Source organism: Acinonyx jubatus, chromosome D2 (assembly GCF_027475565.1).
Source record: "Acinonyx jubatus isolate Ajub_Pintada_27869175 chromosome D2, VMU_Ajub_asm_v1.0, whole genome shotgun sequence".
NCBI classification, from domain to species: domain Eukaryota; kingdom Metazoa; phylum Chordata; class Mammalia; order Carnivora; family Felidae; genus Acinonyx; species Acinonyx jubatus.
Genome location: NC_069393.1, coordinates 23,308,641 through 23,380,729, shown reverse-complemented (window position 1 = coordinate 23,380,729; position 72,089 = coordinate 23,308,641). Strand labels below are relative to the sequence as shown.

Sequence of the window (72,089 nt, the reverse complement as noted above, 5' to 3'; positions counted from 1 at the left end):
AAAGAAAAGAGAGTTTAAGGACTTAACTTTTTTTAAACAAGGGCTGGTGGTGGTGGTGTGGGTAGTGCCTGGGTGGCTCAGTCGGTTAAGTGCCTGACTTCGGCTCAGAGCATGATCTCACGGTCTGTGAGTTAAAGCCCCACGTCGGGCTCTATGCTGACAGCTCAGAGCCTGGAGCTTGCTTCGGATTCTGTGTCTCCCTTCTCTCTGCCCCTCCCCCGCTTGCACTCTGTCTCTCAAAAATGAATAAGCATTTCAAAAAAATTAAAAAAAACCCTTTGGTTTCAGTGTGAGTTATCAATGACAGATACATTACAGCAACTTGCTTTGGCTTCTAATTTGAAGGATGCCAGTTTTAGGATGGTCTATTTGTTTTACTTGCTGGGGGACAAATGCATTTTTGAAAAGAAGTTCCAGTCTGAATAGCCCTTAGGAAGGGACTGTTTATTTGGCAAAGCAGTGTGTGTCCCCACATGGGAAATTATATACAAACAGCAACACCAGACCATGCAGAAAAGAAAAAAAAAGTGAGATTCTCTAAGGTTGTGACCTGGTTGAGGGAACAGATTCTTCCCCACATCCTTGGTTGGATGGCCACGGAAAGTACATATACAATGTGTCCAAGCACCAAGCCTGGTCCTGTGGTGCTTTCTTAGCCCTCTGCGGTCTCTGGTTTGTGATGACTCCACCCCACCCATCCCTTTCTCTCACTCCCCAAATGTGCAATCTCCATTCCAATCAACTGTGCATCCCACTAACACACCAAACTGTTTCTCTGCCTGTGCAATCTCTCACGTCCGTCTTGTCTGCTTCGGAGCTACCAGACTCTTCCCTCCAAAGCCAACCCACTTGCTCCCCCCGCCAGGAAACTCGAACTGGTTTTATGAGTTGCTTCGAGCTGCGACTCCATCCCTTCTCTCTGAATCCATCTGGTGCTTGAAGACAACCTTCCTCTGTAACCTACAGCATTTTCTAATGAGGCTGACTCTAAGAATAATGAATGTTACAATTCTCAACTCAAGAATCATATTCGTACAGAGGGGTAATAATAATTTCAAGGCCACTTATGATCCATAATTTTCCAAAGCATGGTTGATTTGAGGTCAGCCTCATTTCGTGGGGGCCCTGGGGGCACATTAGCCCTTATTAATTTTCGTGGTCATCCCAACACATGGAATAAGTTAGTTTAGCTCATATGGGTAAATTTTTCATTCCCAAAGAGTAATTTTGTTAGTGCCAACTTGAAAATAATACTTTGTCTTTGGGGAAGACTTTCGCCAAGTAATGTAAGTCCCATTTTTGCTAGCTCATTCAGTCTCATAAAAGCTTTCTGAGGTAGGGACTCACCACCTCTTTTTTTAAGGCAAAGAAACTGAGGCCTAACAGGAATAGTTTACACAAAGTTGGGGCTAAGAGAGAGAAGACATTTTATGTATCAAGGGAAACCAAGGAAGCTGTCTTCCCACAGTAGGGCCACCATGCACAGCTGGGCACATTGTACATGCATAGAATGGTGCTTCCTGAAGTTGACCTGTTTGGTCAGATGTGGTTGCCCTGCCTAGAGGACCTAATCTGAGGAGAAGTGAAAGCTAGGGACTCAGGGTACCTCATGTTAGTCCTGTCCTTGGACATGCAGTCTGCATGGCTTCTACTCTCTTTTCATCCTTACTTAGGACACAGGAAGGATAAAAATTGTCAAGCTTGTCTCCTCAGTCTCCTCTTTAACAGGGTTTTCGTTTCAACAGCAGCACCAAGCCAAGAATTCTTAAAGGGTCAGACTTTCAGACACATTTCGTTACTGGGAAGCCTGTGTCAGAAACAGGCCACATCCCTAAAAGATCTGGGGCCAAGATCTATGCATTATGGACTTAACTCCTGACACATTTGGCACCAGTTGAAAAACGAAAGAAAAAAAAATCCCGCCCACTGTCTCAAGAGGCCTTGGGCAGGAACATACAAGGCAAAATGTTTTAGTTGTAGACAAGAAAATGCTGGAGAGTTAGCGAGGGATGAGCTGGTCAGGAAATATCTACTTCCTGTGGATACTCCCAAAGTTCTCCCACTCTGGCCAACCCCAGTTGCAGCTGATCGAGCCAACAAAACACTACACCAATGTGAGAACTGTTGGCTCACTCAGCTCCAGTAAGCTGTGCCATTGACCCCATTTGCCCATGTGGAACCTTCTGGGTTTCTTCCTGAGGCAGAGGTTGTTCACCTAAACCAAAAAGAAAGATTTAGATTGGAAATGTGGCACCCTGAGAGCAAGGGCAGGCAGATGTATAAGCTGTGGCTAAAGATACATTTCCTGACTCTTTCAGGGGCAAACAAAAATTCAGGTTGACTTTACCATGAGAGAAATGGGTTAAAGGAAATGGTGTTTACTTAATGATGGATGTTTTTCAATCCCATGGTTTAAAAATACTATGATTCACCTCCACTCAGATGAAAACCTACTCCTTGAGTTTGCTACGTTAATGGGAATGCATATGCTAAGTCCATTAACCACAATCATTGTCTTCAGGGTAAGTCAGACTTGTCTCTTAAATTAAGAAAAAAGAAAAAAAAGCAATTGCAGCAACGAGTCAGGCTGAGATGCCTTGCCTTTAGTGAAAAGGGAAGTATGTTTTCTCTGACCAGCCCACACAAAATCAGATATTTAATATGATTACTGAGAAGACGGAAAAGGTTTTCAGGAAGAATTCCTATTGCTCAGCTCCTAGCAGCCTGCAAAGGACTCAGTAGGAAGTAGGGGACTTGGCCAGTCCATTAAAGGGAGGCTGAAAACCAGCCTCTCTGATTCCATTGAGCAGTCCTGTGAAACAGAGGGTACAGTGGACGAGTTGGGTTGGCAAGAGATTCCACACCAACCTACTGAGCAACCAACTTATTTTTAAGCACATACTACATGAAGGTACTGAAATGCAGGGTAACTGACCTCAGGAAGTGGTTGTATTTTGGATGTTTGGCTAACCAGGAAAACAGGAAATATTACAAGCATGGGCAACAGGGTATTGGTTACACAGGTGACAGAGGAGTGGAGACACCAGGACTGGACAACATGAGCCAGAAGCCCCTGCCAGTCCCCAAACTGGAGGCACAAAGGCAACATGTGCAGGGGCCCAGGGCCTGGGGTTAGGAGGCCAAAGGGGAACTATGGTGGGTGTGTCTTGTGAGGGCCCCAGCCATTGGGGAGGGCCAGCGCTGCCAGAGACTGAAGGAAGAAACCCTCCAGCTTGCCCTTGTCCCCGCTGATCTGTCACTGATGCCTGCCATTGCTGCACCAGGCACCCAGACAGAAGCCATCAAACGTACGAGCCCCAGAAAGGCTGCCATGGGGCAGGCTCCCACCCCCTCCCAGAAGCATGGCAGGGCAGGGGAAAGGCAGAGAATAAAGAGTGGACGAGGGGCAAACAGGCCCAGCCAGGCACAGTGAACACACTTGGATCCTTTTTTTTACCTTCAACCACAATGACTTCACCTCGCCCTGGGCCAGACCATGACAAATCTATCATAAGCCACAAATGCTGGCTGGAATGGACTCTGGGGTCAACTACTGCCTCATGCTCTCACCCGCCAGTCAACCTCATGTGGGCCTATCTCAAGACCCTTTTCAGAAGGCCCCTAATCCTTCTAGGTGTTAAGGAACTATAGTACACAGAGCCTGACATACATGTTGTCTCTTCACAGAAACCTTGGAATTGACTGTCCTTATTCCTGCTCCCTGTGGACACTCCCAGGATCTAATCAGCCCCAAGGCCAAGCAAGCTTAATTTTGTCTGGCTTACGTTTCATCCGTGGTCGGCTCTGACAAGACGAGCTGAACAAAGATTCTAAAGCTCCAACATGTCTCAATTCACCCTCTGGCTGCCTGAGTGAAGCATCTGGAAGCATCAGAGCTCGCCCAAGGTCCTCACCGTGGGTTCTAAATCACTTGGCCCTGCATTCCTCTGATTGCTTTCACTCTCAGACAGACTATCCCCCATGAGGTGGCATAATGGGCACTGAAGTGTCCTCCCAGCTGAGCAACCACTGGAGAAAGAGATACCAAGAGAACCCTCTGGAATGAGATTTCATTGGCCTGGTTGGATCTCATGTCCAGTTATGAGTCAGTCACTGGAGCCAGAGGATGGAATGTTCTATATCCACCTGGGTCCCATATCCATGTAGACAGAGTAGAGGAGATCAAATCTCAAAATGGAAATGGCAGAACTATTTTCTTCAGAAGGAGAAATTGCTGCCAAGAAGGTAAAAACAAGCTACTTTCACTACAGCAGCTATTGTTCTACTATTATTACTACAATTTACTACTTATTATTTACTATCAGCCCTGCCACTATTCCCACTACTACACTCTACAACCAACCGGTACAGAAATCTGGAGGCTTGCTCAGCGCACAGTGGGGCTAACAGGTAGGTAATAGGGAAAATCATAGAAAAGCTGTAACAGGAGAAGAAGGATACTGGATAGAAGGAAGGAAGATCAAAGAGTTCTTAGCAGTAGATGAGAAGTTAAAGCGAAGACTAACATGGCAAGTTCTAGAAGATGATGTAAGTATCTTTCAAACACAAAAGCTGTCTAAGCGGCAACGCAATTTTGCAGTTGCTACACTAAAATCACTTTACCGTGATTGTTTACATTAAGCGTCAGTGGCCATTCAAAGCATGTGTGCAGTATGCGTTCAGCATGTTGTCTCTCAGCATTGCCGCGGGAATCTCTGACACAAGCCAGCAGGTTTCCCTGCGCGGGAAACCCACATCCATAAATCCCTTGCTGCAGACACAGTCAGAAATACTTTCTTCACATAGGAGCCTCAGGATGCTGGAACATTCTCATCTTTCCTTTCCATTGTCTTAAGTGAAATAGGTATGGGATGTGTGTATTGAATTTCTGGCAGAAAGGTCAGGAGCTGTCACATGTAGTGACACATTGGCTATTTGGCAATATGACACTCTCCTTGAACAACTGGTTAACTCCAGGATTAATGTTGTATACAAGTGTATAAATATAGAGACAGTGATGTCATGAAACCAGCAACTCTGAACTTGAACCCATGTACATTTTACATACAAGATGCTCTGTCAACAGAATGATCTCTGTTAAGTTGTGCTGTACAGAGCCCCAGGAAGACTTCGCATACTGCAGCTCTCTGTAAACCAAAACTAGGTTCTCGGAAATTAATTTTTTCTGTAAAGCATTAATAAAATGTTAAAAAGTATTATGCCATAGGATTTGCTTAAAGCTAAGCCTCTCAATGCAAAACAGCTGAACAACTTCAGGTGAAGCTGGTTATCTGGGCCATCTGATTGTTCCCTCTGAAGAGCAGCCAGGTCGGGTTGGCTGAAATCTGTCTGGGTGTAAGAAGGCAGCTGACTGGCCAAGGAGATCCTTCGGTTCAATGCAAGCAGAATATATGTTCTCTGTTTACGTTTTTAAAAAAGACTCTGCAATGGTTACATCACATGGGCTCAAACGAGAAAGAACACGTACCTAAGGCGAACACTTCAGAGAGTCTAGTTAAGGGTGTTACGGAAGTGTATTTTTCTTAACCATACAGTAGTGTTCTTGGGAAGCTAGTCAAGTAGTATGACGAAGTCTGATGGGCTCACCAAACAGGAAAGAATAATATGCCTTTACATTTCTAGAATTTTTACACTTGTCAAGCCACTTGAAATGTAGTAATTCTCTCCACCCCACCACGGGCAGGTAGGGCTGACACCTAGTTTAGTGCCCGACCCACCCTGGCACGCTCTCTTCTGTAACAACCCAAACAGAATGAAAACATTCTTCACTCATGTTGAGAAAAGACAGTCATTTGGTTTTGTAAGGCTTTTTTCTTTTCCTTTCATATTTTGAAGGGTGGTGTAGACCAGATTAAAAAACATGGCTCAGGGAAGCAAGAAATCATTCCCTCAAGTGTTTATTAAGTGAATCACAAATTCATTCAGCATGACTGCTTACCCAGAGAAACAAAGACAAAATGGCAACAAGCTGTGAGTCTCCAAGTACCTTCAATGTTAGGTTCTCGCTGGGAAAGGGTCACGAGGGTAATCATTTTCAGCTGTCTCTCCTCGCTTCCGCTGTCAGTGGAAATATCCAGGCAGGATGAATACACTTTCTGACTAGACTCTGGACTGACCTAGACAGCTTTTTGGAAATTCGGAATCTACTTTTCCTGAAGCTTCTTAATTTCTCCCATCCCTCCCTGATTGAAAACATCATTTATCCCATTACAGCATGTGGAAAGAGAGGGGAGGGGGAAGCAGACGGGATCTGAGTTCAGGATAAAAATTACTCTGTGAGTTTATTATTCTCATCCATAACAGATGACAATTTTCGTGTCATTTAGCTGATTCCGGAGTGGAATCACCCAGAGAGATATTAAGTACTATTTTTCATACTATTTATCTTGAGGGCCCCGACGAGACATGTACACCTACATGTAATAATGTGATCCATTGCTTACCAGCTTCCTGGACCTGTTTGGCAGCCATCATGTCACTGGCCACACGTGAAAGAATCCCCCTCCTTCACTTATACTGTGGTGGGTTCCAAAGACTTTGACTTGCTTCAGTGTCTGAGAACTGTCTGGAGCCCTTAGCTGTAAATAAATTTGTGGGTTTATAGTTTCTGAAGTCACTCAATTCCTCATTTGTTGGGTGACGGCTACTTTAATGCCATGGCTCTCGCATCTGCTCTACATAGGCTCAGCCCTCTCTGATTTGGAAATCTCTATGAAACTCTTAAGATGATGTGTCATTTCAAGGGCAAGAAAGCAAAAACCTTATAAATACAGGCAGATGCGGGAGTCCCAAGGCCTTTCAATGGACTACGGGCCCCTAGCTGCTGACATCAGCAATGTGGTTTTGATTACACAGTTGGGTTTCAGACTATGGTACTTTCCAAGTATCATTTCTACTTTGTTTAAAGAGCATGGATTCAGCACAGTTTCTGTTGAGTTCATGGATAATATCTGAAATGGATCTTTCTCTCAACCATTCCTACAAGTTAGCGAGAGGACTGGGCCACTAATCCATTTCTAGAAACTGATGGGGAGAGAATCTGACTCCGTCATTCATTGGAACCCAAATGGTCTTTCAGTGATTCAAACAAGCAACTGGCTCCAAATTGCTGGATAAATTGGAACTTTCTAAGGCAGTAGCAAAAGGAAAGCACCAGAATCGCTAAAACAAAAAAGTCAGAGTATGCAGGTAAAAAAAAAAAAAAAAAACAAAAAACCTTACCATTCTACCTAGAAACTAGGTAGAATGCTCTCAGTCTAAACTTTTAAGTGAATGGATTGTTAACTTGGATGGGGTAAGGATACAGCCTAAATAGTTCGCCTACTAATGAAATCCTCTTAAAAATCACCTCTTCAGCAAATACTAACTCAGCAGGGGCAAGCTCCAGGCTAAGTTCTTTATAGGTACCATCACCCATAACCTTCACAACTGTCCTGTGAGGAAAGTACTTAGTGGCCCATTTTACAGTTAATGAAATCAAGGCACAGCCTGGTTAGGTAACTTGTCCAAGGTCACACAGAAAGTAAATGGCCTTGCTAGGACATGAAAACAGTCTCAATGACTTTAAATCCTCTTAACCATTCTGTTATACTGCCTTGATGATAAGACAAACAAACCTCCTGGCCTCAGTGGATTAAAACTGAAAAAGAAGTAACAATTGTTACTGAATATTTCACTCCATGTGCCATCTGTGGCTACCCTTTCCCTCTCCCTGTCCTCCTACTTGCTAGGCTTCTAATGATACTTACATTTTTCATTTGGCAATTCTCCTTTTGCATTTTAACTCTTTTTTATTTTTTTGCATTTGAATGATGCATATTTCATATCAGCAACAAAGTATGCAGGAGAGATCTGCGTGCAGCAAGGTCGAAGGAGCCTTTGCATTTTGATTTGCTTATGAACTTGACACACACTGCAAGTCCTAATGGAGCCTCCTGCCATGTAGGCGTTTCTGGTTTTCCATTCCCAAGACTTCTGTGCCCTCCATAAGCACATTTCTTATCTCCACATGAACAAGTTAAGGATTCAAAGCAGAATCCAATTTTGTGATTTGTATGCCATTTAGGATAATGATAAATAATTTTTGCTCTTTGAAAAGTGTGTATAATAAGCTATTATTTCTTTTAAAAAGTATATATATATTCACACTCATTATATATATATATATATATATATTCATTGATATGTATACACACATATATATGCATACATACATGCATTGATATGCATAAACATTGCCTAGAAGGTTAAACAAGAAATTAAAAGCAGCAGTTATTTCTGGTGGTGCATGCTGGTGATGGAGAATGACAACTCAGCAGAGGGGGATGGGGTTTTGGGTGAGAGGGCTGCTTCTCACTCAATCCCTTGTTGTTTTTTTTTAACTTCATTTATTTATTTTGAGACAGATTGAGAGAGAGAGAGAGAGAGAGAGAGAGAGAGAGAGATGCAGGAGGGGCAGAGAGAGAGAGAGGGAGAGAGAAACTCCCAAGCAGGCTCCACAGTGCCAGCTCAGAGTCCTATTCCAGGCTCAAACTCATGAACCATGAGATCATGACCTGAGCCGAAATCACGAGTCACACACTGAACTTAGTCTCCAAATTTTCACAGGCCATGAGTGGCAAACACCTAAAAAGATGTGGTCTCCTTACTGTACATATAAATGGTATAACCACAGTAAGGCTTTAGGAAGCTGAGATAAGAGAGCAAAATTTACCAGGTCATGTCAAATATGTTTGTTCCCCAATAACAAAACAAGTGAGACCACTGCAGGACTTCTCAGAGCCCTTAACATGCATTGTGCATAGAGACCTCAACAGGTCTTGAGGGGGTGGGCAGTGCTTTCTAAAATTGTTTAACAATGAGATTCTACCCCCTTTTAAAGAGTTTCTCACACAATTAGTGTTTAATGGAACACATTTTGGAAAATGCTAGATTGCCAAAGACCTTTCCAAATAAGAGGTTCTATCTAAGCTGCATGTGGAACTTTGAGTTCTACACAGAAGCATTGTTACAACCACCACATTCACCAGTGCAATGTATCTCAGACCAAGATCTTCCTTTGTATAAAAAGTACACATTCAATTCAATGCTGCTCAATGCTGACAGACTGTGTAAGGGGCTGGGGGCTCTGGGCCTACAGAAAGGAGTGACTGGGGTGACCACTAAGTGGAATAAAACTGCTTCCCACCGCAGGGCGAGGGCAAAACATCACAAGAGGTTGGTTCTAATTCCAGGGATGATGTGACTTCCTTTACCCCAATTTAAGTGCTTGTTTTGATCTGGATGGCCTGATATCTACTTCTGAATCGAAGTGAACATTGGGCCAGGCATGTGACAACAGCAGAGCTCAACACCCTTCAAAGCAGGGCCATGTTAGTGGACAGCAGAGACACGATCGTGGCTTGGGTCATGGATCATTCTCATCTATGTAAATGGGTAACTTAACTCTCTTTGTGGCTGAAAACCAGAGGGACCAAGCAGTTACTCCTAATGTGCACTGTGACTAGTCAGGGGGCGGGTCCCAGGTGCCCTGTGGATATCACTTTTTCTGCGGTGCAGCTGTGCTTGGGGCCACTTAACCAGCAGGGAGAAGCTGGCAGAAGTGAAATAAATTCTCTGTAAGTGAACCTTTTAACTGGTGCATACATCGAAAATAATAATAAAGACCAACTTGAGATTTAATAAAACATTTTTACGTAGGACATTGCCTCTCACAAAGTTCTCATCATGTTCTTGAGAGCGAAGGAGGTTCTCACATTTCCATTTTACAGACAACCAAACAAAAACTCAGAAAGACTTACCAACCTGCCCTTGGTTATACAGTCAGCATATAATGATGCTGGGAATCAAATCTACCTACTCGGGGCCAAATCACACATCCATTTTAGTATTCCTCAGTTACATGGACAGAGCTGCTCCACTGGGAGCTATGAGATAATATTACGATTCATTGCAGTGGGTTGTTTTTTTTTTAAAGTTTATGTATTTATTTTGAGAGAAAGTGCGAGCAAGCATGAGCAAGGGAGGGGCAGAAAGAGAGGGAGAGAGGAAATCCCAAGTAGGCTCTGTGGTCAGTGCAAAGCCCAACATGGGGCTCAGTCTCACGAACCGCGAGATCATGACGTTAGCAGAAATCAAGAGTTTGTCGCAGGGCACCTGGGTGGTTCCATGGGTTAAGAGTCCGACTTCAGCTCAGGTCATGATCTCACAGTTTATGAGTTCGAGCCCTGCGTCAGGCTCTGTGCTAACAGCTCAGAGCCTAGAGCCTGCTTTGCATTCTGCGTCTCCCTTTCTCTCTGCCCCTCCCTCACTTGCTCTCTGTCTCTGTCTCTCTCTCTCTCTCTCTCAAAAATAAATAAATATTGGGGCGCCTGGGTGGCTCAGTCGGTTAAGCGTCTGACTTCAGCTCAGGTCACGATCTCGCCAACCGTGAGTTCGAGCCCCGCGTGGGGCTCTGGGCTGATGGCTCAGAGCCTGGAGCCTGCTTCTGATTCTGTGTCTCCCTCTCTCTCTAACCCTCCCCCATTCATGCTCTGTCTCTCTCTGTCTCAAAAATAAATAAACGTTAAAAAAAATAAAAAATAAATATTAAAAAAAGTCAAGAGTTGGTTGCTTAACTGAATGAGCCACCCAGGCACCCTGATAGTATTACAAATTCAAAAGGCCCTCCTTCCTGGCTTTGTCACACAGACCTTGGTACCCATGCTGGGAGATCCGTCTACCTTCATATCAGCAGCACCTTGTTTGAAGACTTTGCAAAGGGCCACTGGAAGGTGTGTAGACCAGGGTCTACTGAGTAACGTTCTGTGATGGATGAGATGAGGGCCTGGCTTTCTTACCTGGTGGTTCTCAAACGTGGCTGTGCAAATGTCAACAATGCAGATTGCTTGGCTCCAGCACCAGAGATCCTCATTCATTGAGTTTTCGGTAGAACCTGAGTGTCTACAGCTTTAATAAGTCTCTTAGGTGATTCTGTTCTGCATTTTAAACCCACACTTGTTCAGTTCTAGGAAACTGCAACCTTATCAGAGTAAGTCTTGTGTTTTAAATAATTATTCATCCTACTCATCCATAGCTCTTTGGATCTGTTTAATTGTACAATAATAGGAAATGAGTCAGTGATGTAACCCAATCAGCAGCATTCAATTTAATTTAGCAAACATGTCTTGTTTACTTTGCACAAGGCTTTGCATGAAGCTCTTGGTATATAAAACATGATCTCTGAACACAAGTTTTATTAGATGAGATGGATGTTGTACACAAATCACCTAATCCAGTGATTTTAAAAAGCAGAATTATTGGCACACCCCTGAAGCACAGAAAAGAAAGGACTCATCTCTCCTGGAAGCCTTGGAACACTCCTGGAGGCCGCGTCATTTGAGCTGGGCCTGGTCTCAGCAGGTACTAACTGAGAATGGGCATTATAGCGGCAGGGGACATCATGAGCAAAGATGATGAAATGGGAAAATATAGATGTGTTCTACTAACCCTGAGAAGAACATCTATGAGTAGAATAGTAGGGGTAGTTAATAAAAATAGTTTTTATTTTCATGGGTTTTTTTAAAAATAATATTTCATTTAATCCATTCAACTACCTGTTACATTGGAGAATCCTTCCTATTTTCAAGATGAAAATACTGACTTAAAAAAAAAGCCTACAAGACCTATAACAAAGTACTAATTTTGGGTGATGGGGGTGGATAATGGGATCATAGAATGTTGTTGCTGCTATTGTCAGTGGAGAAGGGAGTATCAGTGGAAGATAACACCATATAGAGTAGGAAAAGTAGCTTATGGAAACACACCACACCAAAATACAAAGTTCTATGTAAACTCATGCCTTCCTTAAAAATGCACTTGTATTATCCAGTTCTTCTACTTAGTATTCTCACCACCCTTTCTCATTGTGCATTGTTAGTGCTCAGATTTGAGTCTCTCTTACTTTCCTCCATTAAAGGACTTCAAGATCCTTTGAAAGGTAGTTGGTTTCATATCTTAGGGTTCAGGGAAAAGTCAGGATGGGTCTGGGACAGTCCATGCAGCCAGACAGTGTGCAAACTTCTATAAAATGCCAGAGGTGATGATCAAAGAACAAAAGAGCCAACTTAAAGGGGCTTCCCTTAGCCAAGATGAATTAAGGATGAATTAGCTTCTTGTCCTAGAAAAGCACATTGGCCACACAGACTCAATCCCTTCTCTCTTTGGAGATGAATTGTCCCAATATGTACTTCCCAAACTTTTCATTTCATGGCACATGTAGAAAGGGTAACATTTGTCTAATGATACATTAATTCGTGGCACAGTATGAGGCCGCCCTCCCCTTGGGCTCCTGAGCACTGAGTCTCCAAGCAATTCAGGGTACGGGGGGGGCTCTGTCTTGGTCCCCCTGTGATTCATGTGTAGCCATGGTGAATGGCATAGTAGGCTGGTTGCAGCGTTCTGCTTGCTCTAGATGGTATAATAAAACACAAGGTTTATATTCAAGTAAGGTTTATAGTCATTTTCAGTAATGCTAAGAGGCTAAATCAGTATCTCAAAATGGCAAGACCATGATTGAGGTTCTGCCAGGCATGCCCAATTAAAGAAGAAATCATTACAGAAAGGCACTAGGTTTAAAAATTTTAAATCTAGATGAAAGACCAAAAATTAAAACTCCTATGATGTAATAAGCGAAACATATTTGTAAAAAGAAACTTGGTTGAAAAACCAGAGAATAAGAACTCCCTTAGATGCTGCCAACAGGTCAAGTGTCAATTTTTTGATTATTCAGATACCATAACTGAGTCCTTTTCCTTTGGTCAGTGGAGATATAAAAATACAAAATTACTGTAACTTTTGGAAGGCAAACCTAGAAAGAGATACAAATAACGTAATGGTATTTCAATCTAAGATATTAACATTACAGTAACTAGTTTTTGTTTCAAGGTATAGATCAGCTTTTTAATAGTATTCATGTCTTCTTTTTAAGGGTTTAAATGCTAAGGATAGTTTATTGTGGTAGAATTGTGGGTTTTTAAAAAATTTTTATTCATTTTTGAGAGACAGAGATAGAGCATGAGCAGGGGATGGGCAGAGAGAGAGGGAGACACAGAATCTGAAACAGGCTCCAGGCTCTGAGCTGTCAGCACAGAGCCCAACGCGGGACTTGAACTCACAGACCATGAGATCATGACCTGAGCCGAAGTCGGACACTCAATTGACTGAGCCACCCAGGCACCCCAGAATTGTGGGGTTTTTAAAATGTTTATTTATTTCTTTTGAGAGAGAGAGAGAGAGAGAGAGAGAGAGGGAATCCCAAGTGGGCTCCATACTGTCAGCACAGAGCCTGACATAGGGCTTGATCTCAGAAACTGTAAGATCATGACCTGAGCCAAAATCAAGAGTCAGATGCTTACCTGACTGAGCCACCCAGGTGTCCCAGTAGAATTGTGGTTTTAACCAAATGTTTATAAGTATTTGCATCAGCAATCAATATTTAAATATTTGGGAAATTTTAACTTGATAGCTACATATGTTTTCAATTTTTTTAGTTTTGAGGTATGTACAAATATTGAAAGGAATAATGATTGTTTAAGGATTAAAGAAATGATAATTATTTGATAAATTCATAAGGTTATTAAGCTGGGTATTAAACAAAGCACAAAAAGAAATGAATCCCAAAGGATTTGCAAATATTAAAGAATAATTTATTCATGGTACTGTGATAGAGCTCATTTAATGTAATGAGTATACATTAAATAATTAATTTATTATTGAGATCTAATGAACATATAACATTGTATTCACCTTAGACCTTATATATATAATGTATATATAAATCATATATATGATATATATAAATGAGATATATATATATAAATGATCACCACAATACATTTAGTTAACACCCATCACCACACATAGTTACAAATGCTTTTTGTGTGTGATGAGAATTTTTAAGATCTACCCTTAGCAACTTTCAAATATGCAATGCAATATAGTCACTATGCTGTACATTGCATTCCAAGAACTTATTTATTTTGTAACTGGAAGTTTGTACCTTTTGACCCCCTTCAACCCATTTCACCCACCCCCTCACCAATCTGTTCTCTGTGTTTATGAGTTTGATTTTTTTGTTTGTTTGTTGTTTTATTTTTCCATTGTTTGTTTGTTTGTTTGTTTGTTTTAGACTCCACATTTAGGTGAGATCATACAGTGTTTATCTTTTTCTGTCTGGCTCATTTCACTTAGCATAATGCCCTCAAGGTCCATCCATATTGTTGCAAATGGCAGGATTTCATTCTCTTTTTCATAACTGAATAACATTCCTGTATATAATTTTTAATTAAAAAGAAAACCTTAAAAATATACATTAAAAACCCCATCTCCATTTGTCCACTCCACTCCCTAACACACCATATACCCCCACAAATACAAAGCAGATGAATGAATCGACACAGTTAATCAGGAACAGAGCTGAGGCATTTTTGTGTTCTGACCCCTGGCTCAGTATTTTCTTCCATGCCTCATGCAATAGTGTGATAGAGGTACATGTAACTGGAAAGATAAAAGGGACTAAGTGATAGAATGCCTTGGCAATCCTGGCCATCTGACACAGGCAGTGGAATATGGTGGGACGTGTACTGGGAAAGATACATGGTTAATTATCTCAGGTCTGCTAGTTACTAGTGGGTTACTGAGGGCAGTCTCCTACTTTCCTTATGCCTCATTTTCTTCACCAATTCAATGCAGAGTTTAGAAATGCAATTTCTAATGTCCCTTCCAAATTCTCTAATTCTATGAAATATTGTGAAGGAGGCTTATTAACTTATGGAATAGAGAGAGCCTTGCTAAACTTTCAGGCCCAGCTCCTCACAAATCTGCCCCGGGATTTACTAACAGGAATACAAGTACACTCAAGATGGTCCAAGAAGGTCCCACAGTCTTCTGTCCTCTTCAGTTTTTCAGAAATTAATTGAAATCTTTGGTATTATCTTGGTGTTCTTCCCATTCTCTTTGTTCTTCTGGGCTAGTCTTTTGCGATCATTTTATTGGGCTTTTGGAAGGCAGGGGAAATACTTGGTTCAGGCAGCCATCTTAACTGGGACCTCATCATTTGATTTTTGAGTAGCATTACCTCACCAAGGTTGGAGGTCCTGCTTCCTCTTCCTGTCAGAGACACTTCCACATGGTAGTTGAGTAACGGCCTGAATAAATGGATAAATCTATGTGTTATTTATTTGAATATAGATAATTATGTTCTTTAAAATACAAAGATTTCACTATCAGTGCTGTTTCAGATATTACCTGACAGTATTTTTTGGTTTTGGTTCTGGTTTAATATTCCCATTTCCCTCCATTTTAAAGCAAGTAAGAGAAGAGAAGGGAAGAGAAGAAGAAGTATCTTGAGTTTTAGAGGCAGTAGTAAAATTGCCATAATTAAGCTTTGGCCTATATCAGTGGTTCTCAAATTTTAGCCTGAATCAGGATCACCTGGAGGGCTTGTTAAAACACAGACTGCTAGACCCCAACTCTAGCATGTCTAGCTCAACATGTCTGGAGTGGAGCCTGAGAACTTTCACTTCTAGCAAGGTACTATGTGGTGTCAATGATGCTAGTCTAGGGACCATACTTTGAGAGGCACAGGACTACATGAAATACAGCACTTGGTGGGGGGGGCGCTTGGGTGGCTCAGTTGGTTAAGCTTCTGACTTCGGCTCAGGTCATGATCTCACTGCTCATAGGTTTGAGTCCGACATCAGGCTCTGTGCTGACAGCTCAGAGCCTGGAGCTTGCTTCAGATTCTGTCTCAGTCTCTCTGCCCCTCCCCTGCTCAAGCTCTGTCTGCCCCTCTCTCTCTTTGTCAAATATAAGTAAAAATATTTTTTAAAAATTAAAAAAACAAATACAGCATTTAGGTATTGGAAGTAGATAAGGGGCACCTGGGTGGCTCAGTCAGTTGAGCATCCAACTCTTGATTTCAGCTCACGTCATGATCCCAGGGTCATGGGATCAAGCCTTGCATTGGACTCCACATTAAGCATGGAGCCTGCTTAGGATTCTTTCTGTCTCTCCCCTGCTTGTGCTCTCTCTCTCTCTAAAATGAAAAAAAAAAGTAGATAAGTAATTTGTTTATTCATTAAATAAATAGTTGAATAATTATTCTGTATTGAGTATTGTTTTAGGTACAGGGTAATAAGCAAAAAAAAAAAAAGTGGTTTCTGTTCTCAATGAAACTTTCTGATGGAATTTTCCAGTTTTTAACTACAGGTGTTTTTTTTTTTCAACGTTTTTTTTTTATTTTTATTTTTGGGACAGAGAGAGACAGAGCATGAACGGGGGAGGGGCAGAGAGAGAGGGAGACACAGAATCGGAAACAGGCTCCAGGCTCTGAGCCATCAGCCCAGAGCCTGACGCGGGGCTCGAACTCACGGGCCACGAGATCGTGACCTGGCTGAAGTCGGACGCTTAACCGACTGCGCCACCCAGGTGCCCCAGGTGTTTTTTTTTTTTTAGTGTTTATTTATTTTTGAGAGAAAGAGACAGAATGTGAGTCGGGGAAGAGCAGAGAGAGAGGGAGACACAGAATCCAAAGCAGGGCCCAGGCTCTGAGCTGTCAGCACAGAGCCTGATGCGGGGCTCAAACCCACGAATCATGAGATCATGACCTGAGCTGAAGTCAGATGCTTAACCTACTGAGCCACCCAGGCGCCCCTAGAGGTTTTGATTAAAGGTCTGCTCAGCACAGAAAGTCTCCTCACGGTGCTATAGCATATCATGTTCATTCCCTTCTTTATTAGTCATTGTGGTTGTCTTACTTGCTTGTTTTTCCTTTCAGTTTTATTGAAACTGAAGCATAATTGATATACAACACTGTATAAATTTAAGATGTATACCATAATGACTTGACATGTGTGTATATTGTGAAATGATTACCAAATAAGTTTAGTAGACATCTATCACCTTCACCAGGGCTCTCTCACTCCTCTTAGGTAGAAAGACCCTTCTCTCTGACAGACCCAAGTTTTGCCTATACCTCTGTTCAGTGTCTCCCTCTTCCCCAGCCCAGCCCTTGACCATTGGTTTCGGCTTTCACTTCTACCATGGCGGTTAAGACTTCCTAACATATAATTTACCCTTCATTCTACACTGTTCTCTATCTCCAGCAGCTTCATTTGTGCCCCCACCATTTGCAGCCCCTACAAGGCAATGGGCCACATGTTACATTTCTTTGCAACTCCAACCCTCAGCTCCTCAAGGAGTTAAGAACACTCTAGGAGATAAATATGAGCTTGTTGATAGATTTGCTTGGAATCTCAACCTCCTTTTTGGAGGAACTGGGGTAGAATCAAAATTGCCACCATCATAACAAGAGTCAGACCACATGGTCAGACGTTGTTTGTGATGGCTGGGGTGGAGTCAAAGGATTGGAGACCAGGGGAAAAAAAAACAGGTGTTTGGCTGAGGATTTTACTCAATTGACAGAAGCCAAGAATAGTTAATTTTCTTTCAGTACAAAATTTGCCTTCTAAACAGAGTTTGTGCCTAAGAAAAAGTAATATGGTCAGAATGAACTGGAGAATAAGTTGTGGAATCAGGTGCCATCTGTGTTTTCTTGACTAGTGGATCTTAATTTTGCTGAAAATTAGTTCTGAGCTGGTAATAATTGAATAAATAGGTCCAAGATCACTTTTTATTACAATTGGATTAACTGGACATTAACTGCCACAATCTGGTCTAAATACGTTAAGATAAAGAGGAAACCTTGTTCATCCTGAAATAGATGCTACATAGAAATAGAAGAAAAGTACTTTAAAGATGAAAGAATCTTTGAGAGAAGTATGAAATAATGGTTATGTGTGAGGCTCTGACCTGGAACCTGGTCTAATCCAGTTTGAATCTTTATTCTCCTCCTACTTTCTGTGTGGTTTTAGGAAAATTTCTTTATCTCTCTGAATCTCAGTTTCTTTATGTGTGCAGAATTAGAGATTAAAAATATCACCTATTAAAGAATTAATGGGAGAAATAAATGACAGTATAATAATGTACATGAAGCTCCTAGTATAATGTCTAGCTTATAGTAATAGCACAATAAATGACAGTTATTATGTAGTCCAATCCTACCATTATACAGATGAAGAAACTGAGGCTCTGAGTAATTGAAGTAATTTATGGACAGAACTAAGACAAGAACTTAGGATTTCAGATTTCCAACCCAACACTCTATTCAGGTAATTTACCATTTATCACTCTCTCTGTAATTTTGATCTTTTGAGTAGGCAATTTGTGAAAATTTGGGCAGTGAACTAAGATGAAATACATTTTTTCCTACTTTCTGTGAAAATTGGGTTTCAAGTTAAATATATATAACCTACCTATGAAAAAGGCTATTTTCAAACTCTTCAATAGTATCATTTAATAAATCAACCATAAACATTATTTGTAAAATACTTATGTCATTCTTTTTTTTTTAATGTTTATTTATTTTTGAGAGAGAGAGTGAGACAGAGCATGAGCAAGGGAAGGCCAGAGAGAGGGAGACACAGAATCTGAAGCAGGATCCAGGCTCTGAGCTGTCACCACAGAGCCCGACGCAGGGCTCAAACCATGAACCGTGAGAACATGACCTGAGCCAAAGTCAGACACCCAACCGACTGAGCCACCCAGGTGCCCCTAGTCATTCTTAACTGTTTAATTGAAAAATCTAATTCTTGGCAGCACTAATTTGAGTGTTGACTAAATTAGTTTGAGTTGTGGTACACACCTACATAGGCTGAGTAAAAACTGATGCCCTCCAGTCACATCAACTATTAATATAGGAAGTCACCAACTCAAGGTGTCCCTAATGGGAACAGTTGTCTCTTGTGAGTAATTTCAATGAGAGCAAAGTCATTATACCCAACACATCTATTTCTTTTTAACTCTTATAATAGTCAAAATGTCCTTCAAGCTCTCAGATAATTAATCCAGCAGCTACATGGCATTTAATATATTCCAGAAGTTGCAGCCATCATTGATCAACCCAAGAGTTTCTTTTCCTTTTCAGCGACAAGAGCACGAAGAAGTTATGGCTTGTTTATTTTGCAGTATAAGCATAGCCAATTTCCATGTAGTTCACCTAGTCCAGATGAAAGCCAGTTGTCCTGGACCTAATAGGTATTCAATACATGGTAGTTGAGTTGAAAGTGTCAAGGATGTGTAGTAATCTATTCATGTGTGGTGTGTTCATAAAAGTGATTAAAATTTGGGGTGCCTGGGTGGCTCAGTCGGTTGGGCGTCTGACTTCAGCTCAGGTCATCATCTAGTGGTTTGTGAGTTCGAGACCCACATGGGGCTCTGTACTGACAGCTCAGAGCCTGGATCCTGCTTCATATTCTGTGTTTCCCCCTCTCTTTGCCCCTCCCATGCTCATTCTCTGTCTCTCTCTGTTTCTCAATAATAAATAAACATTAAATTTTTTTTTAAAAAGTGATTAAAATTTCATTTTAGAGAATGACTCTGCAGAGAGTATGCCCATGAGGAGAAAGAGAAACAACGAGCTTGACAAATTCTTTCAATGACAAGGTAATTCCAGATAAAAGATGCATCAGCCAGAATAATTTGGGTTGCAAGAGACAGCAACCTACTTGAGAAGAAAGGAGAAATGTACTGGCTCATGAACTACAGGAAGATGATATGGGGCTGGATGAACTCAGGGACTGCAGGGCTGTTGACTTTCTCTCCACTCATTCTCAGACCAGATTTTCTGCAAGGCAGAAGATGCATCTGCCATTAGTCATGGGTTCATATCTTTTACGGCCTTGGGAAGAGAAAAAATAGGTCCTTTTTACCCCGTTCCAGTTGAAATAACCCAGGAAGGATTCTGAAAGGCCTGACTTGAGGCACATGTCCACCGTGGACAGTCAGTTGTGGCTTAGGATCTGAGGTACTCATAAAAGGGGATACCTCTCCGGATGCACAAAATTTGTCCACTACTGCTAGTGCTTATTGAATGCTTATTTATGCCAGGCATACAAACTCTCATATTTGCTTCTAAAGTCAGGATCATGAGTATAGGAAGTGTCTGTAGGGACACAGTGAATTGTTCTGAGGGGTACAAGGGAGCTGGCCTGGATGAAGAGAGAGGAAGCCAAATCACCCATGAAAATGACAAGCTGGACCCTCCCAGCAGGGTACCTCCTCCTCTATTCCTGAATCAATAGGAACAAGAGTGAACTCCAAAGGCAATCCCCTTCACCATCACCCCCAGCCCTAACCACACCTTTCTGAAGTGGGGTAGATCCAGGTTTTAAGGGGCCTAGAGTTTACACAAGTCAGGATCCTTCTTTAAGAAAAAGAATACAAAATAATTTACTTCTGCAAATTTTACAACAAAATATGACCACACAAACTCATTTTGAGTGCCCCTTAGCTGTGTCCCAAAATACAAGCTTTACTGGTTTCCTGACAAATCTGCCTCTGGTAACATTTATCACAACAAACCGCATTTGGAGCCAGGATTCAAATGACATCTAGGATCTTGAACACCCATCCTTTTTTTAGAACATCAACCAGTAGGACCCCTCCCCACTGGCACTTGTTTCTTGAGAACTTCTACAATTCAGGCTCTTTACTAATTTAGAATGTCCTTCTACCTCAATTAACTCAAATCCTGGAAATGCACCATTTTTATAATTATCAGAAACTGACTCCCACCCATCCCATACATGCATGATTTTTCTTTCTTTAGCAAAATATGGTCACTAAGGAGACATAGGCTTGAGAACACCAATTATTCCAAGGCAAACACTTTGGCCTCAGTGTCACAGGCTTGAACCTGACATTCCCAGCCACAGCACTGCTGAAACTGATAGTCTAGTCATGTAGGGGATTTTCCTGACTCTGTGTCTGTCTCCCCATGGCTGTTTATTTGTATTGCTGTCTGCTTTGGTTTGGGACACTGACCTTATAAGCTGCTTCCTCAGACCAAGCCTGTAGCCAGAGAACTAGAAGTTTCCCTCTGTGCTCCTCACAGCCAACTGGAAGGAACTGGCTATTAATTCACGCTGTGTAACTGAAGAGGGAGAGGGGGTTGGGGGGTAAGGGAGGGGTATGTGGAGAGAGAGAGTGAGGTTGAGAGAGGGGAGTCTTTTAAAATCCACACCAAGCCAGCTGTGGCTCTCTGGATAGCTGAGTCATAGACGACCAGGCAGTTCAGTTGGAAGGCACACTGTACATGCTAACTCTCAGGTTCCGGCTAGGGCGGGGGATAGTTAAATAAAAAGGGATGGGAGATAAAAAGAAAGAAAGAATGAGAGGAAGAAAGAAAGAAAGAAAGAAAGCCACAATTTAATTTCAGATAGCATTTCATTCTGAGACTTGCTGTGATCAGAGGTGAAGGACAAGAAGCTGGTTCCCCTACAAATGAGACTCCATCCTCATGTGGTTAGTCAAGAATCAATTAGAGAAATCGGACTATTGCTATTTTGATTTTTAATACAAAAATTACAATAATTGCTAGAAAATGCTGGCTGCTGACTTTTTACTGGAACTGGCTAAAGGTTGTCTTGAAATGTCGGCCACTGAGTCACAGTTCATAATCAGCTGTGTCATGGCCAGATTGGGCAGTCTCATGACATATAAGAAGGTTATTATTACAGAAATAATTGGAGTAATGGTTATAGGTCCAAAATTTGTCTGGCATAAAAAAAAATCTCCAAAGGATGGCAAAGGAGGGTTGAAAAGAATCTAAGGAACAAAGATATCTAAGGAACATAGTAGACTACCACTGTCTTGGGCAGGGAATTGATTCCAGGGAGCATTTCCTGGGTAGTTGAGTAACATGTGCCCACTTGCAGTGGGATCTACTCATGGGAGTCATCACTGGTTCATTGTATTGGTGGTACCAGAGCAATTTTCATGGACTTTATCAACTGCCTGCTGTCACCTCTTAGTTTTGTGGCTAGTGAGAGTCCTCTATGTCAATCCTGTCTACCTAAAGTTCTAAGTGATTCTCAGACCTGTTCTTTCCACATCCTGAGCATAGATTCTCAGAGTATAGTGTGTTTCAGAAGGAAACCAGAGGGTCATGCTGATAAGATTTCCCACAAATCCCCACCAAGACTCAGCTAGGCCTAAGGTTAGTCAGTGATCCCTTTATTCATCTCTTCCCACAAGGTGTTTCTCCTCTCCTAGACATAGACTAGACAGATAAAAGGAGTGTGTGTGTGTGTGTGTGTGTGTGTGTGTGCGTGCGAGCATTCTGAGGAGATAGGCACCATGGCCTCCTCTCTGTGGGTGACCTGGGCATCCTCTTACCTGAGGCCTTTGCTGCCATGTCTCCTCCTTCTCCCTAACTCCAGGTCACATTTTGCTCTAGTTTTGCTATAAGTTAGTGGTTTTCCACCCAATGTAAACTAGAATCATCTGGGGGACTTTAAAAAGTACAGGTATCAGGGCCCCATCCTACCTCCAAATTCTAGATTTAGATCATCCAGTGTGGCCCCACAAGGGTCATCAGTATTATTTTTAAAGCTCCTCACATAATCCTGATGTGAAATCCCTGGCCAACTCTCAATTGCTTTCTTACTGAGGCTACAGCAGCATTTCAGTGTCTGCCATGTAAAGGCCCTATAACATTTAGCAGAAGCTTTTACACAGTACATGGAAAATCTTGGTTAATAATCACTTCTGGCTAGCATAATTAAATTCATTTTGGTTTTGTCTGCTTCCAAGGAGAAGGCAGAAAGCCTAAGCTGTGATCCAGACTCTGCCTGTACAACTTTGGGCAAGTAACTTATCCTCTTTGGAGCAGTATTTCTTCTCTAACAAAATGGATTTCTTAAATTAGATACTCTTTAAGATTTCTTTCAGTTCTAGCCTAAAAGGATTATAAAATCCAATGGACTTTTGTTCAGTACTGTCGTTAAATCAGGCTATGATTTATCAGTTGTGAGTCCGAGGGTGGCTCACTCATCTTCTCCAAGCTCCTCAGTTCCACATGTGCAAAATTAGATGGGAAGACCGGGCTCAGATTTCCAAATCTGCTCTGCAGAAATTCCTAGCCCAAGAAATGCAAAAAAGATTCCCAGTGAAAGGAATCTGACAAATCTTTAAGTAGCAAACCTAGGTTGACTCCCTATAACTCAAAACTTTCCACTCATTTGATCATGAAGTCTACTCTTTTCTTTTCTTTTCTTTCTTTTCTTTCCTTTCCTTTTCTCTTTTCTTTTCTTTTCCTTTCTCTTCTCTTCTCTTCTTTTCTCTTGTTCTCTTTTCTTTTCTTTTCTTTTTTAATGTTTATTTATTTTTGAGAGGGAGAGAGCACAAGTGGGGCAGCGGCAGAGAGAAAGGGACAGAAGATCCAAGGCAGGCTCCATTCTGATAGCAGTGAGCCCAATGTGGGGCTTGAACTTCTCAACTGTGAGACCATGACCTGAGCTGAAGTAGGATGCTCAACCGACTGAGCCACCCAGGTGCCCCAGAAGGCTACTGTTTTCTTGAAAATCCTATTGACATACCTAGAACTAACTGTAATACCTGATGATCAGACCTCTCCCCACACTTTTTTTTTTTTTTTTTTTAGAGAGAGAAAGAGAGAAAGCTGGAGCAGGGGAGCAGGGCAGAGGGAGAGAATCTTAAGCAGGCTCCTCCACTTTTTAAGTTCTACTGCTTTGTGGTCAAGGCTACAAGTTTGTTACATAAAAGTGTGAATAATTTACTTGTTCCTTTGACATAAAATAGAGGATTATTGGTTCACTGTTCCACCCCAGCCTTTGGCCACTCAGTAGGCAAGGACACAATCTGAAACTAGCATCTTTTCGGGCTTGCCTTCTTTTGAGAAGACCATTTTTTAAAAATGAGATGTAATGTCAGAAGTCATTCTGGTTCAAGTATAAAATGGACCCTGACTCTCTTCACTGTAACCTGTATGAAACAGGTTGCATACAGAACAAGTAAATAAAAGTTGCTCGCTAACACAGTTTCTTTAGTTTGATGAAATAAGACCAATTTCATATAATCAGGAAGTTCAGAATCAGAGAAATCATCTATAGAGACAATGTAAAGTGTCAAAAACAGTTCTACAGTTAGAATTTTTGGCTGGCCAGGTAACTTGGGCTCCTCACTTCATTCTTTTGTGTGTTGGCTTTCTCATCTGTAAGATGGAGGTAAGAATTGCCCCTAATACAAGTGCCTTTAATTATAGAAACAAGTGACTTAATATGTATAAAGCACCTAGAACAATGTTGGCACACGATAAGCACTTAATAAATCTTTATTATTTTCTGGACCATGAATCACCACTTTGTGGTCAATGTTAAATACATGTTGTAGACCTATTTTATCTGACCCACAAAATGAGTATACTTTTAACATTTGAATGCCTTTAGTAGGGCTTATACTTTATAGCTGACCTCAGGGCCCATCTCTCCTTATAGTCATATCTGACCACGGTAGTCATGTGTGAGTCTAGAATGCAGACTTAGTAAAGCAGAAACTGTCAGAATCATGTTTGAATGCCAACTCATCAGGGCCTAACTGGTAGATGGGGCTTTCTTAGCATTTGTTGAATGAAAAAATGAGTGTATACACACACACACACACACACACACCCCAAATCCTTTCTAGAATATCCTTTACAAGGGGTTGTTTTAGCCTCTGCAACAATATCTCCATGGTAGGGCATTAAGTATCTCTCATTCTGTATTTGGGCATTTCTGCTTATTGGGAGTTTATTTGTAATTCTCGTTCAATATCTGATATTTTGAAGCTAAAGGGGACCCTGGAGAGAATCTGGTCCAATTCTCTTATTTGACAGTTGTTGGGAGGCCCAGTGACTCTCAGAAAGTCATTGCCCATTGTCGTGATACCAACCTATGAGTGGGTATACACTTCCCTCATGAATCAGCACTCAGTTTTGTAGTGTGATTTGAGTCTCTAATGCCTTGAAATACCAGTTTCTCAGGCAGTCAGCAACCATACTTTGATTCCTGAAGAACTTTCCAAATCTATTAGACAATCTTCTCTTGAAATGTAATCATGAGTTCCTTCCTTTATCAACCAATGCCTAAGTTACTAATTAATCATTTGGTAAGGATGAAGATGAATAAGAAGAATGAAACACAGGATAGGCCCTGAGGGTAGAGACACATGTATCGAGGAGAAGGATCTAGGTTGGAGAATAGAGAAGAAGGGCATTGGAGCCAAGCCCCATCTACTTCACAAGAAGGCCAGACACAGCCCAGATCCACATGCGGCCTGATCAGGATATTGCTCAACGTTCCCTGGGGAGGGGATGGGAGTGGGGGACAGACAGTGGCTAATTTAATATAATCAACATGCAATAGGGCTCTTCACCATTAAAGGGAAAATTTAAAAAGAAGAAAAAAAGAATCTATTAGTATACTTTCTAAAATCTCAATTCTAGCTGGAAATGGTTTCAGGGAAAGTGAGATGATGCAAGTCTAGTGCAGCTGAAATCGCCCTCATTCCTTGGCTCCCCATCAAACATTAGAAATCTTTCATCAGGGATTGCATCTCTGTCTCTTTTTCTCTTCCCCTTTCTCTCTGGAGTAGTGACTCTTAAACCCTTTTGATCATGGTCCTCTTGAGGCCCTGGTAAAAATTATAAATGCTCTCCCAGAAAAAAATGAACAAACATGAAGAAGTTTGCGCACGACCTCAGGCAATATCCCCACCCCCTAAAACCAGTACTCATAGACTCAAACTAGGAATTTTTGCTCTTTAATGTCTGAGGGATGTGCTGGGATCTTTTATCTCCTGCCCCATATATTACCTGAAGCACTCCTGGGGATCAGGAGAAGGCAGATGTGTCCTGAGAACCTTGCTGTAATAGAAATACACTCAACCAATCTGCTGACGCTTCCAGTATGAATTAAGGGTCTTTATCTTTATGCTCATGCTACCTTATGTCTAATTCTATGCTAGTGGTGACCACGCTGTATTATAACTATCTGTTTACTTGTGTAAACAGAACTCTGCAGAACTCTGTGAGTTCTGCAAGGTCAGACTTTGACTCATGTCTTCATGGTTGTATCCTCAGGTACATTAGGATACAGCAGATAGGTACATAGGATCTTGGTCCATTTTTGTGGAATGGAGCGAAGGAGAGAGAGTGAGAGGGAGGGAGGAAGGGAAGAGGAAAGAAAGGAAGATATCCGTGGGATTTTCTAGAACTTTTCAAAACTTCCAATTCAATAATGGGGAACTAGGTGAGAAAGATAACCTGGATTTACATCACAGGTAGTCCTCTTGATGTTAGTATGGTCAACCATCAGAGTACTAGAAGGATAGACCTTGAGCTATGTTTGTTTCGACAGTATTCATGTCCTTGGAGAAGTAGTCGTGATGGCCTATTTAAACCTGTTAAAAGAAAGAAAAATAGCTGGAATAGTTGAAAACCTTTGGAATAGGATAAAAGCTTTTGAAGAGTTCAGAGCATTTGGCTAATGGAGATTTCAGCAGCCACCTTGCCTTCTCCTTCTCCCATCTGATTCTGCCTGGGTAGAGACAGTGTGAGAAGAGAACCCACTAGGGGAGGAAGGCATGGCTGGTGTGTGGTAGAATTATTCTCAGTCATAATAGGAGTTGGTAGATCGGTGTCCAGGCTTTACTCGCTCATCTCCATTAGCTTCTTTAGCATAAATCTGTTGATTTTATTCTCTCAGCATCCATTCATACCTACACTGGTAATAATATAATAGTTTTTCCTTTGGGGAGTGACTACACTCAAACCTCTAAATCTTAGATCTAGATGGTGATGGTTGACCGATCCCTTTATCTCTAGAGATAACAGGTGGACCAGATCTGGTTAATTAGTGTATTGCAGCTTTCAATCATAACAATCCACTTTTAGGAGCCATAAGACCTAAGCCTAGCCAATGAGTCAATTATGTGGTGTTTGTAGAAATTATTAAAAAGAGAAGCTCTCTTTCCATTTGACTGGAAGCCAGGAGGATATAAGCCTGGATCTTCTGGGGGCCATGAATGGAGAAGACAGGTATGTGCATAGAGACAAGACAGAGCAGAGTAGGACAGAGATGGAGAGCAACTGGGTCCTGGAGGCTATTTGAACCCTGGTATCCATCTCTTCTGAAGTTTTCCAGACCCTCTTTTCTTTGGTGAATGTTGGAGCATAAGCCAGTTTAAGATGAGTTTCTGTTCCTTTATTTTTTAATTTTTTTAATGTTTATTTTTGAGAGAGAGAGAAAGAGAGAGACAAAATACAAGCGGGGGAGGGGCAGAGGGAGACAGAGAATATGAAGACAGAGGGGGAGACACAGAATCCGAAGCAGGCTCCAGGCTCTGCGCTGTCAGCACAGAGCCCAACACAGGGTTTGAACCCATGAACGGTGAGATCATGACCTGAGTTGAGGTTGGACGCTTAACCAACTGAGCCATCCAGGCATCCCAGTTGGGGGTTTCTGTTTTTATGAATAAAGGAGTCTTATCTGCTATTTCTCTTTTCTGGTCTTTCATGTTTTGGTAAGAACCTACCATTGTGGCTCTGACTTTTATAGATTTCTTCCTCCCTCTCCCTATCTTATTATGTTAATGTTATTTCCTTGGTATCTTTAATAAAGCCATTTTCATTATGGAACATGGATGGGAAGGAAGCGTTCAGAGAGTGAGGTCTCCTGTTAGACCATTGACTGGGAAACTGTCCCTGGGGTTTGAGGTGTTCAGGAGTCCAGAGAACCCCATGGAAGGCAGGAAAGTGCAGTTTTCTGTCCAAATATATTATTATGCAGAACTTCGGCTGAGGAGTTTAGTGCCTTTGTTAGCCCATACTGAGCATACTGCCAATCTGGTATCCAGCATAAGATATGCCACTGATTACAAACTTGAAAAATAGAAAAGACCAGAGTGTACTCGGGAAGAAAGGAAGAATGGTAGAAACATTTAGCAATTTTTCAGGGCAAAAATACTAGAATGCCAAAACAGCTCTTAGAACATACATACATACATGCAATGTGAGTTATTAAATAAATTAAATTTAGCATATTATGCTTTAAAAAGCACAGCATGTACAATATATTTTAGGACTATTTTTAATCTACTCCAACACTGCAATATTTTCTAAAGATTTGGCATGGAAAATAATAAGGTTTGATTATCTGGAAAATTTGCTTGTATGCAATATCTCTTTCTCTGATGATGCCTGATAAAGTGAATATTACTATATTAGGCATTATCCTGCCAAAACATGAATCACTTAAAAGGTCCTTTTGTAAGTCTATCATAAGGATCCTATGATTGTATTTCTTACATTTTGAAAGTAAAAGTCTTATCTAAAATTCTATCTCAGGGGCAGAAAAGGAGAGACCCAAAACCAATAGTTTTGGGGCCAAATGCTAATGATCAGCAGGCAAGATGATAGTGAGATATCTAGTACTGGTGAGCCAAACCTATGTCTTTTCACTCTCAAACAACCCCTTTGCCATATAGGTCTTATGAAGCAGTGCCCCCAAACCCCAAACCCCAGAGGAAAGTGGGCCTCTGAAGTGTCGAGAGAGAACCAGACATCCTACTACATCCTCTCACATAGAGGACCATTAGCCTATTTTAGAATAAAGAAATTAAGAAGCCCACACATCTAGTCAGAGGACAAGCCCAGCAGCAACTCAGAAATTCCTGGCTTGGACGGATAAACTCTCTGAATCTCATCAATTCCTACTGACAACCAAATGGTGACAGATTGAGGCCTTTACATTTGAAGGCAGACGACATGTCAACCAGCACCACCTAGTGGAACAGAAGGATTAATCAATTCACAACATCTCTTCACTCTTGCAGGGTTGTTTACTCATACAACCATCGACTTGTGAGTGTTGATTCTGCATCATGCTCCTTGCGGGAAAAGTCAGAAAATTACAAGGAATAGAAATGGAGGTGCCAAGAGCTGAAAATATTCTGGCCTTTGGAATGCTCCAGAAATGTAGGGACAGAGAACTGCAATGGCTTAACATCATCAACCATCACTGGGGTTTAAATTAATAAAAAATAGGAAGCATGTATTACTTCTAAAAATACTTTATAAAAAGTAGGAAAGCATTACTTTAAAAAGTAAGAGCCATATTTAAAATGCAATCTCATGGCCAAAAAAAAAAAAAAAAAGGAGAAAAGGTACAGATATTTAGAGGAACACACTGGGTTTGGCTCTGCCCATTCATCTCCAACCAGTGGTCATTTGTATTCACTCAGTAGAAGGGAAGCCATGAGAATTCGTTGGTGAACAAGTGATAAAAGTACACAGAAGATAATCTCGAAGTTTCCTGTTGAAAATGGTACTCTAACCCTCAACACAGAACCAGAAAAACTGTGATTCTTGACTATTGCTCTTTTAATTGTGGTTGGCAAATTGGGAAAAAGTTATAATTGGATAAATTGCAACACCCCCCCCCACCACCACCACCTTGTCCCAGATACCATTAGAATGGCCTGATTGAAGCCTGGTTTTGAACTCTCAAGTATACATGTATAATTAGGACTCTTGAATACAAATATGCAAAAACTCCAACTGGAACTAGCTTAGTCCAGGGAAAAGGAGTTTATTGGAAGGTTTCTGTGGATATTTTATTTAATCAAAGAAATAGTTGAATAGAATTAACAGTGAATTCTATCTCACTGTGGAAATGAGAGCAGTGCCTTTGGATCTCAGGAACAGTGGGAACCAGGGGCTGGAATGCTACCTGGGCTTTCTTGCCTCATCCTTGCCTTTGGCCTCTTTCTGGGTCAAGTTCACTTTTTCTCATAGCAAACCAGTTTTTCCTTTATGATGGGAAACATGACCACTGAACATTCAAATCTCTTTTCTTACAGCTTTTGCCACCTGAGAGAGGTTGGCCCCCTTTCCTCAACTCTGATTTTAAAATTCCATGGAGGGACTGATGCCTATAGTTGCTGTGCTGATAGTGCTGCAGATACCCTTACAAATTATGAAATAATGGTATTTTGGAATCACCAATACAATCTTCCCTGAGATCTTACACCAGCCAATTCCTCACATTAGAAATCCTTCATTTTGGGACTATCTCTTCAACACCTTCTATGGATTTTTGACCATCCAGAATTCAACAGGGATGGGTCACTTACCAGGAGAAACCAAATTGCCTACATGGAACACAGATCAGCTGCTGAAGTCCAATCCACACCCATATTCATATAAGAGAGCAAGACAGTTCTAAACATAAGAACATTAATTCAGAACTGAAGAGAATTATAATGTCACATGTTCATTGGGCTAAGGAGGAAGAAAGTGTTTTTACCTGGGCTTTTTCCCATGAGGAGAAAATGAGAGGAAGTGATTTATACCCCTGCCTGGGCTCCTTGAGTGGTGAGACAGGAATATCTCTGGAGGGAGATTGCAAGGGTAGGATTTGAGAACAGAAAATTTGGGCTTTCCTGTGTTGGTATGTCCATTCATTGGTCATGTTTCAAAGTTTTAAAATCATAGCCCACACACAGCACAGCCCTCATGTGAGCTTTTATTCCCCTTGCCTAGAAAGTTGAAACCCTCTTCCCCTTACACTGTAAGTCTACTTTTGCAACCAAATCAATTCAACTTGGGTTAAATAGTTCTCAAAAGTGACAAATGAAAACAATGGATTGAAACTTCAAATGGCTGAATTAGTGTGTTCTTGTCCTAACTTTCAGCTAGTAGGGTACCTGACCCTACAAACCAATCTAATATAAGATAGCATTCTAAATTGTGACTACAACTTGTCAGAGCATAAAGGACTCTGGGGTAGTATCAATTTTCCCCTCTTTATCCTATTGACATAGGATTTCTCAGTCAATAATTGCAGTGAACCTAGAAGAAGAGGTGATGCTGAGAGCAGAGGAGATCAATTAAGGAATGTTACATAAGAGCCCAAAATATGAGTATCTAATTTCCCAGTCATTGTGAATAGTTATTTTATTCAAAAAGTAATAAACTATGATATTTAAATGGAAGCTCATGCAAGAATTGAGAAGCTATTAATACAAAGATAAAGAGATTGCATCTTTGGTAGAAAAGATAATACCAGTAAGCCAACAGAATGATGAAATTAACTAAAGGAAAATGGAGAGGATTATCAGCAAAAGGGATCTTTGAGGGGGAAATGGGGCAGGTTGAATTACAGACATTTGATGAAGCCAGTAAGCCATTCAAATGAAGTTCTGACTTGAGGGGGATTGTGGTAAAGGTAGATGAAATGAAGAGGTGGAATTCAACTATGGATTCAAGTATGGGCTGAACCACTGAATAGGACAATATTTGTAATGGTTACAATTACGTGTTTCACTGCAAGTCTTTATTTTCTAATATAAAATAATTGCTTTCTGATACTGAAGCGAAGAATTTTCAATTCATTGATTGGTGCTAAATTATATTTCTGGGTCAAGCATAAAAAATAAGCTACCACCAAATAACCTAAAGTCCACTCTTTGAAGATATAAATTCATAAAGCCTATCACACTATTAAAGATGTTGTAACTAGCCCTTTGGGGGCAATAGACCTTCACATTCTGACATAGAATACCCAGAAACTCCACTATATTTTCTCTTCATCAGACTTTGGTGCATAGCTGGTGTGGAAAATATTTCATTTTTGAATAACTTTTCATGTGTTCCATGCAAGAATCTTGAGGAAAATACTCAGCGAGAGGAGCTAGATGGCAATTATAAAGCAGAGCACACAAGAGACCCATTCTTTCATTCAAATTGTAAGACAACTTGATGGACCATTTCTAACTGGCCAGAAGCCTTAATTTACTAAAACTACTGCTCTATGTCTATTTGTATAAGAAAGAATCAGACAGTGTGGCAACAGCTTTATTATAAATAACTCCAACCCTAAGTGCCGTATAATGGACAACAGGGGGTCACACACACATATTCAGCCCAATCTACTTCAGCAACAGAACTAAGTGGTTAGAAGTCATTTAACTGGAGTCATTCATTCATCCCATAGTATTGTTTGAGTACTTACTATATTTCAGACAGTGTTCTAGGCCCTGGAGTAACAATTCTGGATGTCACAAAGCCCCTTCTCTCATGAAGCTTACACTGAAGGGAGACAAAGAATAAACAAGTCAATATGTAGCATATCAATTAGTGACATGTGCTGTGAAGGAAAAAGCAAAGCAGTGAAAGGGTGGAAAAATGGAGGGAAAACTTGGAGAGATTTTTTTTTTTAATCAAGTGTGGTCATAGGAAGTCTCTCTGATTAAGTGACATTTTAACAGAGATCTGGTTAAGACTATGGCATGATCAGATAAAACATTGCTTTTAGTTGCCATATTCTGCTAAGCCAAGGAAGAAGATGGGTGCATTTCAAAAGCTGCTTCAACAAGATTTTTAAAGAAAACACTAACCCTCAGCTAATTAAAATAGCCAATTAGCCAGAATTCCTCCCAACCTTCTTTCCTGGGCATTGCAGTTATAGGAAAGCAGCAATACATACATTTGCATCTTTAATGATATATCCAGACACCACATGCTATAGTGGAAAAAGGATGATTTTCAAAGTACTTGAAGAGAAGGGGCTATGTGATTGGTGGGCGCTGCTCAGAATTCCAAGTCCATCTCTTTGTGGTCTTGAGTCAGTTGGTTAACCTACTTTTACGATGGAAAAAAGATCACACCTACCTTTTGGACTGGCCGTAAGGATTAAATCAGATGACATATGTAAGATCTGGGCACCTAGGAAGCACCTAAGAACAGGTTAAAACATGTTAGCTGTATTCCCCTGAAATCCGTAGAGAATTACTAACCCATGAAAAGTGTCACAGAGCAATGTAATAAACATAAAATTTTATTTTATTTCCCAGAAACAGAATTGTAAATTTCAGGATGTCCAGGAAACCAGTGCCTAAACTGCACTTAAGATTTATTGAAATGATTACACTACTCCACTGTTGGTGTCAGTCTTCCATCTGGACTCTCTGTTTAAAATATTTTATTCCAGCTAAATATCAGGTCAACAGACAATACTGAGAATGAGTACCATGTCTGGAATTTGATGCTGAGCCCTAACATTAAAACAGCTAGTCAAGCATGCGAGGCAATACACTTGGATGCAACTTCTCATGGTCTGCAAGATTTTCCCTTGGTCTAGTGGGGGTGGGTCTGGGATGAGTGTCCATGAATTCCCATGCAACATTCATTACAATGGTTTTAGAAACCCAGTACATACTTCATTGAATTTCCCTAAAATAGAATGGATAAGACCTGCTCAGTTCTATTTTAAACTCATTTGTGTATTATTCTTCCCTTTATTGCACATTTACAGCATTAGGATTAGAAAAAAAAATCCTGCATCCTGTTTAGTACTTAGTGCTCTGTGTGGTGGTTTCTTTATAATATATGAATGAGCTATTTTCTTATTTCTGTTTGTTATTTGAGGAGGCTAGTGGCATGAGAGCTCCAGGGTGCTCATTATTCTGTTTTTTCCAAAATCATTTTTAACTTTTCCATGGACAAATCTAGCAAAGGGAGATTAAACCACTTTTGAACATCACCATGCTATCCTTATGCCAAAGCCTTTCTTCAGAGGTTCATACCATTTTTACAGATGTGATGTCAGACTTTCTCAAAATGGAAAGGTAATATCTTGCTTCATTTTAAACCTACTTTTAATATGGGTGCAAACTCTACTTGAGATTATGTGCATACCTGGAATGAACCCCACTGACTTGACATCTGAGAATTTTCTCTAAGCCTTCGAGGGGATTCAGTCAACTCATGGAAGAACCTAATATTTGTCCACTGTTTCAGAGGCCCTTGTATGCTTACTAGCCCTGCCATAAGTGGACTTGACAGTTTTGATTTCCAGTACCAAGTGTGAAGTCAATGGAAATCTTTGAACCTGGTTAGATGGACATTTTGATAGTGATAATAATTAAATCTATATGAAGAAGTCTTTTGCTGAAATTAGTGTCACTTTCAAATAATAATTTGTACCTCATTATTAAAGTTTACACAACACTTTCAAGCATATTAGCTTCTATAATCATTGCAAGTCATTGTGGAGGAAATTACTGTGTTCACTTTACAGATGAGAAAAACCAAAGCTTAAGAAGTTAAGCAGTTTGCCCAAGATTATGCAGTTAGTAAATGGCCATTGGACTGAGCTCCTCTTTCCCCCTAGGTCATCCAGTTCCTATGCCCTATAGATATACTTATTCTTAGTGCATTACATAAGCTACCAACATTTTTAATGCCATTTTACCTTATCATTAGATTCCTGACTTTCAGGTAGCTGATAGGTCATGGATACTCCAAAAATCTCTACTGTCTGTGGGAAGCAGATTTGCAGATAATAAAAAATACAGTGGAACATATGTAGTTCTAGGGTTTAATGACAAAAGAAGACTTTCAATTATCTCTTTCATTCCTTGTAAGATTTACCTCAAACCCTTTCTACTCTTCAAAACCCACCCTGCTCATCCGAAATCATAGTGGGATCCTTCAGCATTTACCATCTAGACTTAGTCTACTTCTATCTACCTACTATCTGGATCCCTTAACATTTACTATTTAGATCACTCATTTGGTATTTCATGATGAATGCCTTGTGTACATCATGTGTTATTGACTTGTATTATTATTATTATTATTATTATTGGTGTTGTTGTTGTTATTGTCCTGAATTGCCTCTCAACTAGAGGCTAAGCTTATAGAAAGAAAGCAAGAGTCATAACTTAAACTTTTTTCAATTCCTTAGATTTAAGGTTGCCTATTAAAATATTAATAAAAATTGAACCAGAAAAAATACGTTGTTATAACTATAATTGGTTAACATAACTGATTTTGTTGGGTAGTCATGTGATCCAGAAATGTCATCGAGATTTAAGTAGATTCATTTTGGAAAAGATTTTGTTTCCTTTTGAGATGGCCAGGGAGAAGAGAACTTGCTGGCTCATCCCTTCTCTTTTCTCTTGAACTGAACATGGACATATGGCCTTGTCCTGTAACAGCCATCATGTGACATGAGGCACTAAGCATGAGACTGAAAAGACATGAGGCAAAAATGGTAGGGCAGAAAAATCAAAAGAAAAATCCCGTGTCTTTGATGACACCAATGAGCAGTCACACCACTACCAGCGCTCACTCCCTCTAGTCTTATTAATGAGACGCTACATGTTTACACTGTTTATGTCATTTATAACTCCGACTGATGTATTCAAAGTTTCATACTGCAGTTGAACCACACATCCTTCCTTGAACTTCCTAATTGGCAAAACAACAACAACAAAAGAGATACTTAAACAGTTATTATTTGTCATTATCCTTAAGGAGAAAAACATTAGTTACTCAAGGGAAGCATAACTTTTCATGAAACTTAGTTCTTCAAAAAAAAAATGGCTTCAGGAAGGGTGCCAAAGAAAGACATTGAATTATGTAGAAAATACATGCAAATCATATCTCCACATTAAATGCAAAATTAAATTTCATGTGGTTGTTTCCTGTAGCACTTTTTAATGTATATCAAGGACATAATACCAAACGCTCATTCAGTGAAAACATACAAGAGATATAGGATTTTGCCATTTGTGACAACATGGATGTATCTAGACAGTATTACACTAAGTGAAATAAGTCAGAGATGGGGCGCCTGGGTCGCTCAGTCGGTTCAGCGTCCGACTTCGGCTCAGGTCATGATCTCAGGGTCCGTGGGTTCGAGCCCCTCATCGGGCTCTGTGCTGACAGCTCAGAGCCTGAAGCCTGCTTCAGGTTCTGTGTCTCCCTCTCTCTCTGACCCTCCCCCATTCATGCTCTGTCTCTGTCTCAAAAATAAATAAACATTAAAAAAATGTTTTTTAAATAAAAAGAAATGTCAGAGAAAGACAAACACCATATGAGTTCACTTATATGAGGAATCTAAAAAACAAAACAAATAATAAACACACAAAAAGCAGAATCAGATCTATAAATACAGAGAACAAACTGATGGTTGCCAGAGGGGCAGGGGGGTGAAGGGATGAGCAAGATGGGTGAAGGGGACTGGGAGATACACACTTCCAGTTATGGAAATGAATAAGTCATGTGACTAAAAAGCCCAGGATAGAGAATATAGTCAATGGTATTATAATAGTGATGAATGGTGACAGATGGGTAGCCATACCCAAGGTGAGCATAGCATAATGTAAAAACTTGAATCACTATGTTGTACACCCAAAAACTAATGTAACATTGTATATAAACTATATTCAAAAAGCAAACAAAAAACAAACCTAAATAACAAGGGAAAAAAGAGAGAGAGAAACATATAGGGCTTTATGGCCTTTAATAGTTTTTTTGTTGGCCTTTGAAATCATATAAACAATAAATAATATTTTTATTTCCTCATCTAATGAATTTTAATCCATCTAGATTGTCATATAATACAATGGAGGACAAAACATTGTTCCCTATTTGATAATTTGAAGCTTCATAAGACAAACTACTCTACTATGGAAACTTCCCAAAATACTGCTATGGAGGAAAGAGGTTTTAGGATCTAATCTGCTTCCCGAGTCTTCTTTGATTTCATTACTTAAATCATTGCTTAACTGTCTTTTTCCTGGTTAGGTGAAGTCTGAATTTCATTTAATTGGGTCTTAGTCTATCAGACAAACCCAGCTGGCCCATTGCTGAATTAGGGAGAGAGGAAATACTGACTCAACCCATTTGAGCAGAGAGCAGTGTGGGCAGAGAGGGTCAACCTTACACATCTTTTATTGCAAAATAGTTCCAAATCTCTTGAGACTGGATGAGTGGGAGAGAATGGATTATGCTTCTGAAGTAGAAACTATCTAGAAGGACAGGATAACAGCCCTTTGGTACAAAAAAAAAGAATGAGAGCCTGCCTTTGACATCGGCCACCATTTGGCCATTTCAGTATCTGTGCAACTATTGGGAGTTTCTAAGCCTTAAGAACCTGCAATCATTAATACAAAACTGGAACTAATCTTAGCTTTGGTATTTTGTCTTGAGAACAGAATTGGCCCTGTGATCCATAAGTGACTCATTGAGGAAATACTTGGGCATGCCACACAATATGAGGGCAATATTTTAACAACAGACAAACATGTATTACATGGGGAAGAATCATAAATGAAAGGAAAATAAATTAAGGAGTCAAGAACCAGAGGGAGGCTCACAGCAAGACGCAGATACCATTACCCTGGAAGTGAAACGCCAGCACTTTGGAAACAAAACATATGTGCTGGAATCATCAATGAACTTGAAATGAGACTTAAGAAATACCCACACCAGTTTGCCTTCACTTCCTTTTGTGCTTGCTGCATGCCAAATACTTGAATATAAAGTGTCTTAATGGATGTAAGAGCATTTTACAAATTAAGTGCTCTGAAAATATAAGCCATTATCATCATTATTGGGAAAGAGGAGACCACCATGTTACTCAGATGATGATGTCTAATAGCCAAATCGTTTTCCCAGAAGGAAGCTATGAAATTCTAAACAAAATTAAAACATACACAGACACTCACACACAATTTTTCAGTGTTTGGTCTTGAACTGGGTTATAGCTCGCTACCAATAAGAAACGCTTTTCAACATCCAGGGCGTTCGAATTGCCATAACCTGGAAGGAGAATGTACTTTTCTGCACTGTTTCAGAGGGGCAGAAGGAAGCTGTGCCACGGCCTATGGTACCTAGGCCGGGGTTGGCAAATAAGCCAACCATTGCCCTTTTCCCGGCCACACTGGTGGCCGACATCGATAGTGCATCACGGCACTCTGCTAATCTCATCAGCAGCCTTAGAATTCTTGTCCACACAGTCCTCCAGGAAGTTACCATCAACTAATCGGTACGCTGAGCTGAAAACCCAATTGCCACTGTCTTGGCCCTAGATGCACTAGAGTTCTCTGCCAGCCTGGTCGGTGGAGTGGCCCGAACTCTGTGGAGCACATTAAATAGAGCTATCCACTTAAGGAATAATAATTATGTCAATGATGAAAAAACATCAAGAGCAACAATAACGATAATAATAATACCTGCCATTTAGTTAGCCCTTATTATGTTCTGGGAACTGATTGAAGCTCTTTACATACCCTTATGACCTCCATTTTACAGATGGGAGAACTGAGCCTAAGCTAATAACTTGTCCAGACTCGCATATTTAAACCCAGTTCTCGGACTCCAGAGCCCACACTGTCAACCACACAATGAACAGAACTTGAGGGACAACCAGGAGCTTTATACCATGGTTAATTGTCTGTATCCATATCAGAGCCTCTGTTAACTGGAGAAGGAATTCTGCCCCTCCGTTGCTGAAGTTTGATGTTACTCTAGACAGCACAGAGAGAAATCCAGTCGTCTCAGACTTTTAAGTATTTATTTAAACTCAGAAAGGTTCTCACAGTTGATACAAAAAGATTTTTGTGGGAAATGAAGCTGTCATCTCTATTGCACACGTATGGCCATCCTCCACCCGACCCCAGCCCGAGGGCTTGGCCAATTGTCACAAAGGTGGAGCGTGTGCTGACCTCACAGCAAAACGTCTTCAAACACAGTGGGGAAACCAGTCAGACTTTCTGGAGTTTCAAGAGCTATTTTAGTAAGTATCCTCTTAGAAAATGAGAGTTTTATTCAGATACTAGATAATATTCCAGTCTTGATCACATCCGGGACACGATTTGAATTTTGTCTTTCCGGAAGTATCATTTATGGACATGGGAACACAGCCAGGGGAAGAAAAACACAAAGTTTTGCAGCTTTCCAAGTCTCGCTTGTGGTGAATAAAGGCAAAATTAAGACAACCAACTTCAAAGTGATGATACATCCCGTTTTATCACTAAAACCCAACATCTTTAGATTTCCTGCTTATCAAACAAAGATTACTGGAAATATGATAACAAGACAGGACACAGAGGATAATCAATTATTGAATCATTTCTTATCTATGAGTGTTAGAAGGACTAGGTGAATTTCTTCTGATGGAGTGGACGAAGTTGTTTTTATTAACTTCTGTTCTTATTTGCGCTCATCTTTCCCCCATCTCCCGCCTGCATACTTAAACATCCCCTGTGTATTCTTTGCTAATCCCTTTTTTCTATCTCTGCCTTAAAGTTCCCATCAAAAGTTGTCTTCCCTGGGTCCCTTACCCTTTGGTCCTGCTCTTTGCTAAAAGCTCAATAGATTGAATCTGGCTAAAAATATTAATCCAGATTTAATCATCTTGATATTTTGAGCAGCACGTCTGGGCTGATGGGAATACGAATTGGAGTAGGAGAAAAGGATTTTCTGACTCTTACCTAAAAATCAAACTATTTAGGCAGCCCTCTGATTATGAATAGGGGCAGCTGCCATGCTGATTTGAGGTGGATTCGGGTCTTCCAAGCTATCCCTTTCTAACACTGAATTTCATATACGCGAATGAGAAAAGGGACAGGCCCCAGCTATCCTACACCTCTGACTGGAAATGATGTGGACAGCTAATAAGCCAGAAGCAAAGGTCCCTCCCAAACTCCTGCGGACCCCGAGGAGAGAGTGGCTTCTGTGTGTCCATGCTACAGTGTGGAAAGCAACAGTCCCCGCCAGGCAGGGAACATCTGTGACTGTAGTGGCAGTTGAGCCATTGAGAGGAACAATTACAAGGCCATGCTGACGTCAATTCTTGGAAAAGAGCTTTGCCTGTTTTAAAAAACTGCTGCCCATTATATTAAGCAACATCACTTAAAGTAATCAAGGTGATCTATATGTATAATAATAGCCAGGGTGCTTATAATTTCTGTTCCTGCTTCACAAGTTCGTGCATGCAGTGAGCTAGCCAGAGTTGCTGTGCTCAGAGAGGTTACTTTTTCTCTGCTCCTCTCCTTATCTTGACTACTGTTTCTTGTCTTTGAGGCCAAGTGTATATATACTGACCTGCCTTTGGATTCCACCGTTATCTCTAGTCAATGTGTGACCTTTTGTCAAGTTCCTTAATCACTCTCTTCCAAGAAAATTTTTTACAGTCATGTGATATTGTTTCACTTCTGCCTGCTTTTTATGTTTCACAATTTATTATTCTTTTTGTTAGTAGTATTTCTTTATATCAGAAATGCTAAGTAGAAGTTTGTGTTCTGGTTTCTCTAGGATTTCAACTTATATCCAATAAATAATGGACTTTTTTGATGTATGGTTCTTTGTGTTTCAAGACACATTTAGATTCATATAACTTTCATTGGTACTCCATAAAGATCTGAGTAGAAATTTAAGATATGCATGGATGTCCACTCAGGAAGTGATTATTATGCAACAAAAATGAGAAAGAAGTGGAGGATGGGTTAACAGTAGAAGGAGGACTGTGTTTTCTGCTTTTTGTTTTTTACCAAACAGAACTAAACTCAAGTTTTTTCATCTATATCTATAACCCAGTATGAACCCTAAGGACTTGTGTTCTTTGTGGAAATACTAATGTATCAGCTAAAGAACAGGTTTGTACAGTACTGTTTTAAACTCCTAACAGTGCAGGTATTATTTTTGTTACCAGCGGAGAAACTTAGTAGCCAAGTGGTTAATAACTGTCCTGTCTTCTGTACTTACTGTGTACCAGGTGATATACTAAGCATTTTATGTACACATGACAAAACTATCAAGTAGGTCCTGCTACTGATCTCATTTTACAGATGAGGTAACATCTCAAGCTGGAAAGCAGGGTGGAGCCAGGATTCAAAAGCAGGCATTTGGAGTCCTCACCCAATGCTCTTAACCACTAAGCATAGATACTTCCTAGGTAGTACTGTAACACCTCTTCTGCAGTTCAAGTCAGCTGGCCTGCTTTCAGATCCCATGGTCTCTTATTAAATTGTGACTTCTGTCAAGTTACTTAATCACTCTCTTCCTAAAAAGTTTTTTACACACATGTGATACTGTTTCAGTTCTGTCTGCTATTAGGTTTTCCAATTTATCATGCTTTTTACAAGTATTATTTCTGTATTTAAATCTAAAATTATGCTATTAAGTCATGTTCTATTTTTTAAATTAACATCCAATAAAATGGACTTTTTTTGATATACAGTTCTATGCATTTTAACACACATATAATAGATTCATGTTAAACTCCACCACATACAGGTTACAGAAAAGCCCATCACCATCAAAATTCCAGATGCTGCCCCCTCTATAGTCACATCCTCCTCCTACCCTCTTTCTTTCCCCTGGCAAGCATCAATCTTTTCTCCATCATCTTAGTTTTTTCTTTTCTAGAATGTCATTAATTGAAATCATACAGTATGCATCCTTTTGAGACTCTCTTTCACTCAGCATGAAACCTTTGCTATTCAACCATGTTGTTGCATGTATCCCTTTTTATTGCTGAGTGGTAGTCCATTGGATCACAATTTGTTTATCCGTTGACCTGTTGAAGGGCATTTGGGTTGTTTCCAGTTTGGGGCAATTAACTTCATTCCAACCAGCAATACGTGACCATTCCGGTACCTCTGCATCCTTCTTGGCACTTGGCATTGCCATTTTTTTTTCAATTATAGCTTTTATTAATCTTTCAAATAGAATAGTTCGCCAAGTGAACCCATTCCTTTGAAACATAACATGCAAAAGATTGTCAAATATGTCTGTATGGAAACCTGGGATTTATATCAGCATCTATGTGAGACATCTCAGCAGTGATTTGTGAGTTGCACTCAACATCACATTGTTATTAACACGTACGTGTGTCAATATTTTTTATTTTATTTATTCTAATAGGGGTGGTGGTATCTCCTCATGGTTTTCATTTCCATTTCCCGAATGGTTAGTGGTGTTGAGCGTCCTTCCTGTCCTCACATGCCATCTATGTATCATCCCTACTGAAGTATAGTTCAAGTCCTTTGCCCATTTTTTTAAAAAAACTTTTTAATGTTTTTATTTATTTTTGAGAGAGAGAGAGAAACAGAGCACATGCAGGGGAGGGGCAGAGAGGGAGGGAGGCACAGAATGTGAAGCAGGCTCCAGGCTCTGAGCTGTCAGCGCAGAGCCTGAACACAGGGCTCAAACTCACCAACTGTGAGATCATGACCTGAGCCGAAGTCGGATGCTTAACTGACTGAGCCACCCAGGCCAATTTTTAGTTGAGTAGTTTATTTTCTTAATGTTGAGCTTTGAGAATTCTTTATATATTCTGGATATAAGTCCATGTGACTTGTAAATATTTATCCAAGTATAGAGCTTGACCTATCATTCTCTTAACAGTATCTTTCACAGAGCAAAAGTTTTTAATGTTGATGAAATCCAGTTTATCCTTTTTTTTTTTCTTTTTATGGATCATACTTTTTTTGTGTTAAATTTAGAACACTTTGCCTAAAGTCATGAAGAATTTTTTCTATGTTTTCTTTAGAAAGTTTTATAGATGTGCATTTATCATCAATGTTGAATATTGGTATGGGCCATGAGGTTTATGTCAAAGTCCATTATTTTGCTTAGGGATATCCAATTGTTGTATCGCCATTTGTTGCAAAGATTGTATTTTCTTTGTTGCATTGCATTTCCATCTTGGTCAACTGTCCATTGACCATAATTGTGTACATATTTTTCTGAACTGTTATTCTGTTCATTGACCTATGTCTCTGTTCACGTATCTTGATTACTATAGTTTTATAGTAAGTCTTAAAACCGGGAAGTTTCAGCTCTCCAACTTTGTTCTTCTTTCTCAAAATTGTTTTGGCGAATCTAGTTCCTTTCCTTTTCCATATAAATGTTAGAATCAGCTTCTCTGTATTTATAAAAAAAATCCAGTTGTGATTGCACTACATTTATAGATCAAATTTGGGAGAATTGACATCTTAACTCTACCGGAGTCTTCTAATCCACTGAGAACAGTCCAAGAAAACACAGTATGTCTCTCTCTTTGATTTCTGTCATCAGCATTTTGAGGACGTAAGCCTGCACATGATTTTTAGATTTATACTATTTCATTTGGGGGCAATCTATGGAAATTGCTATTGTTTTGTTTACTTCTGTTTCAATTTCTGCATTGCGGGCATATATCAATCTGGTTGACTTTTGTGTGTTGACTTTCTACCATGCTATCAGTCGTAGAAACTTTTATGTAGATTCCATGTCATTTTTTATATAGATAATTTTCTACATGGGCAATGTCATCTGTGAATAGGAGTATTTTACTTCTTCCTTTCCAACCTGTATCCTTTTATTTATTTTTCTTTTCTGCTTTGCATTGCTTCGAACCTCCAGTATAATAACAAATAGGATTGGTAAGAGTAGAATTCTTGTTTTGTCCCCAGTTTGGAGGGCTAGGATTCAGTCTCTCACCATTAAGTATGATGTTAGCTTTAAGATCCTTGTAGATGCCCTGTATTAGGTTTAAAATTTTTCCTTCCATTCCTAGTTTGCTGATTGTTTTTATCATGAATGGATGTCAGATTTTTTGAAGTCTTTTTTTTTTGCCTCAATTTATATGGTTATGTGGCTTTTTCTTTTTTGGTCTAGTAATAACATACATGACATACAGTTAATGCTTTTATTTTTTATTAAATTAAAAAAATTGTGGGAAAATACAAATAACACAAAATTTACCATTTTAATCATTTTTAAGTGTATAGCTTGGTGTCATTAAGTACCCACGACCACCATCAATCTCAAGAATTTTTTCCATGTTTGCAGTGCATTTATTTTTATATTCCCCCATTACCAGCCTTTTCCTTTCCCTCAGACCTCTGATATCAATACCTTCCATTAAATCATTTCCTTTAGCATTTCTTTTAGAGCAGGTCTGCTTATGACAAATTCTTTTTTTTCTTTCTACACTGAGAATTGTTATTTCACTTTCATTCTTTACAGTAAAATAATCACTGTATAGGATATTTTCACTGGTTATAAATTTGGATTTGACTGTTTTTTTTCTTTAAGCCCTTAAAAATGTTGTATCACTGGGACATGTGGGGGACTCAGTTGGTTAAGTATCTGACTCTTGATTTTAGCTCAGGTCATGATCCCAGGGTCATGAGATAGAGCCCTGTCTTGGGCTCCAAGATGCTAAGAGTGGAGCCTGCTTGAGAGTTTTTCTTTCTCTCCCTCTGCCCCTCTCCCCCCATTGTGCTGTCTCTAAAATAAATAAATAAATAAATATTTTAAAAAATAACATAAAATGTTGTATCACTTGAACCACTAAATTCCACATCTGAAACCAATTTTACCATATATGTTAACTAACTAGAATTTAAAAAATTAAAAAATTGAAATAAAAAATTAACCTCCTCAAAACAAAAGTTGGCATATCCAACAACAGCAAAAATAAGATAAAATGAAATAGAATAAAATGAAATAAAATAAAATAAATAAAATAAAATAAAATAAAATTTTAAAATAAAATGTTGTATCACTTTCTTCTGGTCTCCATGGTTTCTGATGAGAAATCTGCGACCATTTGTATCCTTATCCCTCTATATGAGATAAACTGGTTTTCTCTGACTGACTTTCAAGATTGTTCTTTGTCTTTCATTTTCAGCCATTTGACTATACTGTGTTTGAAGATGGACTTCTTTGAGTTTATTCTATTTGGAATTCACTGAGCTTCTTAAATTAAAAAACATATGTCTTTTGTCAGATTTAGAATATTTTCAACCATTATTCCTTCAAATAATTTTTCTACTCCATGCTCTTTCTTCTCTTTTTATGAGACTCTGATGATACAACATTGATGTTAGTGCTTTTGCTGTTTCCTATAGTTCCCTGAGGTTCTGTTCATTTTTAAAAATTTTTTTCTTCTCTGTTGTTAATATTGCACTATTTACATTGATCTATTTTTCCTCTGCCATTTCTGATTTACTATTGAGTCCATCAGTGATTTATTTTGGTTTTGAAATTTTACTTTTCTTTTTTAAAAATTTTTGAATATTTTATTTTATTTTTTGATAGAGAGAGAGCATGCATGCTCATGTGTGTGAATGGGGGAGGGGCACAGAGAGGGAGAGAGAGACTCTTACTCAGGCTCCACACCCAGCACGAGCCTGATGGTCGGGCTTGATCTCATGACCGTGAGATCATGACCTAAGCCAAAATTGAGAGTTGGATGCTTATTTAACCAATTGAGCCACCCAGGCGCCCCAGACATTGTATTTTTCACTTTTAAAATATCCATTTGGTTCTCCTTATATGTTCTATTTCTTTGCTGAGATGGTCTACCTTTCTGTTTGTTTCAAGAGCATTTACTCTTCTTTCTTGCAGATAATCTCAGAGTTGACACCTGTTCATTGTGTTTTCCTGTTCATTAAGATTTCTCTGGGTTTTCTTTCTTTCTACTCCTTCCCCAAATAATTCTGGAGTGAATCCTAGACATTTAGAATATTAAGTTATGAGATTCTGAATCTTGCTTAAATCCTGAGGGAAATGACTTTTTGTTTTAGCAGGCAATTGTCCAGGTTACATTCACGTCCCATGTTCTGACCTGACTTCTATGGGCTATGTTTCCAGTATCAGTTCAATTTCAAAGTGTTTTCAGTGTTATTCAATCCCACATGTGTACCGTCCAGTCTGGGGCCTGGGGTGTGGTCTGTCCTGTCATCCTGTTGTCTAATCTTATGGTATGCTCAGATCCATATATGTGCATATCAAATGCAGGCCCAGCCTCATATACAATATTAGGGAATTACTCTTGATTTCTCTTCTGTCTGCAATCTCACCAATATGTTTCAACCCACTGGGTCTTCCAGCCAGAAAGTTGAACCTTTATTTTTTCTACTCAGCAGGGCACTTCTTGTGACTAGGCCAAGCACTAGAAGGACAGAGAGAAAAAATAAAAAAAACACTGCCACTCCTTTATTGCCTGGGGTTTGGGATAGGAGATGATATGAGCAAAACCCAGAGTGTTCTCCACTCTGTCTGTTCCATACAATCTCCTTTTCTCTGCCTCTGGAAATGGAAATCCAGAGTGTCTCTCAGATCTCTTCTTGATAGCAGCCTGGGTACCTTTCAGATTTTGGGCTGCATTTGAGTCCAGACTGTGTGATACTGGAGAAAACCACTGGTAAATGCCCCATTTTGGGTTAAATTTCAAATTCAGGTCTTATTCCTTAATCTGCACGCTGCCATTTATTTTTTAAAGGCTTCACATAATTGGGGTGCCTGAGTGGCTCCGTCAGTTAAGCGTCCGACTTCAGCTCAGGTCACGATCTCACAGTTCGTGGGTTCCAGCCCCTTGTTGGGCTCTGTGCTGACAGCTCAGAGCCTGGAGTCTGCTTTGGATTCTGTGTCTCCCTCTCTCTCTGCCCTTACCCCACTCATGCTCTGTGTCTCTCTCTCTTTCAAAAATAAATAAACATTAAAAAAAATTAAAGACTTCACATAGCTGTCTTATGCAATCAGTCTAGGATTTATAGTTGCATTCGGTAGAAGAGATGGGGAGCAGTTCTTATTCCATCTTTCTTAGAGCCAAAGCCCTGAGTCCTTTTAAAATAGTTTTCAAATGTGCATTATTTTCATTTCACTGGAGTGATTTTATGGCCTAATTGTTTTTTTTTAATAAAATTTATTGTCAAATTGGCTTTTATACAACACCCAGTGCTCATCCCAACAAGTGCCCTCCTCAATGCCCATCAGCCATTTTCCCTCTCCCCCAACCCCATCCACCTTTAGTTTGTCCTCTGTATTTAAGAGTCCCTTGTAGTTTGCCTCCCTCCCTCTCTGTAACTATTTTTCCCCCTTCCCTTCCCCCATGGTCTTCTGTTCAGTTTCTCAAGATCCACATATGAGTGAAAACATATATCTGTCCTTCTTTGACTGACTTATTTCACTCAGTATAATACCTTCCAGTTCCATCCATGTTGCTGCAAATGGTATGATTTCATTCTTTCTCATTGCCAAGTAGTATTCCATTGAATATATAAACCACATCTTCTAACTGTTGATTTCATTGACTGTCCTTCATTTTCTTATAGGCTGTGAATGAAAATAGTCTGGGTGTCAATTCTTCCACTTACTGCTTCATGGCCTTCAGTAAATTATTTATTTAAATTATCTGTATCAGTACATTTATCTATAAGATAGGAACACAGGCCAGGAAAGGGGGAGGAGGAGGAGGAAGAGAAAGGGGAGAAGGAGGGGGAGGAGGAAGGAGTAATCAATTAGAAGGCTATTGCAGTAGTCCTGGGAAAAAAACTGGGGGTTTGAACCAGGATATTACTGGTGATAATATAGAGAACTTCTTTGGCTTGCCTCCATCCCATATTCATAGTCTATTCATCCTAATGTTCAAGATGAATAAGAGGATGTGGTCCAAAAAAAAAAAAAAAGAAAGAAAAAAAAGAAAAAAAACCCTACTCTTTCAGTTCTTTTTTTCTGCTGCCTCAAAAAAAACACAACTTGATTTATGTTAAATTTTAGTATGAGGAACTGAGTTTGTTTAGAGAAGGCCCAAGGGTGGGGCTGAATGGGCCAAGGATAAGAGATTTGTCCTCAAAGGCTAAGGAAACATGGTCTAAGAGAAGAAACATTGAATGTATGATACGCAAGCAGGCAGGCATAAATAGAACTACAGGAAAGATGTTATAAGGAGTCAGTTTAGCTGAATACCAGGATGAACATTATCATTATTAAAGCTGTCTCAAACTGAAATGGGCAGTTTCCGGCATGGGAGAATGTTGGTTGCGGGAGATGTCCAATCAGAGGACTTCTCACATTTTTTCCAGGCTTAAGGATTATCATTAGATCTCTATTTAATAGTGAGTATATTTCATGATCAAGTTTTGGTTTTGGGGGATCAAAGACATGAAACTTGTGAAAGATGATAATGCTTCTGACAATAGGTAAATTTTTGTATTTCTTCCCCTTACACTAGCTTTGTCTTTTTCATTTTGTTTGTTCAGACAGAGTTGTGGAAGCAGCATAAGTCAGTGGCAGCCATTTTGCATGAGAAGTGATTCTATTCTGTCTTTTCATCCTCAAGTTTCTTAAAGTATTTATTAAGTGCTGGTACTTATGTACAAGGCCCTGTGCTAAATGCTCTAGACGCATTATCTCATTATATTTCCTCAATATTTTGTGAAACTGTGCACATGGAAAAACAAGGCTTGGATACGTAATAATTGCCTTAAGTTCACATGACTATTACAGTAGTCAGAATAACGGTCCCCCCAAAGATGTCCATGTCCTAATCCCTGGAAACTGTGAAGATGTTACCTTGCATAGCAAAGGGATCTTACAGATGTAATGAAGTTAAAGATCTTGAGATTTGAAGATCATCTTGGATTATCCAGTTGGGCCCAGTATAATCACATGGGTCCTTATAATAGGAAGGTCAGTGTCAGAGAAATTGTAACTATAGAAGCGTAACTATACACTATGTATAGTTACTATAGAATCTCTCTTGGAGAGAGATTTAAAGACACTAAATTGCTGACTTAAAAGATGGAGGAAGAGGGGCACCTGGGTGGCGCAGTTGGTTAAGCGTCCGACTTCAGCCAGGTCACGATCTCGCGGTCCGGGAGTTCGAGACCCGCGTCAGGCTCTGGGCTGATGGCTCAGAGCCTGGAGCCTGTTTCCGATTCTGTGTCTCCCTCTCTCTCTGCCCCTCACCCGTTCATGCTCTGTCTCTCTCTGTCCCAAAAATAAATAAACGTTGAAAAAAAAATTAAAAAAGAAAAAGATGGAGGAAGAGGCCATGACCCAAATAATTTAGGTGGTCTCCAGAAGTTGGAAAAGGCAAGAAAACAGATACTTCCTTAGAATGTCCAGAAGAAACCACACCTGCCAACACCTTAAGTTCTGTCCAGTGAGACCCATTTTGGACTACTGACCTCCAAAACTGTAGTATGCTGAATTTTTTTTGTTTTAGGCCACTAAGTTGTGGTAATTTGTTATAGTAATAATAGGAAGCTGATATAACTAGGAAGGGCAGAGCCAAGATTTGATCTAAGTAGAAGACATGAGCTCCCGAGCACGCACATCATAGAGCATTTTGCTTTAATGCTGACCTTGGTTTTAGTGTCCTGTGCACACAGACACATCTAAGCCACACAGACTGCCCACATATTACAGATGATATTCTTTAGGAAATTTCGTCATCTCGGAGACTATGAGCAGGAGCAAAAATGCATTGTTAACAGTTATATGCCATTCATAACTTAGATTCTGAATTAGAAGTTTAATGGGACCATCAAATTATCTTATTTCATCTCTGCTTCTGAGGCTTGAACTTCCTCCACAGTGTCCTTGTCAAGTTGTTGCCCAGCTCTACTTGCACACCTCCAGTGACTGGAATTGCACATCTCCTGTGGAAAGTCATGCCATCTTGGAGCGTCTGGGTGCTCAGTAGGTTAAGTGTCTGACTTCAGCTCAGGTCATGATGCCGCGGTTCATGGGTTCAAGCCCCACGTCAGGCCCTGTGCTGATGGCTCAGAGCCTGGAGCCTGCTTGGGATTCTGTGTCTCTCTCTCTTGCTCTGCCCCTCCCCACTCATGCTCTGTCTCTTTCTCAAAAAATAAAAACATTAGAAAAAATTATTTTAAATTAAAAAAATAAAAAGAAAGTCATGCCATCTTAAAGCAACTCTGTTAGAAATTTTAATTTCAGATTGACCAAAAACTTTCTTCCTTGCAACTGCCATCCATGGTTCCAGTCCTATTATTTGATGGCATGTGGCATTTGTTTTTATGTATTTTGCATTGGGATGAATGTTAAACTGGATAGCCTCTAAGCAGCCTTTTAACTCTTAAGATTAAAGTCTAATCCTTATCCCAGACATTAATATCAGTCTTGTAGGTTTGCTGTGAGGATTGGAGATAATTTTCATGAATTATTCAGCATGCCAAGGATCTTCATAAAAGATGATGATGATGATGATGATGACGACGATACAGTCTCACAAATCTGAAGACAGTTTTGTCATCTTTTGCAGTTTTAAATCACCAGACTAAATCCCCCTCCCCAAGTCCTAGTGCCTTCAGATGTCCCTGGATGTGAAATTGTGTCAAACACTCTAACCTTCCTATCTTTTAAATATGCTCTAGTTTGACAATATCCCTCAAATTATGAGTCTAGACCTTAACGTGAAATAACCTCATTGTCGTGTGTGCTTTCCTAATACCTAGTTAAGGCAAGAGTAGCCACAGTGAAATGAGTAGACTAGAAGACATTGAGTCATCAGATAGGCTTGCACAGACTGTGGTAAGGGGGCTCAGGAGGCTTAGGGATGCCTACAGCAAGAGGAAGGCAGTTGTGATTTGGATCAGGAGGGAAGAGTAATTAAGAAGATCCAAATGGTGCAAAAAGTACAGAACGAGTAAGTGGTAAGGATTCAAAGACAAATATCACTTTCTTCAGTCTTGTCCTTGACATACAACAAGGCATACATGGACATTTCAATTAGAGGTATCAAAGCAACAAAGCTGTTACAAAATTTACTGGCAACAAAGAGGAGAGTTGAACCTTGCAATGGGAACATCTGTTTTCATAGATTTTCACTCATCTAAAACCAATTTAAAAGAACTTGGCTCACAACTTGAACTACCTATTACATATTGTTCTGATTGGTCTGGACACCCCTTCTTTTGATAACCAAGAATTCTTCCTTTTCCCCATTATAACTCAATATGCACTCGAACATAGTCATTGACTCCAATCATACACGAATCATACTTGAGACGGTACCTGACCTTAACAATGTTCAGTGAATCAAATCTTTTAGATAGTCAAAAATTGGATTTACTTTTGATTATGACCACTATGCAATCATATTCATTGGAAGCACCCAAATTCTGACTAATAAGCTTGTATCAAGAAGTTAATAGTCATAAAATGGACTTGCACCAATAGACTCAAGACCCTTGATCCGTCTTTCCCTTCCTTTGAATCAAGTGAAGACAAAAATACCTACCCAGAATTTTGTTCAGCTTGTTTCTTCACCCATTATACAGACTATAGTAATAACTTGTGATCAGCAAAATCAACAGCTATGGTGACAATTATGAAAATACCCATCATGCTTATAATAATCCACAAATCTAGAAATTGCATAAATTACCTCTGTAAGAACATTCACAGTGAAATGAAATGAACAGAGTAAACTTAACTGAAACAGGGTTAATAGGGTTTACTTGTGATAGGAAAAAGGCATCTGAGGCCTCAGAGTGAAACATTTTAAAGTCATTGGTCAAAAAAGCTAACAGTTATTAAAATGAGCCTGACAATTTGCCACATGCAATGCTCTCGATAGCTAAAATAGATATTCTAATCACCAATTATTCACAGGACAAAGAATAAAAATTAAGCACTGAAGAAAGAGATTTAAGAGTAATCAGTTCTGTACTTTGAACAAATAATGTTTCAATGTCACCAAAAGCACTTTTTGTGTAAAATAGATCCATTGCAACTAAAATCCTAAATCTAAGACAGGATATTTCTCAGCAGCTTGCATATTCTGCCCAATTGTAAAGGGCTGGTAGAGCTATCAAAAAAGAGTGATTGGGTCTTCAATATGTGCTGGGCCCTGTGCTAAATGCTGTAGGGAATCCAAGAAATTTATCATTCAGGGAGGTTAGGAGCACCTAGCTGGCCGGATCAGTGATGAACCTGAACACATCAACTGTGCTACGTCAGTACAGGGACAAAACAAAACATTGGCCAAGGATAGGTGAAGTGTCACTAGATAAGTCAATCTAAGTCAAGGTGCGCCCAGGAAGCAAGGTTGGAGTGAACTGAGGATTTGAGTCAGGGTAATATCCATTACTCTATATACCAAACATGAATTGCTGGACTGAAATGTGCCCCCACCCCCAACTCCAAGTCATATGTTGAAGCCCTGATCCTTAATGTGATCAGATTTAGAGATGGGGTCTTTGGGAGGTAATTAAGTTTAGATGAGGTCATGAGGGTGGGCCCACATGATGAAATACAAGAAAAGATCAGAGAGATTGCTCTTCCTTTTTCCCCATGAGCACATAAGGAGGAGTTACTTGAACACATGGAGAAATGGCAGCAGCCTACAAGCCAAGAGAAGAGACTTCAGAATGAAACCCACCTTGCTGGCACCTTCATGTTGGACTTCCCAGCTTGCAGAACTGTGAGAAAAAAAGTTTCTGTTATTTAAGCTACTCAGTTTATGGTACTTTGTTGTGGCAGCCCAAGCTGACTAAGACAGTAATTAAATACCTACCATCTCCTAAAACTTCCCCAACAGGGAAACAAAGATGAATGATAGCACAGTTTCTGCTCCCCAAAGGTGGGGAGACCTAGAACAACTAGTGATGGCCATGTGCTAACTGCCATAGCAGAGAGAGCTCAAGAGGGGAGCTCAGAGCTGTCAACATAGGCCAGGAAAGTCCTCCTGAAGCGGGGGGGGACTGTTAAGTAGGTTCCTGAAGGATGAGCAGGAGTTTGCCTGGTGCTCAAGGGGTCCTAGTGAAGTGAAAACATCAGGGGTAATGGAAACAACGTATGCAGGAGCACAGTGAGAAGGGAAACACCAAGTACTGCATTTCACTGCTTCTAGGCCACATGACTTCTCCCATTTTAATATCTCAGAGGTTGGGTTATATCTTACAATTGATGACAAATTATAATTTACCTGACAGTGTTTTTTTCCCCTCTTTCATAGTGGAACATAAAATAATGGTATGTTTTACAACCAATGGTGCATTAGATTTGGTGAAATAAGGTTGCTCATTTTAGCTTGAGCACAAAGGCACATACAAAGGAGGAAATAAGAAAAGCAGCAAGGATGATATCAAAAAGGCTCTGCCCTTCGTCCTCTAAGAAGTGGGGCTCCTTTGAGAGGTTTTAAGCAGATTTGTGCACCAGACTATCTCTAAGGCAGAGGGACAGTTAGAAGGCTAATGACATAAACTGTCTTGGCAAGAATTAAGTGGCCTGACCCAACCAAGTGGCAATGGCAATAGAGAAGACAGGTTCAAGAGTTATTTAGAAGGTTGACTCAGTAAGGATCTGTGACTGATTGACCAGACATGTGAGTAAGGGATTAGGATGACTCCTGGGTTTCTGTTCTGGACAGCTTGAAGGATGGAGACAGTCATCAAGATGGGCAATATGAAATGAAGAAGGTGGCCATGGGGAGGAAGAGGAAGTATGTGGGCATTGTGATGCCATGAGAAATACAGATGGAGGTGCAAATTTGGTGCTGAAGTCAGAAGAAAATTAGTGCAGAAGCTGGAGCTTTGAGGGTCACTCCTATACTACAGGAGTTTTAGCAGCAGCCATGGGCATGACTGAGCTTGTCCAGGAAGGGAATATAAGATGTACTGAATGAAAGATGAAGGGCTGATGATGAAACCTGGATAAATCCAACATGAAAGAAGCAGATAGAGGAAAAGGTAGTTTATCCCAAACTCTCCCTAAAACAGAAAATTCTACAGACAATGCCAGTTCTGGGAAATTACCCCAGACGTCTCCCTGTTTACTTTATATCAGCTTGATTTTGCTTGCAATCTCCTCGTTTATGAATTGCTGCTTCGGTACAAAACTCTAGGAGAAGACGGTAAAAACCAAAAGGAGACAAAAAATGAAAGGAACCCTTAAAGGCAATATCAAAGAGTCAAGAAGGCAGCAAAATTCAGAGGTCAAGAACAGTTAAGAGGAAGATGCCAGAAATTATAAGAAAGGTGGCAAGATTCATGAAGTCTAGATGCCTAAATATAAGGTTTCTTTTAGGGTTTTTTTTGTTTTTTTGGGTTTATTTTTGTTTTTTGTTTTGTTGTTGTTGTTTTTTGTTTTAGAGAGAGAGAGGAGGGAGGGGAGGGGCAGAGAGAATCCCAAGCAGGTTCCACACCCAGTGCCAATCTCAACTGTGAGATCATAACCTGAACTGAAATCAAGAGTCAAATGCTTAACAAACTGAGCCACCCTGGTGCCCCAAAAGTTAAGTTCTTTTCATCTACTTCCTCAACAGAAACCCCCGGGAAGTTGAAAGGAATCTCCATTTACTTGTCTTTCCTCCAGCAACCACATCTTTGAAAGGATAAATGAACTCAGCATCTTCAGTGTCCATCTCACCTCGGTTATGCTCATTCTCTTCAGTCTCCCAAGGGGTGTAATCGAATGGGAAAAATAAGGACTTTAGAGCCAGCAAGATCTGGGTTCAGATTTTGGCTCTGCTACATATTAGCTATACGGCCTTGGGAAAATTATGTAATCACTTCAGGTCTCCGTGTTCCCATCAGTAAAATGAGGAAACCTACTTCTCATGGTTGTTGTACAAAATGGGTTACCTAATATTGAGAGAGTATTACCATTAATATTGGAACTCAATGCCAATAATCTTTAGAGCCAGCATTCAAGTCCAAGGAGCCTACCCTCTTACCACCACTTCTCCATGTACCAGTCCCATCCTGCTCTAATGCTGTTTTTAGGAAAGAGTTTATTATAAACTGTGGGTGATGAAACATCCATAATGCCCACCCCTCCCCTCAAGGGATTTATAACCAATTAAAAGATAAAATACATAACATTAAAAATAACAAAGCTATATTTATCTATATATCCACAAGCATGTAAATGTACAAAAATACATGAAAAGACACATCAAACTGGTAACAGTAATTATTTGGGAGTAAAACGTGGATTGGGAGAGTTCATTGTATGGTCTGAATTGTACACAATGACACTGTAGTTAAGAGTTAAATAAAACCAGAGAGCCAGAAAAAAAGGTAACTAGTTATCAACGTAGCAGCATAAAGAAAAGTAGTGCCAAGGGCACTACTGTCCAGGACAGCAGCAGGAAAAAGGGCAGAGAGGTCCTACAGTACAAATGAGTCTAGTAGACAATGGGGATGGCAGCGTACCCCAGACTGTCTGAGTAGACTCTAAGTGGGAGATAATCTTGGGGTACTGAGCTGATGCCACATAATAGAAGGAGTTGAATATTTTAGCTAGGCTAAAATATTTGGAGTGTTAGTGCCCAAACAAGCACATGTCAGCACCATCATAAAGTCTTCAGGCTCTCTCTCCCACCACATAATTAATACTGAACTCCAATCAGCTCTTAGACAATTTCAGCTACGCCATCATGGCTAGTTGTAAGCAAGAGAAGCCCAGCCTCAGTATGTAGTCATCCTGAATCCACAGGCGCTTCGGGAGCCACTGAAGGTTCTTCAGCAATGGAAAAAATGTGCTAGGAGTATTTGTCTACAGAAACAAGGTGCTCTAATGGGGGCATTGTTGTGTGATAAATACAGCTTTGTTTAACATTTATCTTTCCCTTACATTTGCCATGCCCCAAAGGAGGGTCTGTTTGTTTTTTGTTTTTGCCTGACTTACCACCCACTGTTCTGTCTGTGGTGAGTGTAGCAGTTATAAGAGTCGGGGTAAAAGCACAGACTGGAGAGCTCCAGATTCAGTGCGGCCTGGACCAATTAAGCTGTGCTGTTTAATTTGCGTTCAAGAGAGGACACAAGATGACCTCCCTTCTTAAAAAGCAAAACCGTTTAGGTGCACTTGGACTCTCACCCCCTGCCTTCCCTGCCTTCACCACTGATCTCCTCAGAATGCCCATCAGAATTATTCATCACGGACACCTGAGCACCGTGCAGTCAGGTTTCTGTTTCAAGACTCTATCGAGACCATCATCTCAGGAGCCACCTAAGGCTTTGTAGTCACCACCATCTGGTGGCTTTCCCACGGCTCTGTTTTGCCAAATGTCTGTGCTGCATTTGACTCCATGGATCACGCCTTCCTTCAAAGTCCTGGCTCCCTTGAGGGCTGTGACGTGGCACTTCTTGCTTGTGCTTCCCTGCTTCCTGCAAGCTTGTCCACTTGCTCCGTCCTCCCGTTCCTATGCCTGCTTCTCTTGAGTGCATCCACACCCGTGACTTGAATTATGACCGCCCTCTGCATCTCTGGTTCTAGTCCAAAAGCCCCTCTGACATCAGCACTTGCATTTCCAACTCCATCTGGAGGCTCAAAATATCATAAAGTAAACCCCGGCATAGTCTCCAGAACTTTCGTGTCACATGGCAAGGCCTCACTGTCAATTAAACACCTAATGGATCAATGCAGTTTTAATTCTGCTTGCAAGAACTATCAGTTAAAGTGGTGACTCATTGCACAGAGTCCAGTGAATGTAAAAAAAAAAATAAAAAAATAACAGTGAATCTAAAGTGTAAACATGAATCAGATGCAGAAAGAAAGTACAGTTCATATTTTATGTCAACTGTATAATGACTAACCAGGACACATTTTCATGTATTGCTGATGTATTCATTCCTTTCCCTCTTGATGATTTTGAAAGAACCACCGTATTTTACCCTATTCTGTGGTTTCCACAGTCTCCTTAGATTGTCCCTCGCAGGTCCACCAGGATTTCTGCAGATGACATTTTCGGGGCTCCCTCCTTTCAAACAATACATTTGCGGCTGTTTTCTCTTCTTTGATTAAGATCATGTACAATGGGGTCACCTGGGTGGCTCAGTCAGTTGAGTGTCGCACTCTTGATTTTAGCTCAGGTCATGATCTCAGCATCATGGGATCGAGTCGTGAAGCCTGCTTAAGATTCTGTCTCTCCCTGTCTCCTTCTGCCCCTGCCTCACTCATGCTTTCCCAAATTAATAAACAAATAAGTAAATAAATAAATGATCATGGACAATGAGTCAGAACTTTTACTCCTGCAACAAAATTAGAGCTTAGCAGCAAACCTGAGAAAACTGGAATCCATTAGGAATTGTCCCTTAGCATGACCAAAAGCCATAGAACAGAATTCAAAGAGATCTGTAGGCAAAAGAAACTCATTAAAACAAAACATAATCTTCCTTTCAAAGATCTCCAAGAATGGACATTATACGTCCTTCTGTGGTAACTCATTCCATCAATTAAACAACAATTACAGACTCACACCACTAAAAGCAGGCTCAGATTGCTTGCAGAGATATTCAAAAGTGTTTTGGCCGCATGTGGAAGGGATCTGTTTCAGAACCATGAGCCAAGCTACTGCTCTCAGGCTCTCCCTGATTAGAGAGTGAATAGGTTCTCGTGGTCATGTTCTAAGGAAGCTCTGACTCCCCACCGAGCACCAGGGAGGAAGCCACCCTGAGGGCAGAGTGAATCCTAAGTCCTGGCACTTTGTGAGCACATGAGCCAGCACATACAGGAGGGGCAGAGCAGGAAGAGCCAGAGGAGTCATTCAGATGGTCACTCGTTCTACTGAGGGGCGCTGGCCACCACAAGGACACTAAAGAGCTTTGTAAGCGATTGGATGGGGACCCCAGTCAGTAAAAGGAGACCCTCTCGAGTAGGCAGGCTCTAATCAACCATTTAATATTTCCCCTCATTCTGTCATTCTGTGTGGCTCAAACCCTCAAAAACTTGTCCCAGGCCTTCCTCCTCAGTGTAGAGAAGCAGGCCACACAGAGGCCAGCTCACATCGCTGCTTCCTGAATTGCCATGTGGCTTTTCTGACCACAGTGCTCTTGCCATAAAATGGAGTCGTTACCAGGGAAGCCAGTGATAGAGCTTGCACAGCACCTGGACCGAGATCTTTATCTCTTTTGGACATTGTCTGACTCAGTTCTTGACTACCCTCACTCCTGTGTTTAAAAGTGTAAATCATTCCACTTCCCCTGCCCTAAGATGTATTTAACTGGTTTTCTCCCACTTAACTGTAATTTCTTCCCATACCCCAAAGATTGCCTCCCTGAACAACACTTCCCACTAGCAAGCACCTTGCCCATAGTGGGCATTTAACACACACTTTTTTAATGAATAAGCTGATAATACCATCAGTTGGGGCCACACTCAATTCTGCTTTCTTAGCAAGGGTCAAATCCATCCCTCCTCTCTCACAGGGAGGGCTTGTGTTCTAAATCTCTGTAGATAGAAGACCAATTTTCCACTTTTCTTTTCTTTCCATCGTTCTTCCTTTCCTTTCCTTTCCTTTCCTTTCCTTTCCTTTCCTTTCCTTTCCTTCCTTCCCTTCCCTTCCCTTCCCTTCCCTTCCCTTCCCTTTCCTTCTCTTCCTTTCTTTTCTGTTTTCTAATTCAACATTCTGAAAACTCAATTTGGAAATGACAGGCCCTTTCCTAGACTCTGTTCATTTTCCAGAATTGCCTGTAGGGAACAGAGGCATGCACAGCTTCCAGAGGCCCAGAGTGCATCATTCTCTCCAGGAGGAGGTCAGGTCAGTTTGGTGGTCTCAGTCCTCACCCTTCAGAGATCTGGCTTTACCTCCTCATTCACAGACACATGTCCTATCTTCCTGAGCATGTCATAGGCCAGGGCACAGGGGAAGGTCACAAGAAGCGGGCAATCAAAATAGCTAACAAATGTGGGCGACTGGGTGGCTCAGTCAGTTTAGCATCCACTTTGGCTCAGGTCATGATCTTGTAGTTCATGGGTTTGAGCCCCTTGTTGGGCTCTGTGCTGGCAGTGTGGGGCCTGCTTGTGATTCTCTATCTCCCTCTCTCTCTCTGTCCCTCCCCAACTTGTGCTCTTTCTCAAAATAAATAAATAAACTTAAAAAAACAGCTAACAATTTGAGATGGAGTTTTCTGTTACCCATAGCATGAATTTGAAAGGCAGAGATGGCCACTGCCTGAGGTCGTCCTAGGAGATCAGCTGCCCTGAGGTCTAGCCACCGCCAAGGCTCCCACTAGATCTCGGCAGAGGACCTGAACTCTGACTCTCAGTCTGTCAGCAACCAGCAGTGTGACCTTTGATAAAGAATTCAACCTCTCTGGGTGTATTTCTTCTATGAAATAGGCATAAAAGTAATTTTCCTGCTACAACATAGATGCTTATGTTCCCTTGTCCACATTTAGTTTTCTGGGAAATCTAAAATGACACAGTATCAGAGCCTGGTATGAATAAAGCACCAGAGGTCTATAGAAGAAAAATGATTTGCCTGGATCTACACAACTTTTTCCAGAACCTTGTCCAACCTAAACTCCAGGCTTTGACTATTTTATTCTGAGGGTCCCGGACTCCCAGCTGCTTCCCCTGCTCCAGATTGCTGGTAAGGACACTTGGAAACCAATAAGATGTTAGGTTTAATGTGTTGTTATTACTACATTTATAATCAATATAAGGATTACTGTGGATTCTTGTCCTGTAATGTTATGGCTGGTTTATATGCTCTTACCTTAGTTCTTTACAAGCAGAAATGACAAAATTTTACTATTTAAAAAAAACATATTTTTATGCTTCCTCTGCTTTGTTTTTAATAGACAAAATGACAACAGAAATTTTTAAGTTGTGAAGCACATGTCCATCCTCCACAGCTCCACCTGTGTGTAGATACTATGGTTCCAAGAGGACTCATATTGACTTAAAGATAGAAATTACTGCCTACCATCTTCCCCTAACCCCCAAATCCTTCATGGACTTTGGCCCAAGTCCATTAAAGATGGGCAAAGAGCAAAGGTAGAATTCTTGGTGAGAGTTGTTCAGGGTGATCCAAAGGGAAAAAATCTGCCAGCAGTTTTTCTGGGGCTGCACAATTACTAAAATGAGAAAAAATAAGGTGGGGAGGGGGGGCAAAACATCTGGGGATGATAAGGAGGAAATAAGCAAACTCAGGAATTAAAAAACAAAACAAAACAACACAACAAAAACAAAACAAACAAACAAACAAAAACCCCACTGTTGTCCAGAAAGGAGCATAGCACTTCAAAACAGATGTTTGGGCTTGAAATTTTCCAGAATGGAACAAACGAGAGGGGAGAAGAGGCTGGAGAACCGAGCGCGGTAAGAGCATCTTACAAGAGCCACTGGCCCTCAAAGGGTTAATGCACATTTGGAATGTGAGGGGCCCTCATCTTTCTACCTTCCAACTCAATCCTTTCAAAGCAGGGATTAGCATAAAATACTGAGCCAAAGACAAATCTCCTTTGACAGGAGAGTGATTCTGGGTGGGGAGGAGGGAGCAGCAGCGCCCCCTAGAATGGCTAAGTTAACAAACACAACTGATGGTCCAAGTTGGAAATCAATGGCAGGAAAAGTGGGTTTTTTTTGTTTTGTTTTGTTTCCTGCTCCTTTCTGTTAGCAAGCATCTGAATTAGAGATAACTTATGAAAGTCACAGACCAAATTGTCCCTGAGGATAAGATAAAGAACATGTGGAACTTCCACATTAACATACACCTGAAGGACACATTGCCTGTCCTTGGCCTCCTGTGTATGTGTGTAAGGGGGTACACACTGAAGGGCTTTAAAAGTTCAGAACAGGACTAAACAAGTCTTAAATAATTTAGACAGCTGTGGCTACAATAGAATGGTATTTCTATTCAAGCATCCATTAGCACTAGGCAGCTATTGGAAAACCTTATTGACCTGACCATGTCTTCTTATATATTAATAAAGCAGTTCTTTCATGTTCCAATAAACATCTGACTCCATACCAGTGCCATCCAAAAGATATATAATGAAAGCTGCATATGGAATTTAAAGTTTTATGGTAGCCACACTTTTTAAAGGTAGAAAGAAACATATAAAATTAATTTTAACAATGTATTGTATTTAATGTGATGTGTCCAAAATATTAACATTCCAATATGTAATCGACATAAAAAATTATTAATGGATATTTCACAATTTTCTTTTGCACTTAGCCTTCAACATTTGATGCGTTTGTCTACTTACAGCACATTTCGATTTGGACTAGCCATATTTCAAGTGCTCAACAGCCACATGGGACTAATGGCTGCCTTATTGGACAGTATAGGTCTAAGCTGTCACTGGTTTGACATAACTATTTCCTTTTATCCCTTATTTTTGGAAAACGGTACCTTAATCTTGTTGCAAGAACATCTGACAATGTTTCATATAACCTATCACAGAACATAATATGTATCCTCAGTTGACACAAAAATAGGTTATATGAAACGAGGAAAATTTGGCAGCACTCCTGTGGAAGAGTAACAATACTATCGATGTGCCCTGACTTACCTGTTAGGAATCACTGGCACAGTGAGGGAGACAGTGTCACCCAGAAACAAATGCCAGGATTTGAAGGTTTAGTGATCAGGAGAGTTAAAGGACCAGGAAATTACATATATGTATATGTGTAATATGTACGTATGATTAGACACATTTTAGACTTCTTTACATAGTCTGAAAACTGGCTGAAACATTAAATAACCTTCATCCAAAATCATTTAAATTTTCGTCATTGAGATGTTTTAAGGCTGTTGATTGTTAGTGCATGTGCTGTGTAAATAATATTTACTTTAAAGTTTAGAAATGCCCCCATGTTGAAAAAAACAAGCAAATTAACTATGGATATAGAGGTCAAAGGAAAGTGTTTTTGCCTTCCGGCAGAATAATTCACATTTTTGAACAATAGCCAAAACACTTAAAGAACAGGCATTTGTATTCTGCATTTAATGTAACCAACAACAACAAAAAACATAATTTAGATACACGTCCCCTTATTAATGTTCTTTTCTGAAGTCAGTTGTAAGTATGTTGATCCCCCCACCCCCCACCCCTCCCTTTGTTTTTCCCCTGGGATGGTTCATAACCACAATGAGGCCATAATTACAGAACATAGAAGGATTGATTTGAAAATGTCACGAATGTTGTTAATAAACTCGCATTGACATAAAAGGTTCATTAATTCATTCTGCAGGCAATCAAGTTCACTATGTCTAGGGTATATTGTAGAGAATGAAACTAAATGGCTGAAAAGGCAGATAAAAGGCATTTTTGAATATTTTTAAAATTGAAATAGCAAAAGATGTAAATCTCAGTGTTACAGTTGCCAAAATACATTAGGCCTTTACGTATACAACATTTCAGCTAAACTCTGGAAAAAAATTCTTTGCCCACAGAAGAGTGTTTTCACTCCCTAGTAATCTCAATTCCCTGCTAACTCTTCAGTTATAATTTCGTCTGTGTAAATTACAATGAATTTGTTTTAGTGATCAAATACACAAAAAAAGAAAATAAGCTGCATATTCTTTAAATCACTCAGTCCATTCTAAAAGATTATTTTTATAACCGATGTTAAATCGTCTTGATTTTCACAGTTGCTTGCAATTAAGTCAAATGGCTCTTTTTGGAATGTACGAAACACAGAAAGGTATAAAAGCAAACGCTTTTTAAAGCGGATAAAGTGCTACCCGCAGCTTCATTAGATGCATTTTTCCATTGCACAATATTTATTAGCATAGTGTGTCATTAGCCTTGATCAGACATGGTCAGAAGTCAAACTTACACTGAGAAATTTTACTTTTCCGTGCAATTAATTATTCCATTAGGATTTTGTCAACTGAGAAGTAGTGAGTACCTCTATGAGATGTAGGTTAACCACGTAGTTAACCTCTGCATGAAATTTATAGTCTGGATAGCAAAGTCATTACAGAATTGTGGAACCTCTTTGTCATAAATTGCTTCTTATAAAATAAAAAGACCAAAATTGTCTAAGGACAAAAGAAATAGAAGATCCAAATATCTTTCCATGGCTTGGAATTGGAGTTATTTGTTAGAATGGGCTACTTTTTTTTGAGGCGGGGGGGGCAGAGAGAGAGAGAGACTCTTAAGCAAGCTCCACACCCAGTGCAGGGCTCAATCCCATGACCACAGATAATTATTTGAACCAAAGTCAGGATTCAGACGTTCAACTAACTGAGCCACCGTGGCACGCCTAGAATGTACTACTTTTACCCTCAACATATCAGTCAATCACCACCTATCTGGTAGTTAATGTACACTGGAAACATGGAAGAAGCTTAAGTGGGATTCAGAGAGAAAGTTGGAGCCAGAAACGAGGATGGAATTGAAGCCCTGGGAAATGTGCACAAACCTTGAGAAGCCTGTGGCTGAAGGGGCTCACACTGACTTCTGGAAGGCAGAGATCTAATGAGAACCCCTGCCTGCCTGAAGGTGACTGATCCCCAAGTCTAAGTGTGGCTGTGACTGAAAAGAGAAGGCCTTCCATTTTTAGCTACAAGAAAACTGTCTCTAAACCTTAGATTCTTGAAACAATACTGCATTCAAATTTTACCCAAGCAGTGCTCAGCATGTAATAGGTGTCTGTTAAATGAGATTGATAAACCACTTGAGCAAAGCTGAGGGAGGTCTGCACGACAGTAGAGATGAGTCTGTGCTCACGTGTAGGCCTGGACGCGAGCTGTTAAACAGTAACTAAGCAAACATAGGTGGGTCAAACTCAGGAACACAAACATCTTCACCTACACAAGACAGATCTGCACAAAGTGATTTGACTTGCTTTTCTTAGCCAATTTATCTTGAGAGGTACCTTTTTTGTCTTCAGCCAACACAGGTATTCATACATATTCCAATACATTATACATTAAAAAGAAAACTAAATGTGACCTGAATCAGTAGTAACACACTAATTGCTGAAGAAGAAGTTAGATTCTTTTCTCAAGACCCCCAAGAACAATTTCCAAATAAACCAACCACAAAATCCACCACTGCTTTGTTGGTAATTGACTTCTGAAAATGGCATTTTTACTGGACTAGATATCACTAAGGAATCATAATAGCAGCTTGGTCTTATGACAGCCGTGACTTGTGGTTGCATTCTTGGATGGTTGCCAATAGACAGTGACTTTCTCCTGTGACCAATTTCACATGCTTGTAATTTGCTAACCAATACTCCATCTTACAAGAAGTAAGCTATTGTCGTCATTGAAGTTTAAATAAAAATTCAGTTTTTCATGTTGCTATTTCAAGAGGGCATTGTCAAAAAATAGCTCGATAATTTGCTACCCAGTGGCATGACATATTCAATATGCACAATTATTGCAGGCTTTAACTTTTTGAGGTGGGCAGTAAATCTAAAGACAGATCATTGTGAAAGAAACTGGACACCAGTTTCATCCCCAACTCTCTACTTACAGAAATGAAATAATCAGAAATGGGTAAAAGATTCTATCTTTGTGGTAGCAAAGAAAAGCTAAGCCATTAACCTACCATGGCATACAAACTATAGAGGATTTTGGGGGTGGTCCTTCAAATTAAAAGATATATTTCACAACTATAATTCATTCATAATAAGATACAAAAAAATTAAATCCAGGAAACTCAGGACTCACCAATCATTGCTACATAATTAATATACAATAGGCAAATGAATGATATAATAGCATCAAGGAGCTTGTCTTTATACCGTGCAGTCTCTTCCCTCCCCCGACCCCCCTCCCCCTACTGAAGCTCGTGGACTAGTTCAAAGAAGCCCTTGGTGTCAAACAGGGTTAGAGGCCCATTATCTGTCACTTCCTAGTGATACACACCTGAGCAATTACTTAAGTTCACTGAGCCTTAGTTTTCTTACCTAGAAAAGGAAGGTAATTGTCATTAGAATAATACTAAAAGTATTTGCTTCACAAGATTGCAAGGATTAAATGAGATTAAATGTGAACATTTGCTACAAAGAGGATACCCAGCAGGTGCTTATGAAACTTTCTTTCCTTTCTCCGTTAAAGAGACACTAGAATTACAGCCCATTCCTTTTAATCAGCAAGTTATCATTGAATAATTTCCCTACGAATCATCTAGAGGTAAAGGGGAGTATTATATCTTCTTAGGAAGACAAGACAAACACATTAATTTAATACATATTTACTTACTATATATGCAAACTCTGTATGGCTGTCCTCTCATGGGCAGACACTGTTACTGTCTTGTAGAGACTTCGAGGTCTAACTCAGGGTAGGTTTAGTCCCAAACAGCAAATCTATTCCATTAAGCATTGGCAAGGAATGTGGATTTTATTGAAGCTTTGTGAGCAGACAGGGGAGAGGTTGAGAGCTGCAGACCACATGGAAATCAACTTCAATAAACTCCTCTTTGAACCTTTGTATTTTCCCCCACAGCCCTTTTTCCTTTTTTTTTTTTTAATGTTTATTTATTTTTGAGACAGAGAGAGACAGAGTGCAAGTGGGGGAGGGTCAGAGAGAGAGGGAGACACAGAATCTGAAACAGGCTCTAGGCTCTGAGCTGTCAGCACAGAGCCCGATGCGGGGCTCGAACCCATGAACCGTGAGATCACAACCTGAGCCGAAGTCGGACGCTTAACCAACTGAGCCACCCAGGCGCCCCGTCCCACAGCCCTTTTTCAACCAGTCACCGGGTCTTCCTTTCTCATCAGAAAAAAAAAACCGTTCTCCAAATTTCTGCTATTGTCTGAAAAAATTCAGCTCTGACCCCAAAGTGGTGTGCACTACAAAGTGAAGCAAAAGCTGGTGTAATTAATGAGGCCAAAGTTCTCTGGAAGTCAGGTAGGCAACCATCTGTGGTCATTCCAGCACGCCCCTTGGGGTAAGGAGGTCATCTCCAAACGCAAATGGCTTATATTATTATTCATTTAGCAAAAACAAACATTTTTGGCTTAGGGGTGTGGGGAGAGAAATTATTTCCTAAGAAATTCTTTGCCTTTGCTTTTACAATATACAAGGCAGCATAGCAGGTGCCATGGAAGATATGAGCTTGCATAAAACACAGTATGTGGGAGATTTACTACTGACCCACTTATGATCCTCTCCATGACAGGGAAGCAGGGAGTTCCTATACATGGGAAATTTCCAATAGAATGCTGTTAGGAGGAACTCACCTTTGGAAAAGAAGATGGAAAAATCCAGGTACTTGTTTTGGGTTGGAACATACTAATTTGACATTAGTGAATCAAATATATCTCTGTATTGGTCAATGAGACCTGGACGGAAATGTGCCCCAAATTACTAGTATTTGCCTTCCTAGGCAATGGTAAGCAGTTGATCCAACAATCCAGGTCCAATAGACCAATTGGCTAGGTCAGCAGAATCTATCCTCTGATAAATGGAAGCAGGGAGCACTAGAAAAAAATTTGAAGTGGCTATTTGCCACACAATATAAGGAATCATGTTGTGGAAATCTTCCAACTCTGGGTTGAGGGCTTCTAGTCTGTGGCCAGCGGGAAACCACTGTAATTCATGAAGAGGGAAGTGAAATGATATAATTGTATTTTGTGAAGATTACTTTGAAAACTCTCTACAAAAGACCTTAGATATGAAGAGAATAAGGCAGGGAGGCCAAGTGTGAGGGTCTAGATTGGGTAGTATCGGAAAAAAGGAATGCACCCACAATTGTTGAGAATCAACCTCAGGAAACTCCTCTTTGAACTTTTCTACTTTCTCCCACAAACTTTTTTAGACACCTTTCCCCTCAGAATTCATTCTCCAAATCTCTGAAAAAAAAATTTCAAGAAAATTGCTGACTGATCAGATGTAGAGGAAGAAGTGAAAAAGGGAAGAGTCAAAATACAATTCTGATTTGGGTGTCAAGTTACTGAGATAACAGTAATGCCATTTATAGAAATGGGGAACTGGAGACGAGAGGCCAATCTGTGGTTGGGGCTAAGCAGAATTAGTTAGTCAAGGAATATTTAATACATGCTAATCCCTGGGCCAGGTGCCAGGGATACAGACACAAGCAAACTCGACATGATCCTTGGCCTCACAGAGTTCACAGACAAGGGAGAAGACCTACATTGCATAAATAGGTACATACAGTTTACTAAATAACAATAGGTGTAATAAATTCTGTAGGGTTGTCAAAGAATAAATAATATTTTGTGTTGTAGTTTCAGACTTAGAAATACTCCAGCCATCGTTTATTTTTAAATGACTACAAGGAGGAGAAAAAAGGGAGAAGCAGCTCTCAGGGCTCAGAAATCATTCCATATTCACAGCAGCGTTATTTGCATTAGCCAAAACGTGGAAGTGACAGAGAGGACCATCAACTGATAAGTGGGCAAATAAAATGTGGTACATCCATACAATAGAATATTATTCACTCATAAAAGGAATGAAGTACTGATTCATGCCATAACATGGATGAACTTTGAAAACATTATGTTAAGTGAGAGAAGCCGGTCACAAAGTGCCACATATTGTATGACTCCATTTATATGAACTGTCCAGAATGGGTAAATCCATCAAGACAGAAAGTTGACTAGTGGTTGCCTAGGGCTGGGGGTGAGATGGAAAGACTGGGGAGTGACAGCTAAGAAATATAGGGTTTCTTATCAGGGTGATGGAAATGTTCTAAAATTGACTGTGGGGACAGTTGCACACCTCTGAATACACTCAACTCCATTGAGTTGTACACTTTAAATGGGTGAATTATATGCTATGTAAATTATATCATGAAAAAAATTTTTTAATCACCTATATGGCAGAATAAAGAGGTGAGCTATAGGAGGGAAATATTTTTTAAAAACCTAAGGGGCACCTAGGTGGCTCAGTCAGTTAAGCAGCCGACTTCGGCTCAGATCACGATCTCGCAGTCCATGAGTGCGAGCGCTGCGTCGGGCTCTGGGCTGATGGCTCAGAGCCTGGAGCCTGTTTCAGATTCTGTGTCTCCCTCTTTCTGACCCTGCCCCATTCATGCTCTGTCTTTCTCTGTCTCAAAAATAAATAAACTTAAAAAAAAATTTTTTTAAAAAACCTAAGAGAATTCACTTTAAGTTCAGTTATATTAAAAACGGTTAACAATAGATACAATTCATGAATGGTCTTCTACACTAGCCATGATTTATGACTTTCCACAATTATCTAAACACTGAGGTTTAAATGTCAGATGGGTAATGACAAGCTTTGTCTTAAACCTATATCACAACTTTGCATGCTAGTAAGCAGGGCATGTCACATTTGATCATACTTAGAACCCTTAGTCACTGAGTCACTGAACGGAAGCTCTTGGTTCAGTTCACTAAGTTGTAAATTCAGCTTCCCTATAAGTATTTTACAGCCTGGTTTCTGAAAAACTAAATATTTCTGGCCTCAATTGATATGGTTCATAATTTCCCTTTAATTAAAACTGACTTCCTTCTTAAAAGGGGGACTAGTTTTTATTTCATTATTTTTTTCTCAAAAAAAGATTTTGAATCTTTTTTTTTTTTCCACCAGGTGCTGAGAGAGCCTATAGTAGGGAGCCAACATGGTCTGCATAGTCAGAGAATGCTTCCATAAGGAAGTGATATTTAAATTGTGATCTGTAATCAAAACCACACTCAGATATCACCTCACACCAGTCAGAGTGGCTAAAATGAACAAATCAGGAAACTATAGATGCTGGCAAGGATGTGGAGAAACGGGAACCCTCTTGCACTGTTGGTGGGAATGCAAACTGGTGCAGCCGCTCTGGAAAACAGTGTGGAGGTTCCTCAAAAAATTAAAAATAGATCTACCCTATTACCCAACAATAGCACTGCTAGGAATTTACCCAAGGGATACAGGAGTGCTGATGCATAGGGGCACTTGTACCCCAATGTTTATAGCAGCACTTTTAACAATAGCCAAATTATGGAAAGAGCCTAAATGTCCATCAACGGATGAATGGATAAAGAACTTGTGGTTTATATACACAATGGAATACTACGTGGCAATGAGAAAGAATGAAATCTGGCCTTTTGTAGCAACGTGGATGGAACTGGAGAGTGTTATGCTAACTGAAATAAGTCATACAGAGAAAGACAGATACCATGTTTTCCCTCTTATGTGGAGGAGAAACTTAACAGAAGTCCATGGGGGAGGGGAAGAAAAAAAAAAGAGGTTAGAGAGGGAGAGAGCCAAAGCATGAGACTCTTAAAACCTGAGAACAAACTGAGGGTTGATGGGGGGTGGGAGGGAGGGAGGGTAGGTGATAGGTATTGAGGAGGGCACATTTTGGGATGAGCACTGGGTGTTGTATGGAAACCAATTTGACAATAAATTTCATATTTTAAATAAATAAATAAATTGTGATCTGTAGGAATTTGATGGGCAAAGAATGACTGCCAGATCCAGGGAACAGCATATGCAAAGAGCCGAGGACAGAAGAGACCCCATACATATTGCAGGTTGTTGGTATATGACAGAGGACAAACTACCCAAGTGGCATTGTCTGATGGTTGTTTTTAAATGCTAGGTTGGAGGTCAGGATAAAAAGAAAGCCTTGCATTGCCATCAAAATGAAAGTGAGCACAGAGAAGGAAGAGAGCAGGAAGTGAGTACTGAGACAGGAGAAAAGCCCACAGTTAAAGAGAAAGCCGTGGAAGGGGAGCAGAGCCATGGTGATTGGACAGGTAGGGGGGAAATCAGGGAAGAGCAAAGTGACAGGGATAAAAAAAAAAGAGAGAGCTTCAAGATGGACAGAGTAACCAGTTGTGTCAAATGCTAGACATTACTGAGGGAGAATGAAGATCAGAAAAAAACCTGGAATTTGTCAATAAAAGCTCAGGAGACTGTAGAGTTTTTAATAACGGTCTCAGTCTCCCCTCTTTACTAATTGGCTAACTCTTCCTCCCCACACTAAGAAATAGGGAAAATAATTGAGAATCAAAAACCCAACACTAGGTCTCAGGCTGTTCCAAAGGGATTAGCAGGGTCATAATGACCTGACAGACTTCTCTCTACAAAGTGAGTTTTTTAGTGACATGTGCTCTAGTTGATACCAATGTAGGGGGAATAAGTAAAAGGAAACTTTGTCTTTTGGAGACATAGCCACAAAAAGCTCAAAGAGTTATTTTGGAGGAAAAATCAGGTTTCCCTTTAGCATTTTTATCAGACTCAAATGAAAACAAAGGCTAATTTAAAATCCAGGGATGAGGAGTGCCTAGGTGGCTCAGTCAGTAAAAAAGCACCTGACTCTTGATTTTGGCTCAGGTCATCCTCTCACCATTGGATTAGTGAGATTGAGCCCCGCTCTTGCTTGGGATTCTCTCTCTCCCTCTCTCTCTGCCCCATCCACCCCCTTTCAAAATAAATAAATACAAATTTAAAAGTAAAATAAAATCCAGAGGTGGATTTCCCCATTTCTTACTTCTTCCAATGAGATTTAGCACTGAAATTCATTTAACCATTAAACAGAAACTGTTGAGTTATGCATTGACTTTCAATAGCTTTTTTTCTGTTTTCCTTCCTTCATTTATTTATCCTTGCATCAACAATTCCTTGAGCTTCACCACATGTAAAATGGAAAAGCTTCACTTCCTTTTGGAAACACAGACCTTTCTGTTGAGCACAGTATTTCCACAAACACAAAGAGTCTTCTGATTCAGAGGAAGCAACGTGCGGGTCTATATTTCAATAGTTCTTTTACAGTGAACTAATAAGACTATGGGATGATACTATGAAATTGGGCTTTAAAACTGACATGGGGGTGAGGAGCAGGGTGATAACAATGAGACTAATTAAGGAGGGACCCTTTGGGGGTTGGATTCCTTTCCTATCACTGCTGTTACAAATTACTACAAGCTGAGGTGACTTAAAAGAGCACAAGTGTATTCTCTTACAGTACTGGAGGCCACACGTCCAAAATCAGTTCACTGAGCTAAAGTCAGAGTGTGGGCAGGGATGGATCCTTCTAGAGTCTCTGGGGAGAGTCTGTTTCCTAGCCTTTTCCAGCTTTGGAGGATGCCTGCATTCCTTGGCTCAGGGCTTCTTCCTCCCATCGCTCCAACCTCTTGCTTCTGTTATCACCTCTCCTACTTACTCTTTTGACTTTCTTGGCTCCCTCATACAAGGACTCTTGTGATTACATTGAGAGCCTATCCAGATAATGCAAGATAATGTCCCCATCTCAAGATCCTTAACCTAATCACATCTGCAAATCTCTTTTGCCATACAAGGTAATAATATTCACAGGTTCCGAGGATTAGGACATGGACTTCTTTTGGGGGCCATTAGACAGCCTACCATGGATGACTTTCCAGCCCCTGATATCTCTCCTCTGAAAGTTAACTCCATCCACAACAGGGATGGAAACTTGCAGACATGTACTATAAACCTCTTGGCCAGAGCTGTTTGAACCAGGGGTGGACACTTTCTCTCTGGTAGATTTACAATCAGGAAACAGAGGCCAGCATGCCTGCTGGAGTTACCCAGCTCAGCTACAGGGAGACCCGAAGCCCAGCTGAGATTTCAGCTTTGTCTCTGGGTGGATTTCAAATGCTCTGCCGACCTAACAAGTTATCCACAGGTTATAGTAAAGCCAAGAAAACTAAAAGGCTGGAAGCCAGTTGAATCTTGTATTTCAATATCAGGGCTTATTTGTCTTGTTTGTAAAGTTTAAAGACATTAAGAAAAGTTTTGCCAACCATTAAGACTTGCCAATCATTCCTTCCTGTCACTCATATCACAAATGGTTATAAAGTGAACCCAATGGGGAAACTCAAAGTCAAGATTAATGTCCCACTTATTTGTATAAGTAAACTTAGTGGTTCATTTATCAGCTCCCACTAAGTTGCATTAACTGTCTCTCCAGATTATAAATTGTTCTTATTAAACCAGAAGCATTTCAGTGGCAAGGCTGGGCACTATAGCCAGAAAAATAACTCACCCCAAATGCTCTTAAGCCAGAGGAGTGTGTAACATCTTCACTCTAAAATCAAAGTTAAGATTCTTTATTATTGGTCACACATTATTTCTCCTTCACCAAAAATATCTGATTTCACATTGGTCAAATCACCATAATGAACATTACTAATTTCCTTATTTATTTTAAATTCTTAAATGTTTTTCCTTCTCCACTACCTTCCACCCTTCGCTAACCAAGATTTAACCAAAGACAATCCACTGCAGAACCACACTTAGATGTTTTTTGTTTTTTTTTTTTTTAAAGGCCAAGAGTTTCTTGGCTCACTGAGGCCATCTTGATGTGTGGTGCAAGACAAAAAGGTGCTATGCTTCCTATAAAGATCTTAACTGCAATGGCTGGGCCCTGGAACCACATTCTAAATTATCCATTGTCCTTTGTAGGCATCCGCTGTGCCCCATCGTGTCAGATAACCAAGCTAACATTCTGTGGGCAAACATGGTCCCATTCATTCCATCAAGCAGTGAATAATTCATATAGCAAGTTTTACCCTGGGCAAAATACACTGACATCAGGAGGCATTAAACTGGAGTCATTCAAGGAACAAATGGTTATTCATGCTTTCAATGTGAACCATTAAATCTTGCCAGTTAAGTTAAAGAATGAATTAACTCAATTCATCAGACATATCACACGAGTCCATAATAACACAAATGCACGAGCAAGTTTCTTTCTTGGACTATTTCTACCTGAGAACGGAAATGCCAGTCATTGTCGAGCAAGTCCATACCGGTTGGGGGCAGGGGGTGGCTCTGGAGAAACACTGCTTCTTTTGAGAGGCCCTTAAAAGAAAATGGTTTCCATTTATCATTTTTGTTTCATCGTGTTCCTAACCCCCCTCTCTTTATTATTTTACCACCCACCTG

At 40.2% G+C, this 72,089-nt stretch overlaps 2 long non-coding RNA genes across 2 annotated transcripts in view; both read right to left on the bottom strand.

Moving 5' to 3' along the window:
• Nucleotides 1–13,889: 13,889 nt before the first annotated feature.
• LOC113600158 (uncharacterized) lies at nt 13,890–35,767 on the bottom strand. Its single transcript, XR_003421111.2, has 3 exons — nt 32,633–35,767; nt 31,974–32,050; nt 13,890–15,206 (listed from the first exon to the last, which is right to left on the bottom strand). It is a non-coding gene; the product is annotated as an uncharacterized LOC113600158 (long non-coding RNA).
• A 26,629-nt stretch (nt 35,768–62,396) lies between these two features.
• Nucleotides 62,397–72,089, bottom strand: part of LOC128312642 (uncharacterized) — a 16,189-nt gene continuing 6,496 nt past the window's right edge. Inside the window, exons 1-3 of the long non-coding RNA XR_008292186.1 lie at nt 71,913–72,089; nt 71,188–71,229; nt 62,397–64,638 (exon numbers count right to left, since the gene is read on the bottom strand). The exon at nt 71,913–72,089 is cut by the window's right edge and continues 6,496 nt beyond it. This is a non-coding gene — a long non-coding RNA (uncharacterized LOC128312642). The remainder of the gene's footprint in view (nt 64,639–71,187; nt 71,230–71,912) is intronic.